Source organism: Macaca nemestrina, chromosome 17 (assembly GCF_043159975.1).
Source record: "Macaca nemestrina isolate mMacNem1 chromosome 17, mMacNem.hap1, whole genome shotgun sequence".
Classification (NCBI taxonomy): Eukaryota; Metazoa; Chordata; class Mammalia; order Primates; family Cercopithecidae; genus Macaca; species Macaca nemestrina.
The window spans coordinates 20,816,705-20,876,777 of record NC_092141.1 but is presented as its reverse complement, the minus strand read 5'-3'; the positions used below and the strand labels follow the sequence as shown (position 1 = coordinate 20,876,777).

The following is a 60,073-nucleotide window of genomic DNA, read 5'->3' as shown; positions in this document are numbered from 1 at the left end:
GTCCTAGAGTGAAAAAAGTGTTGTGTAGGATGGTAGCAGGCCCATGATGGACATGTAACATGAGCAAGAAACAAACTGTTGTCACTGTAAGCCACTGAGATGGGGGGTGGGGGGGCAGTCATTTTTCACACAGCATAACCTAACCTATACTGGCTGATACAAGGTCAAGGACAGATCCTTGGTGGTTACTTGGGGCAAAGAAAAAGGAAAAGAAGATGTAGAAGATGACCCTCAGAGGAGAGGATGAGAACAGGAATGCAAGTGACAGAAATACTAAAGCGTTTTCTTCATTTAATCCAGCATTAATTGATGATCGGTGTCATTGTTCTAAATACAGTCCCTAAGTGGGGCCATTGAGGAACATCTTTCAATATTTCAAATGTCATGTATCCCCCCCATCTGAGCACTTCCATGATTCTATAGATATATTTACGTATGTGCTGTTAATGGTTAATATTGTCAACTTGATTGGATTGAAGGATGCCAAGTATTGTTGCTGGGTGTGTCCGTCAGGGTATTGTCAAAGGAGATTAACATTTGAGTCAGTGGAGTAGGAGAGGCTGATCCACACTCAATCTGGGTGAGCACCATCTAATTAGCTGCCAGCACAGCTAGGATAAAAGCAGGCAGAGGAACATGGAAGGACTAGACTGGCTGAGTCTTCCATCCTTCATCTTTCTCCTGTGCTGGATGTTTCCTGCCCTCGAACATCAGACTCCAAGTTCTTCAGCTTTTGGACTCTTGGACCTACACCAGTGGTTTGCCAGGGGCTTTTGGGCCTTTGGCCACAGACTGAAGGTTGTACTGTCTGCTTCCCTATTTTTGACGTTTTGGGACTCAGACTGGCTTCCTTGCTCCTCAGCTTGCAGATGGCCTATTGTGGGACTTCACCTTGTGATCATGTGAGTCAATACTCCTTAATAAACTCCCTTTCTATTACATCTATCCTATTAGTCCTGTCTCTCTAGAGAACCCTGACGAATACATATGCAAAATGATGTCCGTACAAGACTATGCAATGCATCCTTATTTTTGATAGCAAAAGATTGAACCAACTCAAATATCCATTAATGGAAGCCTGGTTAAATCCATCAGAGTATAGCCACACACTGTAATGCCATGAAACTCAAAGAAGTAACTCTATGCACCAACAGGAGAAGTCACTACATATCTTAGCGACACATATAAAGTTTAAAAAAGCAAAGTGAGACTTGATTTTGCTGCAATCATATTAACAAATACTGCCCCCACTATTGTTAAACTAGTTTGCGACCAACATTTTCTTGCTCAGAGATCTGTAGGTCAGGCGCTTTGGGCTGCTGCTTAGGTTCACATGTGCTCCATATGCCTCTCATTTTGGGACCCAGTCTGAAGGTACAGAGGCTACCCAGGGCAAGTCCTTGTCATGGCAGATGGCAGGAGTGCAAGAGGTCTAGTGGGAACTTGTCAGCCCTCCTAAAGCCTCTGATTGGATATGACACACTTTCACTTGTGTCCAAAGGAAGTGGACAAAGCCCAAAGTCAGCCAAAAAGAGACGTGAACTCTACCACAATGGGGAGAGGTGATGGGAGTGAATATTTGTAGCCCAATCAAAACACAGATCCATAAGGAGCTAGGCTCAGAAACCACACAAAGGATGGGGCATGGAAACTGGGATGGGGGGATAAGGATGAGGGAACAGGTCACTAAACGAATTTTATACTTTTTATTTATTGTTATTTTAACGTAGTAATGCTTTTGAACCATGTGAATAAAATTTAAGTAACTGAAAAAAAATTAACAATGTGCATTATACTTTGTAAACTCCATCAATGTAAAATAATCAAAAGGGTCACAATCTAATTTAAAGAGAGTTAATTCAATCACAAAGTGTGAGGCTAGATGACCAACACGAACTCCAAAGGAATGGGGTCAGCATTTGAAAATAGGGAAGTTTAGCGATTTCATTTGTATAGGCAGAGAGAGAGGAGTTTTGCAAGATTATAACATTATTCATACAAGGATAGCACATGGTTACAGCGAATTAATTATAGGTAGTACTTCTTTTGGGAAGGATACATTAAACTTTTTTTTTTTTTTTTTTGCAGAGGGTATAATAATCATGATGTTTCTGTCATCTAGTCTAAGCACAGCAGGACAAAGAGAAGATTTTCCATTTTTCTTTTTTTTTTTGAGACAGGGTTTTGCTCTGTCACCTAGGCTGGAGTGCAGCGGCACGATCTTGGCTCACTGCAGCCTCTGCCTCTTGTGCTCAAGTGATCCTCCTGTCTTAGCCTTCTGAGTAGCTGGGGCTACAGGCACATGCCACCATGCCCAGCAAATTTTTGTATTTTTTGTAGAGACAGGGTTTCACCATGTTGCCCATGCTGGTCTTGAACACCTGGGCTCAAGTGATCTAACTGCCTCAGCCTCCCCAAGTGCTGGGATTACAGGTGTGAGCCACTGCACCTGGCCAGGAAGTTAATCTTTAACAAGGGTCATTAATTAAGAAGACAGGGCCAGATGCTGTGGCTTATGCCTGTAATCCCAGCACTTTGGGAGGCCAAGGCAGGCAGATCACCTGAGGTCGGGAGTTTGAGACCAGCCTGACCAACATGGAGAAACCCCGTCTCTACTAAAAATACAAAAATCAGCAGGTGTGGTGGCACATGCCTGTAATCCCAGCGATTTGGGAGGCTGAGGCAGGAGAATCGCTTGAACCCAGGAGGCAGAGGTTGCAGTGAGCCAAGATCGCACCATTGCACTCCAGCTGGGCAACAAGAGCAAAACTCTGTCTCAAAAAAAAAAAAAGAAGTGGGCAGGAGGGTTTTGTCCCTAATGTCCTTTAGTTCTCTCTAGTCATTGTACAGGACAAGAAAACCAAGAAAGCGAGTTAATCTATAATCTGAGAACAGACATTGTAACCACATGTGACTCAAATCACGGTCACATCTCTCTCGAGTCTTCACGTGTTTTTTGGGTGTTCCAACAGCTTTTACATTTTCACATTTTCCCCTTTCCATCAAGATTTTTTGAAGAAAGCATTGTAGATGAACTCAATAGTTTTAACTCCTTTTTAATTTTTTAAAAATATTTATTTATTTATTTTAGAGACAGGGTCTTACTCTGTCACCCAGGCTGGAGTGCAGTGGCTCAGTCACAGCTCACTGCAGCCTTAAGCTCCTAGGTTCAAGTGATCCTCCTGCTTCAGCCTCTCAAGTAGCTGGGATTTCAGGCACGCACCACTGTGTCTGGCTCTGACTCTTTTTATGTCCAGGAGTTTAGTCCCACGTCACTAGGAAGACTCATTCCTAAGATATCACGTCTTTTTTTTTTTTTTTTTTTTGTTGTTGTTGTTGTTGTTGTCCCAGATTTATTGAAAATAATATAGCACTGCAGAAAAAATTCAAACAGGTCCCCGAGGCGTTTTGAAATTCATCCCAACTGTAGGCTGAGTGACCTGCAGGTTGGACAGACTGCCGAAGTCCAAAAGCTTCAGCATTTCCTTAGTGTCAGGATCTACTTCAATTATCTCCTGATCCAGGGCTGAGACCTCGGGAACGTAATTGTCTCTCCTTTCTCTCTACTCCTCCTGCAGCTTGATGGAGATACCTCTTACAGGGCCTCTCTGAATCCGCTTCATCAGATGGGTGACATAGCCTGCTATCTTGTTGCGGAGCTTCTTGCTGGGGATAATGGCGATCTCCTCGCACACGCGCTTGTTCGTGTGGAAGTCGTTGCCCAGGCGCGTGTAATACTTCTCTATGATAACCTGGGCCGCCTTCTTCACGGTTTTGGTGCGAACGCGGCCCATGTTGGCGGGTCCTTGGTAAAGAGGCGATATCACGTCTTATGGTGAAAGTGGGATTGGACGAACTATAAGGCTCATGAAGTATAGGCCAAATTTAAAAAACATGAAGGAAGTGACTTTGTGACCTGAGCCAGGTTACTTGGTTACATTTTTAATTAATGTGATTTTTTCAAGTGATCATTATTTTAGTCTTTTGAATCACACTGACTCAATTATTTATTTATCTTTTGTCGAGACAGAGTCTCACTCTGTCACCCAGGCTGGAGTGCGATCTCGGCTCACTGCAACTTCCGCCTCCCAGGTTTGAGTGATTCTCCTGCCTCAGCCTCCTGAGTAGCTAGGATTACAGGCACACGTCACCACGCCCAGCTTATTTTTGTATTTTTAGTAGAGACGGGGTTTCCCTCCGTTGGCCAGGCTGGTCTCAAACTCCTTACCTCAGGTGATCTGCCTGCCTCAGCCTCCCAAAGTGCTGGGATTATAGGTGTGAGCCACCACACCCAGCTGTTTGTTTGTTTTTTTCCTGTTTTTTTTTTTTTTTTTTTTTTTTTTTTTAGACAGAGTCTTGCTCTGTTGCCCAGGCTGGAGTGCAGTGACATGATCTTGGCTCACTGCAACCTGTGCCTCCTGGGTTTAAGTGATTCTCCTGCCTCAGCCTCCCGAGTAGCTGGAATTACAGGTGTGTGCCACGCCAGGCTAATTTTTGTATTTTTAGTAGAGACGGGATTTTGTCATGTTGGCCAGGTTGGTCTTGAACTCCTGTCCTCAAGTGATCCACCCACCTCAGCTTCCCAAAGTGCTGGGATTACAGGTGTGAGCCTCTGTGCCAAGCCACACTGACTCAATTGTAAACAAATGTTATAACGGCAACATAGACTAAAACGAGACAAAACACAACAAATGTTTATAATTTCTAGAATAAGTCATGATTTTTACCAAGTTTCCCAAGAGCCAAACTAGCTATTTAGCCAGTTGCTTAGAGAACGTTTTGGATATGAAAGACTGGTTATTTGGGTTTTCATATTAGCCATTAACTTAGTGATATTATTTGATTTATCTGGGATATAGACACAGCATTTAGTTTCACAATAACACAGCATTAATGGAAAAACAAAACTCTGTAAACAATTTAAAGAGGTTTATTCTGAGCCAATATGAATGACCTTGGCCCAGGGAAGAGTCTCAAGGGGTCTTGAGAAAGTATGCCCAAGGTAGTTGAATTACAGTTTGGTTTTATACATTTTAGGGAGACAGGAGTTAAAAGCAAAGACATAAATCAATACATGGAAGGTATACTTTGGGTCAGATCAAAATGGCAGGACTTCTTAAAGGGGCATGGGCTTCCAGGTTGTAAGTAGATTCAAAGATTTTCTGATTGGCAACTGGTTGAAAGAGTTAAGCTTTGTCTAAAGACTTGAAGTCAGTAGAAAGAAATGCTTTAGTCAAGATAAGGGGGATTGTGGAGGCCAAGGTCTTTGTTAGGTAGATGAAGCCTCACAGGTAGCAGCCTTTAGAGAGAACAGATGATAGCTGGGCACGGTGGCTCACGCCTGTAATCCCAGCACTTTGGGAGGCCGAGATGGGCGGATCATGAGGTCAGGAGATCAAGATCATCCTGGCTAACACGGTGAAACCCCATCTCTACTAAAAATACAAAAAATTAGCCAGGCGTGGTGGTGCATGCCTGAAATCCCAGCTACTCAGGAGGCTGAGGCAGGAGAATGGTGTGAACCCGGGAGGCGGAGCTTGCAGTGAGAGGAGATCGCGCCACTGCACTCCAGCCTGGGCGATAGAGTGAGACTCCGTCTCCAAAAAAAAAAAAAAAAAAAAAAAGAGAGAATAGATGATAAATGTCTCTTTTCAGGTCTTAAAAGATGACAGACACTTAGTGAATTTCTCCTATGTCTGGGAAATGCCTGGAAAGGGAAGCCCTGGCTGCATTAATGGAGATTCTCTACAGACAGAAATTTCTCCCACAAAAGATGGCTTTGCAGGGCCATTTTTTTTTTTTTTTTTGAGACGGAGTCTCGCTCTGTCACCCAGGCTGGAGTGCAGTGGCCAGATCTCAGCTCACTGCAAGCTCCGCCTCCCGGGTTCACGCCATTCTCCTGCCTCAGCCTCCCGAGTAGCTGGGACTACAGGCGCCCGCCACCTCGCCGGGCTAGTTTTTTGTATTTTTTAGTAGAGACGGGGTTTCACCGTGTTAGCCAGGATAGTCTCGATCTCCTGACCTCGTGATCCACCCGTCTCGGCCTCCCAAAGTGCTGGGATTACAGGCTTGAGCCACTGCGCCCGGCCTGCAGGGCCATTTTAAAACATGTTAAAGAAACATATTTTGCGGTAAAATATTTTGATTTCCTTAAGGGTCTGCTATCTGTCATGTGATGCTGCATCAGAATAAGGTTGGAATTTGGTGTCCTTTTGCCACAGTCTGTTTTGTCAGACTTATGATCTCTATTTTAATGTTTTTGGTTTTTTTTTTTTTTTTGAGATGGAGTCTCACTCTGCTGCCAGGGCTGGAGTGCAGTGGCCGGATCTCAGCTCACTGCAAGCTCCGCCTCCCGGGTTTACCCCATTCTCCTGCCTCAGCCTCCTGAGTAGCTGGGACTACAGGCGCCCGCCACGTCGCCCGGGTAGTTTTTTAAATTTTTTTTTAGTAGAGACGGTGTTTCATCATGTTAGCCAGGATGGTCTCGATCTGCTGACCTCATGATCCGCCTGTCTTGGCCTCCCAAAGTGCTGGGATTACAGGTTTGAGCCACCGCGCCCGGCCTATTTTAATGTTAATGTTGGTCAGTGGTGCCTAAACTCCAAAAAGGGAGGAGGTATAATGAGGCCTGTCTGACCTCCCTTCCCATCATGGGCAGGAATTCAGTTTTTCAGGTTTCTCTAGGGTTCCCTTGGCCATTCATTCAGTTAGGGGTGCTTAGGAGTTTGTTTCTGGTTTGCAACCATTTCTTCTTGGACCGTGGTGAGTATGGCTAAAGCCTTATGGTTTTGCAATACAGCTTTTCTCATGAGAGTAACTTTATTACTCAATAATGAGATAACCATGAAGATATTATTTAGGACTTTCTGTGTATAATTGCTTAGGGCTTCTACATGTCAAATAACATCATTAGTACCCAGTTGCGGTACAAAGATAGAAGCTAAAAGATCATATGGTCAACAAAAAGAGTCAAGCTCTGTAAAAATATTTGAAGATATTTATTCTGAGCCAAATATGAGTGACCATGGCCTGTAACTCAGGAGGTCCTGAGACCATGTGCCCAAGGTGGTCAGGGTGCAGCTTGGTTTTATACATTTTAGGGAGACATGAGACATCAATCAAATACATTTAAGAAATACATTGGTTTGGCCCAGAAAGGTAGGACAATTCAAAGCTAGAGTTTCCAGGCTATAGGTAAATTTAAACATTTTTCTGGTTGACAATTGGTTGAGTTTGTCTGAAGACCTGGGATCATAAAGGAAATGTTCAGGTTAAGATAAAAGATTGTGGAGACCAAGGTTCTTTTAAAGTCTTATAGTGGCTGCCCTGAGAGACAACAGATGACAAATGTTTCCTATTCAGATCTTTAAAAGGTGCTAGACTCTTAATCTCTTTAGGATTGGGAGGGCCTGGAAGAAAAAGATCTAGCTATGTTAATAGATTCTTTACAAATGCAAATTTTCGCAAAGGACAGCTTTGCAGGGCCATTTCAAGACATGGCAAAGAAACATGTTTTGGGGTAAAATATTTTGATTTTCTTTCTTGTCTCATAATGTCATGGCAGAGTCAGGTTGGAAAGTAAGTCACAATATACAGGGTTAAAAAAAACCCATCTGATGAGAATTTATGGTTTGTAGGGCATGACTCCCCAGACCCCTTAAGATAGGAATTTGGGCAAGATAAGAAAAAATCAGAGCTTAGTTCTCAGTGCCAATGGAATAAGAAGGAATCCAACCAGATTGTAAATGAGGGAGATCTGTGGGTTTTTTAAACCAAAAATAAAATTCTAAGCCCCTCAACAATCTGAATGGACCCCTCCTCTTGGCCAAAGGCGTTCTAAGATTAACCTGAAAAACTAGTTCAGGCCATGACAGGAAAGGAGGGTCAGACATGCCTCATTATACCTTCCTCCCTTTTGGAATTCAGGCCCGCTGACCAGCATTAACATTAAAACAGATCTTAAGGCTGGCAAAGCGGACTCTTTCTAGCGATCAGATGCCAAATTCCAGCCTGACTCTAGTATGGCATCACATGACAGATAGCAGGCCCTGAAAGAAATCAATGTATTTTGCCGGGCATACTGGCTCACATGGGTAATCCCAGCACTTTGGGAGGCTGTGGCGGACAGATCACGTGAGGTCAGGAGTTCAACATGGTGAAACCCTGTTCCCTACTAAAAATACAAAAATTAGCTGGGTGCGGTGGCATGCCCCTATAATCCCAGTTACTGAGGAAGCTGAGGCAGGAGAATCACTTGAACCCAGGAGGGGGATGTTGCAGTGAGCCGAGATTGCACCACTGCACTCCAGCCTGGGTGACAGAGCCAAGACTCTGTCTCAAAAACAAACAAACAAAAAAAGTGTTTTACCCCAAATTATGCTTCTTTGCCATATCTTGAAATACTCCTGGCCGGGCGCGGTGGCGCAAGCCTGTAATCCCAGCACTTTGGGAGGCCGAGACGGGCAGATCACGAGGTCAGGAGATCGAGACCATCCTGGTTAACACGGTGAAACCCCGTCTCTACTAAAAATACAAAAAACTAGCCGGGCGAGGTGGCGGGCGCCTGTAGTCCCAGCTACTCGGGAGGCTGAGGCAGGAGAATGGCGGGAACCCGGGAGGCGGAGCTTGCAGTGAGCTGAGATTCGGCCACTGCACTCCAGCCTGGGCGACAGAGCGAGACTCCGTCTCAAAAAAAAAAAAAAAAAAAAAAAAGAAATACTCCTGCAAAGCTGCCTCTTGTGGTAAAATCTACATTCTGAAAAGAATTCCTTTCCTTTTCTAGGCATTCTTCCTGATCCAAGAAAGAATTAACTTTGATAAGAAACGTTTATCATCTATTCTCTCTGAAGCCTGCTACCTGGAGATTTCCTCTACATAATGGGATTCTCGGCCTCCACAACTGCTTATCTTAAACGCAGACATTTCCTATTGAGCCTAGGTCTTCAGATAATAACTTAACTCTCTCAACCAATTGCCAATCCAGAAATCTTTGAATCTGCCTGTGACCTGGAAGCATCCCAGCCCCACCTCCGCTTCAGGTTGTCCTGACTTCGAACCAATGTACATCTTACATATATTGACCAGTGTTCTTCTGTCTCCCTAAAATGTGTAAAACCTGATCACCTTGGGCATATGTTCTCAGGATCTCCTGGGGCTCTGTCATGGAACATTGGTCCCTCATATATGGCTTAGAATAAATCTCTTAAAATATTTTACAGAGTTTGACTCTTTTTGTTGACAGTTTGAAAGGGTATGAACTATTTGACCTTGTGCCCAGGTATAACCCAAAGAACCATCCTAGGGGTATCACCTGGTGAAACACTCTGCATTTAGTTCACTCAGTCTTCTGAGACATGAATCCAAGGGTCTCTGTCTTCTAATTTTGTGGTATAAAGTATGAAAGGAAAATAAGTCTTGGGACACCAAAATCACTAAGCTAAAGGGAAAAGTCAAGCTGGCAACTGCTTAGGGCAAACCTGCCTCCCATTCTACTCAAAGCCATCCCTCTGAGGCTCACCTGAGACAAATGCATATCTGATTGCTTCCTCTGCCCCACTGCTTATGTGAAAATGTGTATTCACTGAGCCATTCTAAATTGTGTATTCAGTGGAAGGCTGATCAAGGACTCAAATGAATGCAATCTTTTGTCTCTTAGCTACTTCTATCCTGGAAGCCCCCACTTCGAGTTGTCCTCCCCTACTGGATGGAATCCGTGTACATCTTACATGTTATTGATGTCCCCTGTCTCCCTATAATGTGTAAAAGCAAACTATACCCCTGACCATCTTGGGCACATGTCTCAGGACTTTCTGAGGCTGTGTCACAGGCTCATCCTTAACCTTGGCAAAATAAACTTTCTAAATTGACTGAGAACTGTCTCAGATATTTTGCGTTCACAAATGACGCAGGATTTTTCTCAGTCACTTTGCCAACTGGAGACCTCCATGGGCAGCAACACCCCCCAGCCTGGGCCTCACTTGGCCCTGGGCCAGCCACTGGAGGTGCCCCATCCACTCGGCCTGCCTGTGCTATAGCTTGTACCCATGTTTGGCAGTTCCCAAGCTCTTGTCCTGCACCCAAGAAGAATGAGGATATGCTGACAATTGAAGGGTGAGAATGGGTAGAGAATTTTATTGAGTGATGGAACAGCTGTCAGCGAAGAGGAGATGCAGGGGGTGGTTCCCCTCTCAGACTGGCTGAGTCTAGGGCTTTTATGGGTTCAGAATAGGGGAGTACTGATTGGTTTGTGAGTATGCAAAGAAAGGCTAAAGCAAAGGCACCACTAAAGGATGAGCATGGCAGTGTAAAAAAATCAATTAAGGGCCGGGTGCAGTGGCTCATGCCTGTAATCCCAGCACTTTGGGAGGCCAAGGCGGGTGGATCACAACGTCAGGAGATTGAGACCATCATGGCTAACATGATGAAACTCTGTCTCTACTAAAAATACAAAAAATTAGCCAGGCGTGGTGGCAGGCACCTGTAGTCCCAGCTACTCAGGAGGCTGAGGCAGGAGAATGGCGTGAACCCGGGAGGTGGAGCTTGCAGTGAGCCGAGATCACGCCACTGCACTCCAGCCTGGGTGACAGAGCAAGACTCCGTCTCAAAAAAAAAAAAAAAAAAAAAATTAGGAAAGGGTAAGTATATGTAAAATAGGTGAAGAGTGGGGATCAGAGGAAAGCACACCAAACAGGAAGACAGGTTCTCAGTCCTATCCAAGGATTTACCCAGCATTGTCTTCAGTTCAAAGGTTGGGTTTCACCAGTGACCCACCCTTATCTGCCTAGGCATTTGACTGCCTCCTGTCACTATCACAAAGGGCTACTAAGGAATACCTGATAAGGTCCATACCATTTTGGTTGAAGAGAGTTTTCTTGTTTGTGTTTGTTTTAAATTTATTTATTTTTAAGACGGAATCCCACTCTGTCACCCAGGCTGGAGTACAGTGGTGCGATCTAGGCTCACTGCAACCTCCATCTCCCGGGTTCAAGCGATTCTCCTGCCTCAGCCTCTTGAATAGCTGGGATTACAGGCATGCGCCACCACGCCCAGCTAATTTTGTATTTTTAGTAGAGACGGGGTTTCACCATGTTGGTCAGGCTGGTCTTGAACTCCTGACCTTGTGATCCGCCCACCTTGGCGTACCAAAGTACTGGGATTACAGGCGTGAGCCACCGCGCCCCACTGAGTTTTGTTTTTAATGTTATTTCCGATAGACGAAACCTGCTGGCTGAAGTTTGTGATCCTTGCAGTTTTAGTTTCCTAGGAGCTCACTGTGAAAAGCTTCTTTCACTAATATGTAATTTATAATTGTTTCATAAGACCATTGTAGTATCTGAATCTATCTCCCTTTACTGTTACAGATGTAGGTTTTTGGAGACAATTTCATAGGTCTGCCATTGTGATTTTGAATGGAGATTCAAAATTCCCAGGTGGTGCTTACCAAAAGGGGTCAACGTCAGATGAAGCAGAACCAGTGGAAGCAACAGCTTTTGGCTAAGGAATTTTAAAAGCCTCAGTTAATTTTCCCAGTTGAGTTTTCGTGTGGGTGTTTTTTGTTTTTTTTTTTTTTTGAGATGGAGTCTCACTCTTTGCCAAAGCTGGAGTGCAGTGGCGCGATCTCGGCTCACTGAAAGCTCCGCCTCCTGGGTTCACACAATTCTGCTGCCTCAGCCTCCCGAGTAGCTGGGACTAAAGGCACCCGCTCTCACACCCAGCTAATTTTTTTTTTGTATTTTTAGTAGAGATGGGGTTTCACCATGTTAGCCAGGATGGTCTCGATCTACTGACTTCGTGATCCGCCCACCTCGGCCTCCCAAAGTGCTGGGATTACAGGCATGAGCCATCCCACCTGGCCATTTTTTTTTTTTTTTTTTTAAAGATACAGGGTCTTACTTTGTTGCCTAGGCTAGAGCGCAGTGGCATGATCATGGCTCACTACAGTGCTGACCTCCTGGGCTCAAGCAATCCTCCCACCTCAGCCTCCCAAGTAGCTGGGACCACAGGTGTATGCCACCTTGCCTGGCTAATTTTTTCTATTATTTGTAGAGATGGGAGTCTCATTACATTGCCTGGTCTGGTCTCACACTCCTGGGCCCAAGTGATATTTTGCCTTGGCCTCCCAAAGTGCTGGGATTACAGGCGTGTGCCTGCCACCTTGCCCATCCTTGAGTTTTGATCATTCCATTTATGCGTTTTTATTTTGTTTTGTTTTGTCTTGAGACAGGGTCTCACTCTGTCGCCCAAACAGGAGCAAAGTGGCATGATCTCAGCTCACTGCAACCTCTGCTTCCTGGGTTCAAGCTATCCTCCCACCTCAGCCTACCAAGTAGTTGGGACTACAGGCATGCACCACCACTCCCAGCTAATTTTTGTATTTTTAGTAGAGATGGGGTTTCACCATGTTGGCCAGGGTGGTCTCAAACTCCTGACCTCAAGTGATCTGCCTGCCTTGGCCTCCCAAAGTGCTGGGATTACAGGTGTGAGCCGCCACAATGGGCTGCATTTATGTGTTTTATTAACCCAGGTAACTATAGATGATGAACACATTGTAAATGTTGGAGAATGGGCCACATTGTAAAATGTGGGTAAGGGATTGGTTAAGGGAATTTTACTTCCTCCTAAGGCTGTTGCTTTTCTGCATGGAAATGCCTTTACCCTGTGAGAAAACATGCAAATCATTACGAGAACATATTTGTATATTTGCAAAGTGTTAAATCAAGTTTAGACTAAAGCTGCCTCCTTACATATTTTAAGTTTGGCCTAAATATTTATCTGTACATTGTGAACTCTAACCTAAATGAAGCTGTAAGCAGACTGTAGACTACTCTTGTGTCAGTCACTGTATTTTGGCCAATGCAAAGGTGGCCTACTGTTCAAACTCTGTTCAAATAAGATAAATGCTGAGCTGTAACCAATCCACTGTTTCTGTACCTCACTTTCCTCTTTCTGTCGGTAAATCTTCTTCCACCACGTGGCTGTACTGGAGTCTCTGAGCCTGCTCTGGCTGAGGAGACCACCTGATCTGCCAGTAGTTCTTGTACAATGAAACTCTGCTAAATTTAATTCAGCTGAGTTTTTCCTTTACGACAAGGGTGGCAACTGGAGTAATCCAATAGCCATACCTCGAAAGGGGCCTCAGGTAAAGAAAAATATCCTTGGGAACTGTATGACAGTTTCCCTAGATTATGTTCTGGACAAATGTGACAATTTTACACCTTATGAGTTATCGTTGGAGAAGTTTTCCAAAAATAGCTTTCCCCAAGCAACCATTTTGTCAAGGCTCTAGTGAGTGGGGTCATATACACAGGTTAAAAATTATAACTGACCCAGCACTTTGGAAGGCCGAGGCAGGTGGATCACAAGGTCAGGAGATAGAGACCATCCTGGTTAACATGGTGAAACCATGTCTCTACTAAAAATACAAAAAATTAGCTGGGCGGTGGCGGGTGCCTGTAGTCCCAGCTACTCAGGAGGCTGAGGCAGAAGAATAGTGTGAACCTGGAAGGCAGAGCTTGCAGTGAGCCGAGATTGTGACACTGCACTCCCGCCTGGGTGACAGAGCAAGACTCCGTCTCAAAAAAATCAATCAATCAATAAATAACTGAGCTGGGCATGGTGGCTCACACCTGTAATCCTAGCACTTTGGGGGCCGAGGCGGGCAGATTGCCTGAGAACAGCCTGGGCAACATGGTGAAACCCGCCTCTACTAAAAAATACAAAAAATTAGCCAGGCGTGGTAGCATGCACCTGTAGTCCCAGCTACTTGGGAGGCTGAGGCAGGAGAACTGCTTGAACCCGGGAGGTGGAGGCTGCAGTGAGCTGAGATCATGCCACTGCACTCCACCTTGGGCAACACAGCGAGACTCTGTCTCAAAAAAAAAAAAAAAAAAAAAAAACCGCTGGGCGCAGTGGCTCACGCCTGTAATCCCAACACTTTGGGAGGCTGAGGCGAGAGGATCACTTGTGGTCGGGAGTTCGAGACCAGCTTGGCCAGCATGGTGAAACTCTGTCTCTACTAAAAATACAAAAATTAGCCGGCCATGGTCGCACATGCCTGTAATCCCAGCTACTCGGGAAGCTGAGGCAGGAGAATCGCTTGAACCTGGGAGGCAGAGGTTGTGGTGAGCGGAGATCACACCATTGCACTCCAGCCTGGGCAACAGAGCGATTCTCCGTCTCAAAAAAACCCAAAAAACAAAAAAACAAGATAACCGTAGGCCAGGCGCGGTGGCTCATACCTGTAATCCCAGTACTCTGGGAGGACGAGGTGGATAGATCACCTGAGGCTGGCAGTTCGAGACCAGCCTAACCAACATGGAGAAACCCCATCTCTACTAAAAATACAAAATTAGCCTGGCGTGGTGGCACAAGCCTGTAATCCCAGCTACTTGGGAGGCTGAGGCAGGAGAATCGCTTGAACCCGGGAGGCACAGGTTGCAGTGAGCCGAGAGCGTGCCGCACAGGTTGCAGTGAGCCGAGATCGTGCCACTGCACTCCAGCCTGGGCAACGAGAGCAAAACATCATCTCAAAAAGAAAAAAAAAAATTGGTAACTGTAATTCAGCAGGAAGTATAGGCACATTGTTTGGCGCACACCGTACCTTATCTTTGGCAGAGTATGTTAGCTCTTTTTCTAGAGGGCAAGAGCTATATCTAGTTTGTTGCCATGGTGCTACATACTTTTCATACAGGCATTTATTGACTTATTGAATGCAATACAGAAATGCTGAGGATGTGACGATGTTGTCACACCACCTCCTGCATGAAGCCTTCCCTAACCCTGCCCCCTTTCCCAGACTGAAAGTAATTTCCACATTCTCAGAATGTGGAATATTCTTATAGTTCCAAACACACGGAGCCTTGAGGCACAATTACTCACATATTTGTCTTAATTTTCTAAACCACCCTGAATCTTGCTACAAAGAACAGAAATTCTATGTATATTCAATGTGACTTTGTGGCATAGATTAAGCATTAATAACCTTTTGCTGAAGAAAGGTTATGGTTACATGGAACTTTAAAGCACATTTTAATCTGTTTATGAAGACTTAATTTCCCCTTGTAATTTAGGTACTGATCTTTGAGGTTATAGGGTTTTTTATCTATAAAGTGACGCTGGGCCTGGCGCAGTGGCTCAGGCTTGTAATCCCAGCACTTCGGGAGGTCAAGGGGGGCGGCTCACCTGAGGAGTTTGAGACCACCCTGGCCAACATGGTGAAACCCTGTCTCTACTGAAAATACAAAAAATTAGACCGGGCGCAGTGGCTTACGCCTGTAATCCTAACACTTTAGGAGGCCGAGGAGGGCGGATCACGAGTTCGAGACCAGCCTGACCAACATGGTGAAACCCCGTCTCTACTAAAAATGCAAAAATTAGCCGGGAGTGGTGGCTTGTGCCTGTGATCCCAGCTACTCGGGAGGCTGAGGCAGGAAAATCGCTTGAACTCAGGAGGTGGAGGTTGCAGTGAGCCGAGATCCCGAGATCACGCCGCTGCACTCCAGCCTGGGCAACACAGCAAGACTCTGCCTCAAAAAAAAAAAAAAGTGACTCTGGAAAACAATAGTCATTTTGAGGTTGGGCAGTGCTCAAAGCTATTATCAATGTCGTTGACATAGGGGTCTCAAAAAACGTCAACCAGTGTGTTACTGAAGACGGACAGGTGGTGGCAGGGCTCTTAGCCGAGGGACAGAAAAATGCTTGCTGCCTAGAATTCACTTACATTGTTTCCTCTCTCCAGGTTTCTGGCTCTGTGTGGAATAGGTACTGTCCTCCTGGTAGTTGTTAGGGAATCAGACATTGCATTTTGATCGTGATAAGTTATTTGCTTTTCTCGTTTAGTTCACCTTAAATTGAAATTGGAGAGGTGCAAATTCTGCCCCATCCTGGGAGGCAGCTCCTCCTTCTTAGCCAGCTCTGCAGCAGGTTCTGGTGTCCGCGACTTTCAACTTGCCTCGGGGGTCTTTCGGGAAGCACGTCTCAGGGGACAAGCGCGTGGTTATGGTTTGGGTACAGGCAGCGTTTTCCCCGAGGACTTGCTGCCGCCCGCTTCGGGACTGCGCATAAGCTCCCGGAGCTGTCTGCCAGTCCTTCGCACGCTCCGGAAATTGAAGGATTGTTAATCAAGAGGTCTCCACCAATGGATGGCCACAGGTCGTGGCTGGGCCAATCAGGCTCTGTCTCTAGGGCTTTGGCGCGAAAAGACACAAGGTCCAAAAAGAAAAAGAGGAAAAAAAAGAAAAAGGAAACGGGAGTGTGAGATTGATAGACTCTAGCAGCCCTCATATGAGCCTGTCTATTAATTTCTCTTCTCTAAATGTCTGCCTTTTTTCTTCGTGTACAATTCCTTTTTGTCATCGTAGCAGGAATAAATATCGATCTCTATCAACGTTGGTGTAAAAGGACCCTGCCTTTTAGCAGATCATTCCGCCCCCAATAAAAGACTACACTTCCCAGCGACCCTTGCAGACCCGAAAACCTGCGGCACTCTAAAGCGGAGCCGCGACAACTTCCGACGCTCTAGGGGGTTGGGCCAGCCGCTTGGTGCCACAGCGTCGGCTGTGCCTGAAGTCTTGTTGAGTTCAGCCTCCTTCAACTCCGCGTTTTATGAAATACTGATACAGAGCGGTCATTGTGGTTAAAAAGTTACCCGCGATCTGGGGGCGTTTGGCCAGGGCTTGGTTGCCGAAGCAGCAGCTAAACTGGATAGTCGCTAAATGAAGGCGTGGCGCATCTGAGACCCAGCGATTCTCCTCCTAGGTGTATTGCGGACGGAATGTGCCAGGACGTGCGTAACACTTGTCAAAACACAGAAATGACCCAAGTCGTTTATCAACAGATGAATTGTGGTATAATTATACAATGGATTGTTAACAAAACAATGAAAAAGATCATTACAACTACATGGAATAGCATGGATGACTATCACAGACATGGTGTTGGGTGAAACAAGCCAGATACAAGGCGTACCCCTTCATGAAGTCCAGAAACAGGTGATGGAGGTGCTAGAGGCCAAAAGAGTGGTTACCTGGGGCTAGGCGTAGTGACAGGGAGAAGGGCATGAGAAGCCTCGGGGTGTGGAAACTGGTCTATGAGTGATGATTATATGGGTGTGCACATGTGTAAAACTCATAAGTTTGTACTCTTAAGATTGATGTTGTGTTGTTTTTTGAGATGGAGTTTCGTTCCGTTGCCCAGGCTGGAGTGCAGTGGTGCGATCTCGGCTCACTGCAACCTCTGCCTCCTGGGTTCAAGCGATTCTCCTGCCTCAGCCTCCTGAGTAGCTGGGACTACAGGCGTGAGCCACCACGCTTGGCCAGTGCACCTTACTTTTGTATATTACAATCATACGTATAGTATATCTTAAAAAAAAAAAAAAAAAAAAAGGATGTAACATTCCATGCTTGAGTTTATATTTCCCAAAGTATCCAAAATCAGGCCAGAAGGTTTTAGTGAAATTCTCTACTTTTGTTTAAATCAAATTTCATATTCTAGGAAATCAGTCAATTTCTCCTTCAGGCTGAAGTGTACACTCCTTTGATTAGTAATACGCAGTTAAGGGAGCAGGTTCTGGGGCCAGACTTTCTGGGCAGAAATCACATTTCTGCCTCTTACTAGCAGTGTGAGCCTGAAGAAACTATTTAACCAGTTTAACTCATTGGTAAAATGAAATAATCGCAGCCTGGCCAACATGGCAAAATCCCATCTCTAGGGAAAAAAACAAAAATTAGCTGGGAGTGGTGGTGCACGCCTGTAATCCCAGCTACTTGGGAGGCTGAGATCAGAGAATCGCTTGAACCCAGGAGAGGATGCAGTGAGCCAAGATCATGCCACTGCACTCCAGTCTGGGCGACAGAGCAAGACTGTCTCAAAAAAAAAAAAAAATCATATTACCTATGTCCCAGGGTTGTTGAGTGGTTAACGTGTGTTTATGAAAAGCGCTTAGAATACTAAGAACAAAAGAATGCATGCTATTGTTATTGGTGCTCAGTATTATGATTGGTCCACAAGGCTCTTCCTGATCTATTTCTTATCAGCCTTTCAGCATCATGTCTCACCATTCTCCCTCTGGTTTCTCCCCATCCGAGTGTACCTAACCATGCTGCTTAACTTATTTTCATGTGCTGCTCCCTCTGCCCAAAACACCCTTCCCCCAGGCCGCAGCATCCACCATATAGTTTGAGCACACACTTAGGGCATCAGCAAAGCAGAGGCAAGCCCCTAAAAAAAAAGAGAGTGAGGAAAAATAATATATCTCTACAGTATTGGATGGTTGACACCCTGTCCCCTCCACCACTAGCAGAAAAAAGCATGGAAGGAGTTATGGGGAAGTTGATACTTTATTGGGCTGCATTGCCCCTATTTTATGGTCTGGAGTTGTTTGTATGTGAAATACATTTGGATGGTGGGAGGAGTGTAATCTCTTCAGTACTTAGGCCCTTATAGGTCTTTGTGGCAGATGGTGTTTTCCAGAATGGCCACAATGATATTTCCCATCCCACATCCTCTTCCTGCAAGGTGACTTTGACACTCCTGGTGAGAGGTAGAACCTCTCCGCTTCAATCTGGGAAGGCTTGTGACTATGGTGAAAGTGAGGCCGTGTCACTTCCAAGTCTGGGTGAGATAGCTTCTTCCTTGTTCCCAGGAAGTGTAGCCCCAGACTTGCTGTTGGAACCCAGCTTCTGTGCTATCAGGAAGTCTGGGCTACATGAAGAGGCAACATGGATTGTTCTGGTCAACAGCCCCAGCTGAGAGCCCAGCCAACAACTAGTGTCAACCGGTAGATACCAGTGAAGCCTTTAAGATGAATCAAGTACCAGCCCCTATCTCCCTGCAACTGTATCAGGGATCCTGAGAGAACCATACCAGCCAATTTCCAAAACCATGAAAAAGTAAAGTAAAATGTCGTTGTGCTAAGCCACTACATTTTGGAGTGATTAACAGTTATAATGGGGTCCTGTCCTTCCCCACCCAACTCATCCTATTTTTTTTTTTTTTGAGATGGAGTCTCGCCCTGTTGCCCAGGCAGGAGTGCAGTGGTGCGATCTGGGCTCACTGCAAACTCTGCCTCCTGGGTTCATGCCATTCTTCTGCCTCAGCCTCCCAGTGGCTGGGATTACAGGCACTCGCCACCATGCCCAGCTAATTTTTTGTATTTTTAGTAGAGACAGGGTTTCACGGTGTTAGCCAGGATGGTCTCGATCTCCTGACCTCGTGATCCGCCCGCCTCGGCCTCCCAAAGTGCTGGGATTACAGGCGTGAGCCACCGCGCCCGGCCATCCTATTTTTCTTTTTTTTCTTTTTCTTTTTTTTGAGACAGATCCTTGCTCTGTCACCCAGGCTGGAGTGCAGTGGTACAGTCATGGTTCACTGCAACCTCTGCCTCCCGGGTTCAAGTGATTCTCACGCTCAGCCTCTGGAGTAGCTGGGACTACAGGCATGCGCCACCACACCCAGCTAATTTTTATATTTTTAGTAGATTCGGGGTTTAACCATGTTGGCCAGGCTGGTCTCAAACTCCTGGCCTCAAGTGATTCTCCTGCCTCAACCTCCCAAAGTGCTGGGATTATAGGCATGAGCCACCACACCCTTCCCTTCCCTTCCCTTCCCTCCCCTTCCCTTCCTTTCGTTTTTTGAGACAGTTGCCCAGGCTAGAATGCAGTGGCACAGTCATGGTTCACTGCAACCACTGCCTCCTGGGCTCAAGTCATCCTCCCGCTTCGGCCTCCCAAATAGCTGGGACCATAGCCACACGCCACCACGCCTGGCCGATTTTTGTATTTTTAATTTTATTTTTGTAGAGATAGAGTTTCGCTGTGTTGCCCACGTTGGTCTTGAACTCCTGAGCTCAAGCAGTCTGCCTGCCTCAGCCTCTGAAAGAGCTGATATTATAGGCATCAGCCACTGTGCCCAGGTCCCTACTTGATTTTCTTTCTTTTTGAGACAGAGTCTCTCTTATCCAGGCTGCCCCACTTGATGTTCAAGACTGCTCCAGTGTCCCACCTGTAGGTGGCCTTCCCTGACCTTTAGGACTGAGTGAGGCGCTTCCTCCAGGCTCTCACAGTCCTTTGCATCCCTCTGTCATGGCTCCAACATGCCATATTATCACTGCCTGTTTGCTTGTCTGATGCCCTCATTTAAAAGTTTAAACTCCCGTGAGCAGTGACTGCACTTTTAAAATAAATCTTCTGTATTCTCAGTAGCTAGGACAGAGCTAGAAAAAAAAAAAGAAAAAAAAAAAGTAAGGGGTCGTAAAGTATACGGAGGGAACAACTTCAGCAAAACGGGTGCTTACAAGTCAAGTACTGGCTGAGCAAGTCAGAGCAGGGCTTAGGGGGACAGGCTGCCTGGTTCCCCATCCCAGTTGCACTCCAGCCTGGGCAACACAGTGAGACTCGAACATTCTCTCTGACCTCTTCTATCCCTATCCTTAGACAAGTTACTGAACTTCTCTGTGTCCCGGTTTCTGAAATAATGGGAATGAGAATGGTACTCCCAAAGAGAAAAGTCTAATGTACAAATTTCATAACAAAGGAGTCTAGCTCTCAGAACAGCCAACTAACAACTGACAGATAAAAAGAGAAGGTGGTGGCCGGGCGCGGTGTCTCGTGCCTGTAATCCCAGCACTTTGGGAGACTGAGGTGGGGCAGATCACAAGGTCGGGAGATCGAGACCATCCTGGCTAACATGGTGCAACCCCGTCTCTACTAAAAATACAAAAACAAAATTAGCTGGGCGTGTTGGTGGGCGCCTGTAGTCCCAGCTACTTGGGAGGCTGAGGCAGGAGAATGGCGGGAATCTGGAAGGCGGAGCTTGCAGTGCACCGAGATCACACCACTGCACTCCAGCCTGGGCAACAGAGCGAGACTCCGTCTCAAATAAATAAATAAATAAATAAATAAATAAATAAATAAGGTGGTGCTTATTGTTCAATTTATTGTATAGATGTCATCAATTCTCATTGGAGGATGCTTGTCTTCTTTTGATAAAAACCAGAAATTTCTGTCTTTGGTTAATTAAAAACAATATATGGTTTATATTTTATTTTATTTTATTTATTTTTTTTTTTTTTGAGGCAGAGTCTCGCTCTGTCACCCAGGCTGGAGTGCAGTGGCGCGATCTCAACTCACTGCAAGCTCCGCCTCCCAGGATTGCGCCATTCTCCTGCCTCAGCCTCCTGAGTAGCTGGGACTACAGGCGCCCGCCACCTCACCCGGCTAATTTTTTGTATTTTTTAGTAGAGACGGGGGGTCTCGTGTTACCGTGTTAGCCAGGATGGTCTCCATCTCCTGACCTTGTGATCCGCCCGTCTCGGCCTCCCAAAGTTCTGGGATTACAGGCTTCAGCCACTGCGCCCGGCCACAATATATGGTTTATATAAGATGCCAAGCTTTTGGTGTATTTCAAGGCTTCCTGGAAGGTTTTATATTCATGGCCTGTCTCAGAATGCAAGGTTTTTAGAAATTGAAAGCTTTTTGTTTTTATTTTATTTCGAGAGACAGGCTTTCACTCTTTCACCCGTGCCAGAGTTCAGTGGTGTGATCATAGCTCACTGTAGCCTCAGACTCCTGAGTTGAAGGGTTCCCCCTGCCACAGCCTCCCGAGTAGCTGGGACTACCGGTGCACACCACCATGCCTGGCTAATTTTTTTTTTTTTTTTTTTTTGGTGGTGACAGGGTCTTGCTATGTTGCCCAGGCTGATGTTGAATTCCAAGCCTCAAGCAATCCTCCCACCTTGGCCTCCCAAAGCCCTGGGATTATAGGTGTAAGCCACCACCGCTAGCCTTCCTTTTTACTTTTTGAAGTGTAAATATGTTCTGGGTTGAAGAGTCTAATGAGTCAACATCAGACGAGCCAGTCTCAACTACTTCATTGGGTTGTTATGAGGTTTAAATTATACATACGACTGACCCTTGAACAATACAGGTTGGAACTGGATGAGTCTATTTATAAATGGATTTTAAAAGATAAAATGTGCCTGCCCCTTCTGTCTCCCCTTCCATCTCCTCCACCACTTCTTTGCCACTCCTAAGACAGCAAGATGAACCCCTCCTCCCCCTCTCCTTCCTCCTCTTTCTCCCCCTCCTCCTCTTCTGCCTTAGCCTACTCAACATGAAGATGATGAGGATGGGCCGGGCGCGGTGGCTCAAGCCTGTAATCCCAGCACTTTGGGAGGCCGAGACGGGCGGATCACGAGGTCAGGAGATCGAGACCATCCTGGCTAACACGGTGAAACCCCGTCTCTACTAAAAAATACAAAAAACTAGCCGGGCGAGGTGGCTGGCGCCTGTAGTCCCAGCTACTCGGGAGGCTGAGGCAGGAGAATAGCGTAAACCCAGGAGGCGGAGCTTGCAGTGAGCTGAGATCCGGCCACTGCACTCCAGTCTGGGCGACAGAGGGAGACTCCGTCTCAAAAAAAAAAAAAAAAAGATGATGAGGATGAAGACTTTTATGATGATCCACTAAATATATTTTCTTCCTTATGATCTTCTCTTTTTTTCTGAGACAGTGTCTTGCTCTGTCACCCATGCTGGAGTGCAGTGGCACAACCTCGGCTCACTGCAGCCTTGACCTCTAGGCTCAAGGGATCCTCCCAACTTGGCTTCCTGAGTATCTGGGACCACAGGTGTGCACCACTACTGTCTAATTTTTGTATTTTTTGTAGAGACAGGAATTCACCATGTTGCCCAGGCTGGTTTCGAACTCGTAGACTCAAGAGATCCTCCTGCCTTGGCCTCCCAAAGTGCTAGGATTACAGGTGTGAGCCACTGCACCCGGCCTGATTTTCTTTCCTTTTCCTTTTTTTTTTTTTTGAGACAGGGTCTCTGTCACCTTGGTTGGAGTGCAGTAACGGGATCTCAGCTCACTGCAACCTCAGCCTCCTAGGCTCAAGTGATCATCCTGCTTCAGCTTCCCAAGTAGCTGGAACTACAGGTTTGTGCCACCATGCCCAGCCTGGTTTTCTAAATAATGGTTTCTTTTCTCTAGCTTACTTTATTGTTAAGAATACAGAGTAGAATATGTATAACTTTTAAAAAATGTGTTGATCAACTTTATGTTATCAGTAAGGCTTCCCATCAACAGTAAGCTGTTGGTAGTTAAGCTTTGGGGAAATCCAATGTTATAGGCAGTTTTTCAACTGTGTCGGGGGTTGGTGTTCCTAACGCTCCCCCCTCCCCATTGTTCAAGGGTCAGCTGTATATGTATGTATGGATGGATGGATCTATGTATCGCGATAGAACAGGTCTTAGTACATAGTAACTACTCAAGTATCAGTCAGCCTTGTTATTGCTGAGGCTTATCAAGGCCTCAGAAAGCCAGCTTCACATCCTCAGCCACCACTAAAGCTGTGTGAGTTTGGGCATCTGAGCCGCAGTCCCTTGTGGGTGAAATGGAGATTGATGCCTGCTTCATGGGGCAGTTGTAAAGACCACACAAACATAGATGAAAAAGGGGTGGCCGGGCGCAGTGGCACAAGCCTGTAATTCCAGCACTTCGGGAGGCCAAGGTGGGCAGATTGCACGAGGTCAGGAGTCTGAAACCAGCCTCGCCAACATGGTGAAACCCTGTCTCTACTAAAAAAAAATACCAAAAAACGGCCAGACGCAGTGACTCAAGCCTGTAATCCCAGCGCTGTAAGAGGCTAAGGTGGGGGGGATCACCTGGGTCAGGAGTTCAAGACCAGCCTGGCCAACATGGTAAAACCCCGTCTCTACTAAAAGTACAAAAATTAGCTGGGCATGGTGGCGGGCACCTGTAATCGCAGCTACTCAGGATGCTGAGGCAGGAGAATAGCTTGAACCTGGGAGGCGGAGGTTGCAGTGAGCCAAGATCATGCCACTGCACTCCAGCCTGGGTGACGAGAGCAAGACTCTGTCTCAAAAAAATAAATTAGCTGGGCGTGGTGACACATGCCTGTAATCGCAGCTACTTGGGAGGCTGAGGCAGGAGAATTACATGAACCTGGGAGGTGGAGGTTGCAGTGAGCCAAGATCGTGCCACTGCACCCCAGCCTGGGTGACAGAGAGAGACTCCGTCCCCCCCCCAAAAAAAAAGCAGCAGCAGCAGGGGGGTGGTTTCAAGAAACATAAGAGAGGCTGGGCGCGGTGGCTCAAGCCTGTAATCCCAGCACTTTGGGAGGCCGAGACGGGCAGATCACGAGGTCAGGAGATCGAGACCATCCTGGCTAACACGGTGAAACCCCGTCTCTACTAAAAAATACAAAAAACTAGCCGGGCGAGGTGGCGGGCGCCTGTAGTCCCAGCTACTCGGGAGGCTGAGGCAGGAGAACGGGCGTGAACCCGGGAGGCGGAGCTTGCAGTGAGCTGAGATCTGGCCACTGCACTCCCGCCTGGGCGACAGAGCGGGACTCCGTCTCAAAAAAAAAAAAAAAAAAAAAGAAACATAAGAGATATTAATATTGAATGTTTTCCCCGAAACCGCTAAATACAGGATAGCCTAATTCGTTTCAGAGAAGAACATTTCCATGTGCACTTCATTTTCATTTCACTTTTATTACGTGAAATCTGTACTCAGCCCCTTCTCCATTTCTGCCAGTGAAACGTCACTTTGAAGGTCTGTCCTTTGTAAGTAATACTAAGTAGTTCACTTCAGGACCAGGCCTCAAAAACTGCAAGTCTTAAAACTTAACAAGGAGGTCTCAGAAAGAACAGGGGAGGTCAGAAAAAAATGTTACTTCTTTATTTTATTTTTGAGACAGTCTCACTCTGTCACCCAGGCTGGAGTGCAGTGGTGTGATATCGTCTCACTGCAACCTCCGCCTCTGGTTTGAGCAATCCTCCCACCTCAGCCTCCCAAGTATCTGGGATCATGGGCACGTGCCACCACACCCAGCGAATTTTTGTATTTTTTGGTGGAGACGGGGTTTCACATGTTGGCCAGGCTGGTCTTGAATTCCTGACCTCAAGTGATCTGCTCCCTCAGCCTCCCAAAGGGCTAGGATTACAGGTGTGAGCCACTACGCCTGGCTTTTTTTTTTTTTTTTTTTTTTTTTGAGAAGGTCTCACTTTGTCAACCAGGCTGGAATGCAGTAGTGCGATCACAGCCCTGCAGCCTCAACCTCCTGGGCTCGAGTGATCCTCCCACCTCAGCCTCCTGAGTAGCTGGGGCTACAGATGCAGGCTACTATATCCAGCTCATTTATGTGTTTTTAATAGAGATGGGGTCTCACTATGTTGTGTAGGCCGGTCTCAAACTCCTGGGCTCAAGCAATCCTCCCGTCTTGGCCTCCCAAAGTGCTGGGATTACAGGCGTGAACCACCACACCTGACCAGAGAGAATGTTCTACATCACAAAGTATTTAAAATAATTGATTCTGGCCGGGCGCGGTGGCTCAAGCCTGTAATCCCAGCACTTTGGGAGGCCGAGGCGGGTGGATCACGAGGTCAGGAGATCAAGACCATCCTGGCTAACATGGTGAAACCCCGTCTCTACTAAAAATACAAAAAACTAGCCGGGCGTGGTGGCGGGCGCCTGTAGTCCCAGCCACTCGGAGGCTGAGGCAGGAGAATGGCGTGAACCTGGGAGGCGGAGCTTGCAGTGAGCCGAGATCGCGCCACTGCACTCCAGCCTGGGTGACACAGCGCGAGACTCCGTCTCAAAAAAAAAAAAAAAAAAAAAAAAAAAATTGATTCTAAATAATCTATTTTAAATAAAATATTTTAGATTATTTATAATCATAATAAACTGTTTTAAGTAAGCTGATTCGTGATGATGGTAACTTGAGAGTGGTCACCACAATCCTGCCCTCTGCTGTGAAATGGAAAGTGCAGGGTCATGTGAGTATCTGTAACAGTTACCCACTTGTGCTGTCATTAAAATAAGCCTTTTCTTGCAAATATCATGTGAACATAGACTTTAGAAACTGTTGCCATGTCTTGCACCAAAAAAGAAAAAAAAAAGAAGAAAAAAGGAAGAAAAGAAGACCCACAAAAAAGACATTATTTCTACATGGTTACATTAGTTGATAGTTGTTGCTCTGGTGATAGTGTTGTCATGGTCATCTCTGTATTCTTAACAGATACTTTTAAGGGTTACCTGTTAAATCTGAAGAGTATCATTGGTCTTCTCTCTTCCCACATGCGTGATGGAAAATGTCCAACTCCTCTGGGCTTATTTAACAATGAGTTTGAGGGTTTGAATTAGGAAGTTGGACTCTGCTTATTAGGAAATTGTGATAATTCAACCTGCTTGGGACAGAAATTGGCTCTTGTTTCCATGTAGGAAAATGGTTTTTAATGACATCACATTTTTTAGTGATTGAATCTGGTGGGCATTACTAATTTCAAACTAATATATTACATTTGTGATTACTTTGTTAACACTAAATTCCGGTTGGAAAGTCATAACATGAGGCTGGGTTTGGTGGCTCATGCCTGTAATCCCAGCACTTTGGGAGGCCGAGGCGGGTACATCACTTGAGCCCAAGAGTTTGAGACCAGCCTGGGCAACATGACAAGACCCTGTCTCTACAAAAAGTACAAAAATTAGCCAGGTGTGTTGGCATGTGCCTGTAGTCCAAGCTACTTGGGGGGCTGAGGTGAGAGGATCACTTGAGCCTCGGAGGTCAAGGTTTCAGTAAACTGAGGTCATCCCACTGCACTCCAGCCTGCATGCAGTGCCAGACCTTTTGTCAAAAAATAAAAATAAAAACAAAATCTATAACACTAATTGGCAAAATTTTAGTATTTCAGGATTTTCATAAATTCAAAAAGGGCTCTTCTGTAATTTGAACAGGGTCAATGGCTTCTGCTGTAGACTCTTTCTGAAAAGGGCGGGAGAGAGGAAAATAAAATAGAGGAAAGAATAACATGAGCACTGAGGTCTTCAAGAAAATTGCTGAGCGGTTTTTAGTGGGCACTCCAATTAACTTTTCAAATAACAGCATCATGCTTTTGCCTAATATACAGTACATGACTCTCCCTCATACATGTTCTCATCTTCTTTCCTAAAACGGGAGACACAAACTCCCCTCAGTCACCGTGTTCAGTTCTGAATGATGTTAATTCCTCTTCTATTTCAGTCACAGTCCTGGATAGTTTGTCCCTGGAGACTCTGAGGTTAATCACCACCCACTTTCCTTTTTTTTTTTTTTTTTTTTTGAGACAGAGTCTCGCTCTGTCGCCCAGGCTGGAGTGCAGTGGCGCGATCTCGGCTCACTGCAAGCTCCGCCTCCCGGGTTCACGCCATTCTCCTGCCTCAGCCTCCCGAGTAGCTAGGACTACAGGCGCCCACAACCGCGCCCGGCTAATTTTTTGTATTTTTAGTAGAGACGGGGTTTCACCGTGGTCTCGATCTCCTGACCTTGTGATCCGCCCGCCTCGGCCTCCCAAAGTGCTGGGATTACAGGCGTGAGCCACCGCGCCCGGCATACCACCCACTTTCCTTATGTAAAATAGCTGGAGAAAAGAGAAATAAAACTGAAATTGATTCACATATACAAATACAAGCAGAGACTAAAGTATGCATATTTACTACAGTCTACTATAACTAGTCAGAGACCATCATTAATATTTATAACTTCCTTCTTTCGCTACCTGTTTCATTGCTACCTTTGCCCTCAGCCACCCTCTCAGCTGATCAGGGTTCTGTATCTGGCGGAATGACCTAAAGTTTTATTCCTGAAGGATCTGAGGCCTTAGTGATCTCCTTTTTATAGGGTTGCTATGATCTTCCATTAACTTTTACTGTTGGACATAGAAATACCAAGAGACCCACCCCACCCTGAGAATGCCCTAAGGTCCAGGTCTAATCTTCTTTGCCCACATTTTGCATCAGCAACACTATTTCTCCTTGGTAATCAGGGCCAATCACTCAAGCCAGTATGTAACTCCCATAATTGCCTATTGGTTCAATGGAAGACCTCAAAATAGCTAGGAGGCCATCTCAACTATCAGTTAAATGGAATAATTGGTGTGTTTCCTGATAGAAGGATTCCTCCATTAGAAATGAAGACTTCTAAGTCAGATGATCTGTAGGAATGAGAAGCAAACTTTTTGTGAATTCTATGTGTAGGAATGAAGGGACAACTTACGCTCTTTGGGATGGCTATTATTTAAACAACAACAACAACAACAAAATGGAAAGTAAGTGTTTGCAAAGCTGTGAAGAAAAACTTCTCGGCCGGGCACAGTGGCTCATGCCTATATTCCAGCACTTTGGGAGGCTGAGGCGGGCGGATCACAAGGTCAGGAGATCGAGACCAGCCTGGCTAACACGGTGAAACCACATCTCTACTAAAAATACAAAAAAAAAAAAAGAGAATTAGCTGGGTGTGGTGGTGGGTGCCTGTAGTCCCAGCTACTTGGCAGGCTGAGGCAGGAGAATGACATGAACCCAGGAGGTGGAGTTTTCAGTGAGCCGAGATGGCGCCACTGCACTCCAGCCTGGGTGACAGTTGAGACTCTGTCTCAAAAAAAGACAAAAAAATGAAAAACTTCTCAAATTTGATGAAAGACATAAATCTATACATCTACACATCCAAGAAGCTCAATGTGCTCTAAAGAGGATAACTCAAAGGGATATACACTGAGAACATTTAAATCAAACTGTCAAGGACAATGACAAAGACAGAATCTTGAAAGCAGCAAGAGAAAAGCAACTTATCCTCTGTCTATCATCTGTCTATCAACAGGTAAATGGATAAACAAGTAAAAGTGATCTTCAGTAAGATTGACAGGTGATTTCTCACCAGTCCCCATGGAGGCCAGAAGGCAGGGGGGATAACGTATTTAAAGTGCTGAAGAACTTTACACCAAGAATTTGATATCTGGCAAAATTATTCTTCAAAAATTCAATAGGGCCAGGTGTGGTGGCTCATACCTATAATCCCAACACTTTGGGAGGCTGAGGTGGGAGGATCACTTGAGCCTAGGATTTTGAGATCAGTCTGGGTAATATAAGGAGACCCTGTCTCTATAAAAAATTTCTAAAAATTAGCCAAATGCAGTGTCACCCCTGTAATCCCAGCTACTTGGGAGGCTGAGGTGGGAAGATTGCTTGAGCCTAGGAGTTCAAGGTTGCAGTGAGCCATGCCACTGTATTCAGTCTGGGAGACACAGTGAAACACTGTCTCAAACAAAAAGGCACTTGACCTTCACATGCCCGCTTGGGTCTCTTCCAGCATACTTTCCTTTCTTTACTGTTTTTTTTTTTTTTTTTTCTTTGAGACTGAGTCTGGCTCTGTCGCCCAGGCTGGAGTGCAGTGGCCAGATCTCAGCTCACTGCAAGCTCCGCCTCCTGGGTTCCCGCCATTCTCCTGCCTCAGCCTCCCGAGTAGCTGGGACCACAGACGCCCACCACCTCGCCCGGCTAGTATTTTGTATCTTTTAGTAGAGACGGGGTTTCACCGTGTTAGCCAGGATGGTCTCGATCTCCTGACCTCGTGATCCGCCCATCTCGGCCTCCCAAAGTGCTGGGATTACAGGCTTGAGCCACCGCGCCCGGCCTCTTTACTGTTTTAAAGCCTTTTTAAATAAACTTCCACTCCTGCTCTGAAAAAAAAAAAGAAAGAAAGAAAAAGAAAGAAGGAAAAAAAAAAAAGAAATTCAGACATTCCCAGATATACAAAAGTTAAGGTAGCCGGGCACGGTGGCTCAAGCCTGTAATCCTAGCACTTTGGGAGGCTGAGACGGGCGGATCACAAGATCAGGAGATCGAGACCATCCTGGCTAACACGGTGAAACCCCGTCTCTACTAAAAAATACAAAAAACTAGCCGGGCGAGGTGGCGGGCGCCTGTGGTCCCAGCTACTCCGGAGGCTGAGGCAGGAGAATGGGGTAAACCCGGGAGGCGGAGCTTGCAGTGAGCTGAGATCCGGCCACTGCACTCCAGCCTGGGCGACAGAGCCAGACTCAGTCTCAAAAAAAAAAAAAAAAAAAAAAAAAAAGTTAAGGGAATTTTTCATTTATAGACCTTCCCTACAAGAAATGCTAAACCCCTTCAGGCTGAAATGAAAGGACACCAGATAGTAACTCAAAGCTATATGAAGAAAGAAACTGGTAAAGGTAACTACTTAGGGAAATATAAAAGCCAGTATTATTGTACTTTTCTTTTTTTCCTATATAATTAAAAAAATAGAAAAAATAATAATTGTAAATCTATGTTAATAGGCTCACAATATATAAAGATGTAATGTGTGACAATAACAATATAAAGGAGAAGGGTTGGAAATGTATAGGATGAAAGTATTTATGTACTATTTAAACTAAGGTGGTATTTTTCAAACCAGGTTGTTATAAATTTAAGATGTAATATGCAATTCACAAGGCAACCACTTAGACAATTACCAAAAACAGACAGAAAAGGAAGGAAGAGAGAAATCAAAATGAAACATTACAAAAGATCAACTAAATACAAAAAAGGCAGTAATGGAGGAATTGAGGAACCAAAAAACCGTATAAGACATACAGAAAACAGATAAATGGCAAGAACTCTATAAAATTTGTAGATTTGTATCCTAATCTGATTTTCTGTCTCTGTGAATTTGACAGAATGCAGATTAGAGTCTACCAGAGACTGGCTCATGGGGCAGAAGGGAGTTCTTGCAGAACATTACCATGACCCCGGAAAGTGTCCTCATGCTCCTTCTGGTCAGTTTCCATTGACAATCTCCCAAATCAATTCACTGACCTGATTTTTTTCCAATATAGACTTATTTAGCCTCTTCTAGAACTTTGTATTAATGGAACCATAGAGCATGGTTCCTTTAAGGCTTCTGTCACTCAGCAAAATGCTTTCAAGATTCATCTATGTTGTGGGTAGCAGCAACTCATTCCATTTTATTACTGAGTAGTGTTCCAATGAATGAATTCACTACAGTTGAACATTTTCCTATGGATGGCTGCTAGGGCTGCTTCCTGTTTGGGACTACTGTGAGTAAACCAGAAACCTACCTTATAGTACAAGTCTTTTGGTGAAAATACATTTCATTCCTCTTGGTGCACACCAAAGAGTGGGACACTGGGTCAGAGAGTAGGTGCATGTTTAGTTTTACAAGCAACTCCCAGGCCTAGGTTGCAGTGAGCTGAGATCACACCACTCCACTCCAGCCTGGGTGACAGAGTGAGACTCCATCTCGAAACACCACCACCACCACCTCCTCCTCCTCCCAGGCCTTTTCCCAAAGTGGTTAGACCAGTAGTGTGAGAGTTCTGGTTGTTCCACATCCTCACAAATATTCGACCTTGTGCGTTATTTTAATTTTAGCAATTTTGAAGGTATGAAATGGTGTGTGATGGATATGAAATGTAGTTTTAATTTACATTTCCCTGATGACTAACAGTGTTGAACATTTTCATGGGTTAATTGGTTAGTCATATGTGTCTTCTTCAGCAAAGCATCTGTTCTAATCTTTTACTTATTTTTTTATTAAGAATACAATACATTGTTATTAACTGTAGTCACCATGTTTTACAATAGGCCTCTTGAAGTTATTCCTGCTGTCTAAATGAAATTTGGTATCCTTTGATTAACATCACCCCATCGCTCCAGCCCCTGGTAACCATATCTGACTCTGCTTCTATGAATTCCACCTTTTTTTTTTTTTTTTTTTTTGAGACAGGGTCTTACCTTATCACCCAGTCAGGAGTGTAGTGGCATAATGTCTGTTCACTGCAGCCTCAACCTCCCAGGCTCAAGCAATCTTCCCACTTCAGCCTCCCAAGCAACTAAGCAACTGGGAGCACAGGCACGTGCCACCACACCTGGCTATTTTTTGCATTTTTAGTAGAGATGGGGGTTTCACCATATTGGCCAGGCTGGTTTTGAACTCCTGACCTCAAGTGATCCCCTTGCCTCAGCCTCCCAAAGTGCTAGTGTGTCCAGAATTGGTGGGTTCTTGGTCTCATTGACTTCAAGAATGAAGCCATGGACCCTCGCGGTGAGTGTTACAGTTCATAAAGGTGGCACATCCAGAGTTGTTGATTCCTCCAGTCCGGAGTTGTTCGTCCCTCCCAGTGGGTTTGTGGTCTCACTGGCTTCAGGAGTGAAGCTGCAGACCTTTGCAGTGAGTGTTACAGCTCATGAAGGTGGCATGGACCCAAAGAGTGAGAAGTAGCAAGATTTATCGGGAAGAGTAAAAGAATTAATTAAGCTTCCACAGCACAGAACACTACCCCACGGATTGCCGCTGCTGGTGCTGGTGGCCTGCTTTTATTCCCTTATTTGGTCCCCACCCACATCCTGCTGATTGGTCCATTTTACAGAGAGCTGATTGGTCCGTTTTGACAGAGTGCTGATTGGTGCATTTACAAACCTTTAGCTAGACACAGAGAGCTGATTGAGCTGATTGGTGCGTTTACAATCCTTCAGCTAGACACAAAAGTTCTCCAAACCCCCACCCTATTAGCTAGACACAGAGTGCTGATTGGTGCGTTTACAATCCTTTAGCTAGACGGAAAAGTGCTCCAAGTCCCCACCCCTCCAAGAAGCCCAGCCAGCTTCCCCTCTCACTGGCACTGGCCGCGTTAGTTTGCAGCACCTAGCCCGGGCACTCCCACAGCCCAGAGGGAGCTCATCCCCCTATCAAGCCCAGCAGGCCCTGGCCGACCACGCCCAGTGCGGGGTTTGCGAGTCCGCACTCACCTGGATCCCGCGCCTTCCCGCGAGCGCGCGCGCAGCGGCGGCTCCCGCCGGCGCCTCTCCCTCCCCACTCTCAGCAAGCAGAGGCAGCCGGCTCCGGCCTCGGCCAGCCCCAGAGAGGGACCCTCATAGCGCAGCGGTGGACTGAAGGGCTCCTCGAGTGTGGCCAGAGCGGACGCCGAGGCCTAGGAGGAGCCGAGAGCCAGCGAGGGCTGCTAGCACGTTGTCACCTCTCACTAGGATTACAGGCATGAGCCACTGCACTTGGCCAAGCTCGACCTTTTTTAGATTCCACACATAAGTGAGCATATGCCGTATTTATCTTTCAGCACCTCATGTTTTTCATATAACGTATCCTCCAAGTTCATCCACGGGAAACTTTTACCCATTTTTGAATTTAGTTATTAGGGTTTTATTGTTGAGTTGTAGAACTTTTAACATTACATGATGGGTACTAGTGAGGCAGGAGAATAGGGTCTGGAGGCAGGGAACCTGAAGGCAATTAGCACTGACTTCCTAGAACTGAACCAAAAGGAAAACCTCTCCACACCAAAGTAGCAAAAGGATCAGAGGCTACTCCCTTTATACTGCCTTGCAGATGAAAAATGGAAAGTACTTCTGATTGATTCCCTCCCACAAATAAATAAGAAATATTTATTTTTTGAGGCAGGATCTCACTCTGTCACCCAGGCTCCACGGAGTGCAGTGGCGCAATCCTGACTCACTGCCGCTTCCACCCTCCAGGCTCAAGAGATCCTCCCACCTCAGCCTCCCAAGTAGGTGGGACTACAGGTATGCACCACCATATTCTGGCTAGTTTTTTTGTTTTTTATAGAGACAGGGTTTCGTCAGGTTGCCCAGGCTGGTCTTGAACTCCTGGCCTCAAGCAATCTGCCTGCCTCGGCCTCCCAAAGTGCTGGGATTACAGTCATGAGCCACTGCACCCAGTCAAAATATGAATAATAAAACACCAAAGATGTGGTGGCCAAACCCTTGTTGTAGAGATGAGACCTGCGACACTGGGATCCAACCAACCATCTCAGCAGAAACAGTCAGCTTGGATGGAATAAGAAAACAGCCTTTGCTGGAGGAGAAAACAGCCCTAGAGACACAGAGACAGACAAAGGAGAATGCCATACGAAGATGGAGGGAGGCAGGGTGAGAGCTACCTACAAGCCAGGGACACCAAGGGGCATGGCAGCCTCAAGAACTGGGGAGAGAAAGCAACCCTGGGACACCTCGATTTCAGGCTTCCAGTTTTCAGAACTGAGATTTATATCCTTCCTGCCTGCCTTCCTGCCTTCCTGCCTTCCTGCCTTCCTCCTTTTTCCTTTCTTCCTTTCTATCTTTTTCTCTCTGTCTCTTTCTGTTTTTTTTTTTGTTTGTTTGTTTCACTCTGTCACCCAGGTTGGAGTGCAGTGGTGCCATCTCAGCTCACTGCAACCTCCACCTCCCAGGTTCACGATTCTCATGCCTCAGCCTCCCGAATAGCTGGGATTACAGGTGCACAACACCACGCCTGGCCAGATTTATATTGTTTCAAGATACTCCATTTGTGGTAATTTGTCATGGCAGTCCTTAGAAATGAATACACACACTTTAAAAAATAACTATATAGCAAAAATCTTTGGGGAGGAAGGACCCTGCCAGGGTAAATTAGAATACATTCTTGGAGGGCAATTTGTATTTGGTTACAGTTTGCACAAAGGAAGCGATCGGGTCAATTTCACCTGCTATTGTTTACAAGAACAAATAATAGAAACAATTAGTAGCAGGCTGATATATACATTATAGAACATCCACTCACTGTAAATACACAAAAGGAACGAACACGGGACTGTTGGTAAGATTTTATTTCTTTAGGCCTGGCGTGGTGGCTCACGCCTGTAATCCCAGCACTTTGGGAGGCCGAGACGGGAGGATCACGAGGTCAGGAGATCGAGACCATCCTGGCTAACACGGTGAAACCTCGTCTCTACTAAAAATACAAAAAATTAGGCAGGCGTGGTGGCGGGCACCTGTAGTCCCAGCTACTCGGGAGGCTGAGGCAGGAGAATGGTGTGAACCCGGGAGGCGGAGCTTGCAGTGAGCCGAGCCGAGATGGCGCCACTGCACTCCAGTCTGGGAGACACTGCGAGACTCCGTCTCATAAAATAAAAAAAATAAAAAAGATTTTATTTCTTTAAAAAGAGAGACCTGAAGCAAATATGGTGAAATATTTTTAAGATAAAATGACACAATGGGGATGCAACAGCAAAATACACAAAGGGGGAAAGCCTATAGGACTAAGGCACCCAGTTTTTTGTTTTTTGTTTTTTTTTTGAGACGGAGTCTCGCTGTGTCGCCCAGGCTGGAGTGCAGTGGCCGGATCTCAGCTCACTGCAAGCTCTGCCTCCCGGGTTTTTACGCCATTCTCCTGCCTCAGCCTCCCGAGTAGCCGGGACTACAGGCGCCCGCCACCTCGCCTCGAGCCAGGATGGTCTCGAACTCCTGACCTCGTGATCCGCCCGTCTCGGCCTCCCAAAGTGCTGGGATTACAGGCTTGAGCCACCGCGCCCGGCCGGCACCCAGTTTTTAAAAAATAAATTACAAAGAAGGAAAAAAACAGAGTGAACGCCACTAGCGGAGACTCATGGAGGTTCTGGTTCTGTTGTGGCAGAGTAAGTTCCTACCTGAATGGACCTTTCTGCAGCGAATGAGTGGAAACTCTGGCCAGGCATGGTGGCTCACGCCTGTAATCCCAACACTTTGGGAGGCTGAGGCAGGAGAATCACCTGAGGTTGGGAGTTTGAGACCAGCCGGACCAATATAGTGAAAATCCATCTCTACTAAAAATACAAAAATTAGCCAGGCTATGGTGGCGTGTACCTGTAATATCAGCTACTCAGGAGGCTGAGGCGGGAGAATCGCATGAATCCAGGAGGCAGAGGTTGCAGTGAGCCGAGATCTTGCCACTGCACTCTAGCCTGGGCGACAGAGGGAGAACTTATCTCAAAAAAAAAAAAAAAAAAAAAAAAAGATTCTTTTATTTTTACTATCCTGGAATGTAATACATTTGAGGAAATTTGCTGTTAACGCCTAGACGTGAGGAAACGGAGAATCGTGGAAAATTGTCTCCCGGCAGCAGCAAGAGGAAAGCAGTTTATCACACATGGAAGGAAAAGCCTGGAATGGCTGCTAATTTCTCATCAGAAATGAGGGGCCTGGAAGACACTGAAACATCTTTGAAGTGCCAAAAGAAAAAAATTGTAACTCAGATTCTATTTCCAACAAAAAAAGAATTTTTTTTTTTTTTTTTTTTTTTTTTTTGAGAGGGAGTCTCGCTCTGTCTCTCAGGCTGGAGTGCAGTGGAGCGACCTTGGCTCACTGCAACCTCCACCTCCCTAGTTCAAATAATTCCCCTGCCTCAGCCTCCTGAGTAGCTGGGATTACAGGTGAGGCTTTTTTTTGTATTTTTAGTAGAAACGGGGTTTCACAATGTTGGCCAGACTGGTCTCGAACTCCTGACCTCAGGCAATCCGCCTGCCTTGGCCTCCCAAAGTGCTAGGATTACAGGTGTGAGACACTGCACCCAGCCAAAAAATTTTTCAAGAATGAACATTTATGGCTCACGCCTGTAATCCCAGCACTTTGGGAGGCCGAGACGGGCGGATCACAAGGTCAGGAGATCGAGACCATCCTGGCTAACACGGTGAAACCCCGTCTCTACTAAAAGTACAAAAAGGCCGGGCGCGGTGGCTCACGCCGGTAATCCCAGCACTTTGGGAGGCCGAGGCGGGCGGATCACAACGTCAGGAGATCGAGACCACGGTGAAACCCCGTCTCTACTAAAAATACAAAAAAAATTAGCCGGGCGCGGTTGTGGGCGCCTGTAGTCCCAGCTACTCGGGAGGCTGAGGCAGGAGAATGGCGTGAACCCGGGAGGCGGAGCTTGCAGTGAGCCGAGATCGCGCCATTACACTCCAGCCTGGGCGACAGAGCGAGACTCCGTCTCAAAAAAAAAAAAAAGTACAAAAAAAACTAGCCGGGCGAGGTGGCGGGCGCCTGTAGTCCCAGCTACTCGGGAGGCTGAGGTTGGAGAATGGCGTAAACCCAGGAGGCGGAGCTTGTAGTGAGCCGAGTTCGCGCCACTGCACCCCAGCCTGGGTGACAGAGCAAAGACTCCGTCTCAAAAAAAAAAAAGAATGAACATTTAATAAATGTACAGGCTGGGTGTGGTGGTTCACGCCTGTAATCCCAGGACTTTGGGAGGCTGAGGCAGGCTGAACACCTGAGGTCACGAGTTCAATCAGCCTGGTCAACATGGTGAAACTCCATCTCTACTAAAAATACAAAAATTAGCCAGGTGTGGTGGTGCATACCTGTAGTCCCAGCTATTCAGGAGGCTGAGGCAGGATAATCACTTGAATCCAGGAGGAAGAGGTTGCAGTGAGCTGAGATCACCCCACTGCACTCCAGCCTGGGCGACAGAGTGAGACTCCATCTCAAAAATAGAAAAATAGATTTACAGATTAGAAAAATTGAAAATTATACTATAAAAAATTAAAATTATACTTTTAAAAATTAAAACAATTCATCAGTAGTATACCTGCACTGTAAAAGGCCTAAAAGAAATTCTTCAGCCAAGGGGAAAGAATACTAGATGAAAACCAGAACTTTAGGAAAAAATAGAGTATCAAGGCCAGGCATGGAGGCTCATGCCTGTAATTCTAGCACTTTGGGAGACTGAGGTGGGAGGATGGCTTGAGTCCAGGAGTTTGAGACCAGCCTGGGGAACATAGGGAGGCCCTATCTCTACAACAACCAAAAAAAAAAAAAGAAAAAAGAAAAAAAAAAAAAAAAGCTGGGTGTGATGGTGCATGACTGTAGTCCCAGCTACCCAGGAAGCTGAGACAGGAGAATTGCTTGAACCGGGGAGGGGGTGTCAAGCCTGCAGTGAGCTATGACTACACCACTGCACTCAAGCCTGGATGACAGAGTGAAACCCTGTCTCTAAAAAAACAAAAAAGTGCTTACTGTAAAACTACAGTAATCAAGCCAGTATGGTACTGGTAAAAAGATAAACAGATCAATGGAACAGAATAGAAAGCCAATACATAAATCCATATTTATATTATTTAATTTTTGACAAAGGCCCAAAGCAATCCAATGAAGAAAGTAAAGTCAGCCAGGCGTGGTAGCTCATGCCTCTAACCCCAGTACTTTTGGAGGCTGAGGTGAGAGGATCACTTGAGCCTAGGAGCTTGATTCCAGCCTGGGCAACATAGTGAGACCCTGTCTCTACCAAAAAATATGTACAAAAATTAGCTGGGCATGGTGGCATGCACTGGTAGTCCCTGCTGTGGCTGGAGGATAGCTTGAGCCTGGGAGATTGAGGCTGCAGTAAGCTGTGATCGAGCCACTGCACTCCAGCCTGGGCAACCCCGTCTCAATTTTAAAAAGAAAAAAAAAATGCTGGGTGCGGTGGCTCACTCCTGTAATCCCAGCACTTTGGGAGGCCAAGGCGGGTGGATCACAAGGTCAGGAGTTTGAGACAAGCCTGGCCAACGTGGTGAAGCCCTGTCACTACCAAAAATACAAAAATTAGCCAGGTGTGGTGGCAGGCACCTGTAATCCCAGCTACTCAGGAGACTGAAGCAGGAAAATCACTTGAAACTGGAAGGTAGAGGTTGCAGTGAGCCAAGATCGCGGCATTGCACTCCAGCCTGGGCAACAAGAGTGAAACTCTGTCTCAAAAAAAAGAAGGTCTTTTCAATACATGGCTCTGCAATTACTATATGTCATTATGGGGTAATAAATGAATGTTAGTCTCTAAGTCATATCATACAAAATTCAAAATTCAGTCAAGATGAACCATAGACCTAAACATAAAAGGGTGAAAACAGGATTATGCCTTCAGGAATTGGTGGGAGCGGGGTGTGGGGGTGGTAGACAAAAGTTTCTTAGGTCAGAAAATAATAATAAAGTTAGTTCTGGTAAACTTTACTACATTAAAACTGCACATCAAAAGCTCTATTAAGAAAATAATTTGGCAAGCCACGCAGGGATCGGGGGAGTATGCAAAAACGTGTGTAAAAGGACTAATGTTACCAGTCAAGGGTCTTGACTACAAGTCATCTAGGTTCTTGACCTTTTGAATAACACTGGGTCAAAACGCACAAATAAAGCAATGAAAGAATGAAGCAACGAAGGCACAGATTTATTGAAAGTACACTCCACAGAGTTGAGAGCAGGCTTGAGCAAGCGGCTCAAGAGCACTGGTTACATAATTTTCTGGGGTTTAAATACCTTCTAGAGGTTTCCCATTGGTTACCTAGTTACACCCTCTGTAAATGAAGGAATGGCCCACGGACCAGTCTGATTGTCTGGAGAAGGCGACCAATCAGAGGCTGAGGTGAAGTCACAAAGTTACACCCCTGTGCATATGAAGACTAGGCCCATGACCAGTCTGATTGGTTGTGGGAGGCGACCAATCAGAGGTACTTTCCATTTTTCATCCACAAGGTAATGCAAACGGAGTAGCCTCGGATTCTTCTGTTACTTTGGTATGGAGAGGTAGGATTTTCCTTTTGATTCAGCTGTAGGATGTCTGTGCTTATCCACCTTAGGTTCCCTGTCTCCAGACCCCATTCCCCTGCCTCATACCCAGTAGTGGAATTGCTGGGTCATACGTTGATTTTTAGTTTTTTGAGGAACCTCCATACTGTTTTCCATAACCCTGTACTAATTTACATTCCCACCAACAAAAGGGAAAATGATTCTCTTTTCTCCACATCCTTGTCAACACCTGTTACCCCTTGTCTTTCTGATAATAGCCATTCTAACAAATGTGAGGTGATAGCTCATTGTTATTTTAATATGTATTTTCCCATGATTAATGATGAGAATTTTTTTTTTCATTTACCCATTGGCCATTTGTATGTCTTCTTTGAGAAGTGTCTATTCATATCCTTCCCCTATTTTTTAATTGAGTTGTTTTCTTGCTATCAAGTTGGGTTCTTTACATATTTGGGATATTCACCCATTATCAGATGTACAGTTTGAAAATATTTTCTCTACTCTACAGGTTGTCACTTCACTCTGTTGATTGTTTCCTTTGCTGTGCGGAAGTGTTTCAGTTTCATGTAATCTCATCTACATCTTTTGCTTTAGTTGCCTATGCTTTTGGGGTCATAACCAAAAAGTTATTGCCTAGACCAGCGGAGTTCATGGAGCTTTCCCCCTCTGTTTTCTTCTAGGAGTTATACAGTTTCAGATATATTTAAGTCTTTAATCCATTTTGATTTTTGTATATGGAGTGAAATAAAGGTCTAATTTTATTCTTTTGTGTGTGGACATCCAGTTTTCCCCACACCATTTGTTGAAGAGATGTCCTTTCTCCACTGTGTGTTCTTGGTACCTTCACCAAAAATCAGCTGGTTATAACTGCATTAATTTATTTCTAGGCTTTCTAATCCTTTCCATTGGTCTATCTGTCTGTTTTTATGCCAGTACCATGCTATTTAGATTACTAAGCTTTGTAGTATATTTTGAAGCCAAGTAGTGTGATGCCTCCAGCTTTGTTTTTGTTGCTCAAGATTGTTTTGAACATGCAGCATTATTTTGTGTTTCCATATGAATTTTTCTTTTCAAGATGGAGTTTCGCTCTTGTTGCCCAGACTGGAGTGCAATGGCACAATCTTGGCTCACTGCAATAGTTGCACTCTGCCTCTTGGGTTCAAGAGATTCGCCTGCCTCAACCTCCCAAGTAGCTGGGACTATAGGCACCCACCACCATGCCTAATTTTTTGTATTTTTATAGAGATGGGGTTTCACCATGTTGGCCTGGCTGGTCTGAAATTCCTGACCTCAGGTGATCCATCCGCCTCGGCCTCCCAAAGTGCTGGGATTACAGGCATGAGCCACTGTGCCTGGCCTAGTTCCATATGAATTTTACCATCATTTTTTATATTTCTGTGAAAAAAGTTGCTGGGAACAGGCCCCCCAAATCTGACCATAAATAGACCATAAGAAACTGCCCCTAAACAAAATCTCTGAAGCACTGTGACATGCTTGTGATGGCTATGACACCCATGCTGGAAGTTGTTGGTTTCCTGGAATGAGGGCAAGGAACACCTGGCCCACCCAGGGCAGAAAACCACTCAAGGCGTTCCTAAACCACAAACAATAGCATGAGCGATCTGTGCCTTAAGGACATGTTCCTGCTGCAGATAACAAGCCAGAGCCTGTCCCTTTGTTTCCTGTAAGGAATGCTTTTAGCTAATCTATAACCTATAGAAACAATGATTGTCACTGGCTTGCTGTCAACAAATATGTGGGTCAAACTCTGTTCGTGGCTCTCAGCTCTGAAGGCCATCAGCCCCCGATCCCACTCTGCACTCTATTTCTGTGTCTTTGTCTTCATTCCTCTAGTGCCACTGGGTTAAGGTCTCCACGACTGAGCTGGTCTTGGCAAGTGGCGCCCATACGTGGGGCTCAAACCTGGGTTGAAGGGTCGCCGGAGCGACAGTTGGAGAACGTGGAACTACACTGGAGAGCACCCGAGGACTCTTAAGCAATCCCCGTGGTGAGTAAGAAGGCGAGCTCGGAAGCATCAGGGTAACAATGGGACAAGGGTCGAGCAGGCACGAGGCTTATGTGAGTCTGCTTCAGCAGCTCCTCAGAAAAGGAGGAGTGAAGGTTAGCACTAGCCGACTTATGCAGGTTTTTAGTGTGGTAGAGAAATATTGCCCCTGGTTTCCGGACCAAGGAACTATGAATGTAGAGGTCTAGGAAAAGGTAGGCAGCGCACTGAAAAAGGCATATAAGGATGGTGCTGAGGATATTCCTATAACTACCTGGTCAGTGTTCTGGTTTGTTCCACCTTAGAGCCTTTCCACACAGATGACGAGGAGGAGGAATCAGAGGAAGGAGAGTATAACGAAGTAACAGAAGAGGTGACACAGCAGGTTTGTTTGCCAGCTAAAGCAGCAAAGGAGGGAGAGGCTTGTCACTACCCCTCTGCACTCCCTCGTTATTTTGAAGAAAAAGAGTGGCCTGACCCTCTGGATCTTTCTTTTCCAGAGGACACTGGACAAAAAGTAGTTGCCCCAGTGACTGTTGAAGCAGCGCATCAAGCGACCGCTGTCAGTTCTATTCAAGCAGGAATCCAGCAAGCTAGACGAGAGGGTGATATGAATGCATGGCAGTTTCCTGTTAGAATACACCCACCTGATCAACAGGGGAATATTATAGCTACATTTGAGCCTTTTCCTTTTGAAATACTTAAATAATTTAAACAAGCTATTAATCAACATGGACCAGGTTCTCCTTTTGTAACGCAGTTAACTGCTTTTGTAAAGCAGTGAAAGAATGTTGCTTTCTCCAGTCAGATGATTCCTACTGACTAGGATGCTTTTACTCGAGCTTGCCTGACTCCTGCTCAGTTCTTACCATTTAAAACTTGGTGGGCAGATGAAGCTTCCATTCCGGCTGCTCGCAACACCCAGGCCCAACCTCAAATTACTATAACTGCAGACCAACTTTTGGGGGTCAGTGGCTGGGCTGGTTTCGATGCACAAGTGGTCATGCAGGATGATACCATAGAGCAGCTTAGAGGAGTGTGCATTAGAGCTTGGGAAAAAATCACTTCAGGAGGAGAACAATGCCCTTCCTTTAGTGCTATAAAACAGGGACCAAAAGAACCATATGCAGATTTTATAGTTCGGTTAAAGGAGTCTCTTAGAAAGGTGATTGCAGATTCTGCTGCTCAGGATACACTGTTGTGGTTACTAGCTTTCGACAATGACAATCCTGAGTGCCAAGTCGCTCTGAGACCTATTAGAGGGAAAGCACATTTAGTTGATTATATTAAGGCCTGTGACAGTATCGGAGGTAATCTGCATAAAGCTACTTGGTTGGTGCAAGCCATGGCAGGACTGAAAGTGGGTAAAGGAAATACTCCAATTCCTGGAGCTTGTTTTAACTGTGGGAAGCATGGTCATATTAAAAAAGAATGTAGGAAGAATCAGCGAGTCAGGCTGCCACATGGGGGGAGAAAAGAAACCTGCTGAGCCTGAAATATGTCCAAAATGTAAAAAAGGAAAAAAATTGGGCTAATCAATGTCACTCTAAGTTTGATAAAGATGGGAACCCGATTTTGGGAAATGCCATGAGGGGCCCGTCCTGGGCCCTGTTCTAAACTGGGGCATTTCTGGCTCAGGCCATTCCCTTACCCCTGTACAATGCCTGTCCCCCGCCACAGCCAGTAGTGCTGCAGTAGATTTACGATGCACAAAAGCTGTGAGCCTTCTGCCTGGAGAACCCTGCAAAAAGCGCCAACAGGAGTCTGTGCACCCTTGCCAACAGGGACGGTAAGATTACTTCTAGGTAGGTCTAGTTTAAATGAAGTGCAAATACATACAGGAGTCACTGATTCAGATTACAATGGGAAAATTCAAATTGTTGTGTCTACTTCCGTTCCCTGGAAAGCAGAGCCAGGAGAGCGCATAGCACAGCTCCTGATTGTGCCATATGTGGGAATGGGGAAAAGTGAAATTAAAGGAACAGGAGGATTTGGAAGCACAGATAAACAAGACAGAGCAGCTGACTGGGTAAATCAAATTACCGATAAACGTCCTACCTGCGAAATAACTATTCAGGGAAAGAAATTTAAAGGATTGGTAGATACAGGAGTGGACATTTCAATCATTTCTCTACAGCACTGGCCATCCACGTGGCCAATTCAACCCATATTTTTAGAAGCAGCATTCCCTTTCCAGTGGCAAAATCTGTAACCGTTCCTAGGGCTTCCATAATAAATTGCCACAAACTTGGTGGCTTAAAACAACAGAAATTGATTCTCTCATGATCCTTGAGGCCAGACGTTTGAAATCAAGATTTTGGCAGGGTTATGCTTTTGACAGCTCCGTGAAGAATCTGCTGTTGCCCCTTCCTGATTCCGCTGGCTGCCAGCAATCCTTGGCATTCCTTGGGTTGACTCACCCCAACCTCTGCCTCCGTCTTTACATGGCCTTCTTTCTGTGCACCTGTTCGTCATCAAATCTCTCCCTTTTTGAGGAATCAGCCAACGGATTTAGGGCCCATCCTAATCCCGTATGACCTCATCTTAACCTGTTTACATCTGCAAAGACCCTATTTTCAAATAAGTACCAGAAGTTAGGACTTTAACATATTTTGGTGGGGGTGGACACACTTCAACTCACAACAAAAATATCTGGATCTCTGACATTCTGCTGCATCCTGCAGCTGGCACCCTCCATCGTCTGTTGTGATTTCTTGATGCCAACAGTTGGATGGACACAAACCCAGATACCACATGGCTTTTTGGTCACTATCTCCTCAAGACTCCAAATTCTTTCTGCTAGCCTGGACTCCCATTTCCCTGCCTGGTGCGTATATTAGCTATTTGTCCTAACTAGCATCCCAGCTCCCAACTCTCTTGTTTTGTTTTGTTTTGTTTTGTTTTGTTTTGTTTTTTTGAGGCAGGGTCTTGTCACCCAGGCTGGAGATTAGAAGAGTGATCACAGCTCACTGCCACCTCAACCTCCCGGGCTCAAGCAATCCTCTTGCATCTCAAAGCACTGGGATTACAGGTGTAAGTTACCACACTGGCCTCAACTCTCTCTTTCTGATACGAGTAATTCTGGGCATCCTCCTTCCCACTCAGTGCAGCTGTGTGGGGCCTGCTTGTCAAGGTGCCTCCCCTCCCCTGGCCAAGATGGGCTGGGTGACTCAAGTTAGCCAATCAGACTCTTCCTGCTAGGGCTTTGGCACCTAGGTAGAGTAGCAAGATGATGGAAAAATAGATGGGATGAATTCAACTTTGCCGTGGGGCCCCCAGGCCACTCTCAGGTTTCATGATTCGCTAGAAGGGCTCACAGAACTTGGAAAAACTGTTATGTTCACAGTTACAGTTTATTACGGGAAAAGAATACATCAAAGACTTGCCAGAACTTGGGGATAAAAAGAATATAGATTAAAATCAGCGTAGAAAAAAAGGACAATAGGGCAGAGTTCAGGAGAAACCGGGAGTGAACTTCCAGGCGTTCTCTGCAGAGTCACAGGGACAACACTTAATCCTCCCAGCAACAACGTGTGACAGTGCACACCAATTACTGTCAACCAGGAAAGCTTACCCAAGTCTTGGTGCCGTGATTTTTTTTTTTTTTTTTTTTTTTGAGACAGAGTCTCGCTCTGTTGCCCAGGCTGGACTGCAGTGGCCGGATCTCAGCTCACTGCAAGCCCCGCCTCCCGGGTTCACGCCATTCTCCTGCCTCAGCCTCCCGAGTAGCTGGGAGTACAGGCGCCCGCCACCTCGCCCGGCTAATTTTTTTTTGTATTTTAGTAGAGACGGGGTTTCACCGTGTTAGCCAGGATGGTCTCGATCTCCTGACCTCGTGATCCGCCCGTCTCGGCCTCCCAAAGTGCTGGGATTACAGGCTTGAGCCACCGCGCCTGGCCTGTGCCGTGATTTTTTTTTTTTTTTTTTTTTTTTTTTTTGAGACGGAGTCTCGCTCTGTCGCCCAGGCTGGAGTGCAGTGGCGCGATATCGGCTCACTGCAAGCTCCACCTCCCGGGTTCACGCCATTCTCCCGCCTCAGCCTCCGAGTAGCTGGGACTACAGGCGCCCGCCACCACGCCCGGCTAGTTTTTTGTATTTTTAGTAGAGACGGGGTTTCATGATGTTAGCCAGGATGGTCTGGATCTCCTGACCTCGTGATCCACCCGCCTCGGCCTCCCAAAGTGCTGGGATTACAGGCTTGAGCCACCGCGCCCAGCCTGTGCCGTGATTTTTAATGGATGTCAGTCATATAGGCATGGAGCTCCTGTCATATAGACATGACCGTCCTTAGCCATTTATTCCCCAGTTCCCCACCCATCCAGAAGTCAAACAGATACAGCATGGCCCAGGGCTCCCAGCAAATAAAAACAGGTCTTCCCCATAAACCACACCGTTAGCATAAGGGGTAGGCAGGGCTGAAGTCTCAGGTCACAAAGGTGTTCTCCTCAGGCATATTCCAAAGGCCCAGAAGTTATCTCCCCAGAGCTGGTCAGGGGCCAGTCCTTCCTTTGAAATGCTCAGGATTTGAGCAACCCAGTTCCACTGAGGTAACCCTTTTTAGCACACACTTATTCCCTGATACTCAACATTTCATGAGAGGATAGGGAGTTTCTACTCCAGTCCTCAGAATGGAGATTGGTGGGGAAAACATACATCTTACGCGAGGCCGATGACTTACCTGATTGCAGGAGTTTGAGAGACAAAACTGAGTTTGTCCTGTTCAGCGCCCCTTAGGATCCCCGCGCAGCACTTCCGGCTTGCTCTCTGCCATGTTGGATCTCAGGCTTGCCCACCCATTCTTGCCTAGGGACTTTTGTCCTTGCTGCTCCTTCTGCCTGGAATGTTCTTCCTCGCGCATCTCCGTGGCCTCCTGCACTTCTTTCAGGCTTCACTAAACTTTACAGGAGCCAGTGTACATTTTCCTCATTATCGCATTTGCTGGTTGTTCCTAATAGAAAAACAGGTCAGCAGCCTCGCTGGAGGGAACTCGGCAGCCTTGAGTCAGGGAACAGCATGTGTCCGTCACAGCTTGGCTCTCACTGCTGCTGTAGAGCCACTGCCTCCAGGCCCAGCTGCAGCTCCTTCTGTTAATTAATCTTCTTTCATTTGTTGGAGCTGAACAAGGCCCACCCACAGACCATATGGGCCTGAGGATGAAATGTTGTGTGATGCAGAAAGATTTCAAATGGGAACTAACATGTCCTTGACAAGTGGAATAGTGGCAGAAAAGGCTGGTCGTAGGCCATATCCATTCTCCCCTTTAACTCTTAATGTTGTAATAAAAGAATCCTTGAGTTTTAACAAGGTTGGCAGAGGCTCAAGGTTGTGGGGAAAAAAAAGGCTACAGACTCATAATTCAAAAGCAAGACTTTGCTGTTTATAAGAACTGCATCATAGTGAGGAGAGGGGTGTTCACCATGCAAGAGTGGGGACCCCAGGTCTCAGTTCCTTACACACCAAAACAACAGGCTTTCTTCTACCCCCGAATATACCCAGGATCCCCCTATGGTCAGTAGGGGAGGAGGCAGGACAGATGAGACAGCAGGAGAGAGAAGGGCATACAGAATTATTTTTGCATTGTCAATTTCCTTCTTTTTTTTTTTTTTCTTAACCACCTGAAGCCATCAGTTAGATTTCAGTAAGCCTTGTTTATTAAGAATAAACAATCAAACATAAAAAATCAAAATGTCGCCAGCTGAGACTGGGCGTGGTGACTCACGCCTATAATCCCAGCACTTTGAGAGGACGAGGCAGACGGATCACCTGAGGTCATCAGTTTGAGACCAGCCTGGCCAACATGGTGAAAACTCATCTCTACTAAAAATATAAAAATTAGCCGGGCGTGGTGGCGCATACCTGTAATCCCAGACAATCGCTTGAACCCAGGAGGCAGAGGTTGCAGTGAACCAAGATTACCCCCACTGCACTCCAGCTTGGGTGACAAAGTGAGACTCTGCCTCAAAAAAAAAAAAAAAAAAAAAGTTGCCAGCTGATGTCTCGGAATCAGCTGACAACATTTCAGAAGACAAGTGGAAAAAAGAAAGAAAGCAAGCCCTCATCTCTAGGATTGAAACCAGCTCGGGGCAATCTGTTTATACCAAGTGCTCATACTCAGAAATCAAAGCCAACTGGCATTTCAACCACCTCCAGTATTTTTCTTTAATTTACAAAGGGCTACGCTGTCTTCCTTGTGCTGTCTCCCGTGTGGATGCGCTTTGCAAAGGTTCTGGATGGAAGCAGATACCGTCTGTGTGAGGCATTCCCGGGCTCCCTGAGACAGCATGGGGCATTCCCTCCCTTCTGCACCCATCTCCCACTTTTTTTTTTTTTAGATGGTGTCTCGCTCTGTTGCCCAGGCTGGGGTGCAGTGGCATGATCTCAGCTGACTGCAACCTCTACTTCCTGGGTTCAAGTGATTCTCATGCTTCAGCCTCCCAAGTAGCTGGGATTACAGGGTTACGCCCCCAGGCCTGGCTAGTTTTTGTAATTTTAGTAGAGATGCAGTTTCACCATGTTGGCCAGGCTGGTCTTGAACTCCTGACCTCAAGTGATCACCCGCCTCAGCCTCCCAAAGTGCTGGAATTACAAGTGGGAGCCACCACACCTGGCCCCATCTCCTGCTTTCTATACTCACTTCTGCATGGCACACGTCAGGTTCTAGCTCATGTAAGAGTTACTGGCATGTATGGTTCTTTCTTCATGGACTGTGAATGCCTGAGAGCCAGGAATGTCTTATCCACCCAGTATCTCCTAATACCTAGTCTAGTTCTAAATAATAACAATGACTCCTATTTGTCATACCTTGCTATGTACCGTGTACCATGCTAAATGTGCTTTCAGTATATCATCCAGTCATCATATCCTTCTGTCACAGATAGCATAAGGGACTTCTTTTCCTTTTTTGGCTGGCCAATATCCAAACATTCTTCTTATTTGGGGGAATCTTCTGCTGTATGGGGATTGATGGGAGGCAAGGTCTCCTACTCACCAGGGTGGTGAAGGGGACCCTGGTGTTCTAGGATGCAGCATGTGATCGGGGCTCAGCCACCAGAGACCCCACCACCACCACCACCAGCTGAGACGTGGATTCTGAAGGATGCTTTAAAGGTGCAAAGGTTGGGAGAGATTGTTCCAGGCAGTAATGCAGACCTGGGAGTCTATTGGTGTCTGCAGAGGGGCTCCAGGGACTGTGGCATCAGCACCAACATTCTCACCAGTAGTGGGACCAAGGCTGACAGCCTGGCATGGAACCTGGCACTCCAGCCTGACTGTCCATACTGCGCACTCTCCCATGGCCTCCCAATAAGGTCTCAGCCTACGTGAGCCTTCGTCAGTCCCAGAAACTGCCTCATGTAGGTACATACCATCATAATCCCCAATAGACACTTAGGAAAGTGGGAAAAGCAGCACAGCTAAGTGACTTGAATGTGGTCATAGTGGATCTTGGATTTAAACTCACGCCATCTGATGCCAGAACTTGAGCTCCAGACTCTGAAATATTGCTCAATATGTGCTTCGATCAAATCGAGTCACTGGACATTGTTGGCCTGCTTGGCCAGGCAAAAAATTTATAAGAATTTGTTGAAACTCCCTGCTCCATAGGTTCTCAACATGAAGTCCTCCTTCGTGACTCTTGGTGACAAAATGCATTTGAGGGCTATGCTATTTTCAGTGCAACCGATCTTCTGACACTGATGCCTCTGAATATATACCACTTCAGTAAAACAAGCAGTGAGATAAAAATGAACATTTCGCTTATAGGGATTTTATACACTGCAGTGAGTAGAACTGTGTCTCCCAAAAAGATACACAATGTGACTTTATTTAGAAATAGGGTCACTGCAGATGTAATCAAGTTAAGGTCATACTAGATTAGACTGGGCCTAATGTCATCATAAGAAAAGAAAACAAAGCTGGGTGCAGTGGCTCATGCCTGTAGTCCTGGTTACTTGGGTGACTGAGGCAGGAGAATTGCTTGAGGCCAGGAGTTGAAGGCTAGTCTGGGCAACATAGCAAGATTCCATCTCAAAACAACAATAAAAACAATGAAAAGAAAACAGAGACATAAAAGCTCATGGACTGACACAGCACGGAAGGCCATGTGAAGATGGAGGCAGAGGTTGGGGTGATGCAGCTGCAAGCTGAGGGGACCAAGGAGCATGGCAGCCTTCAGAAGCCAGAAGAGAAGCATGGAACAGTTTCCCTCAGAGCTTCCAGTAGGAACTAACCCTGCTAACACCTTGGTTTCACACTTTTAGCTCCATAACTATGGCGGAATATGTTTCTACTGCTTAATTTTGAGGTGCATGATAAAAAAAAGTCTAGATTGTCTTGAAGAGATTGTTGCTAGAAACATAGAAATTAAAGGTGATTCTGGTGAGAGAGCTCTGGAATAAGTGAGGAGAGCTGTAGAGAAAGTTTCCATCATTCTAGAGAATACATATATTGTCATGAACAGAGTGTTGCTACTGCAGCCTGGGATATGAATGTTAAAGGTGATTCTGGTGAGGCCCTAGGATAAAATGATGGACATGTTATTGGATGCTGGCAGAAAAGCAACCTTTGTTATAAAGTGGTAGAAACTTGTCTGAGTTGTGTTGTGCTGTTGGGTGGAAAGCAAAACTTGTAAGAAATGAACTTGGGTATTTAGCTGTGTATATTTCCAAGCAAAGTGTGGAAGGTGCATCCCGGTTTCTTCTTGATGCTTGTGGCAAAAGACAATAGGAGAGAGAGAAATTGAGGCATGAGCTGTTAAGCAAATAGAATCCAGAGCTTGAAGATCTGGAAAATTCTCAGTCTATCCACATTACAAAAGATGCTAAGGCAGGCACTGGCAAGAAAGTGTGACTGGATGATCTTCCGCTGGTGAGATTAAGCAGATGCAGATTAAAATCAGCATGTGTGACTCATGGATCCAGTCAGCCATCTTAGCAGAAGTCAGGAATTGGAGTAGGTTTATCCAAGAAGGACCTGTGGAGGACCCTTTTATTTAATGGAATGGATCCCTCTTGACATGCACAGGAGACCACAATGATTTGGAGAATGTTACCTCACCAAAAATACTGCCAGCTTGGATTGAAGGGGACAGAGACAGGGTGAAACCAAGGAAGGCTGTCAGACTTCTCAGATTCTATGAGTAGGAAATGGGCTGATGGAGCTACTCAGCTGCAAACATGCGTTATCCTTCAAGAAAAGGGAAGAATGGCTTCTCCATGGCAGCTCAGAGGTTGGTGGGGACAGCCAGGTTTCTGCCTCTGCAAGCAGCCCGGAAGCCAGGGCCAATGTAACCTCCATGGCTGGCCCAGAGAGCAAAGCATCAAGCCGCAAGAGATTATTGTCAGGACTTGAATCCGAATTAAATTTGCCCTGCTGGGTTTTGGACTTTCTTAGAACACATGGCTCCTTTATCCTTTCCAATTGATCCCTTTAGAAATGAGAATGTTGGCCGGGCACGGTGGCTCAAGCCTGTAATCCCAGCACTTTGGGAGGCCGAGACGGGTGGATCACGAGGTCAGGAGTTCGAGACCATCCTGGCTAACACGGTGAAACCCCGTCTCTACTAAAAAATACAAAAAACTAGCCGGGCGAGGTGGTGGGCGCCTGTAGTCCCGGCTACTCGGGAGGCTGAGGCAGGAGAATGGCGTAAAAACCCGGGAGGCGGAGCTTGCAGTGAGCTGAGATCCGGCCACTGCACTCCACCCTGGGCAACATAGCGAGACTCCGTCTCAAAAAAAAAAAAAAAAAAAAAAGAAATGAGAATGTTGATTCTATATCTGTCCCACCATTATATTTCAGAAGCAGGCAACTTATTTTCTAGTTTTCTAGGTGAACAGATGGGGAAGAATTTTGAACCTGGGATGGCCCATACCCAGAGCCTCACCTGGGCCTGATTTAGAAGATGAGATTTGGGACCTTAGCCAGGTGCAGAGGCTCACACCTATAATCCCAGCAGTTTGGGAGGCTGAGGCGGGTGGATCACCTGAGGTCAGGAGTTTGAGACCAGCCTGACCAATGTGGAGAAAATGGTGAAACCTCGTCCCTCCTAAAAGTACAAAATTAGTTGGGCGTGGTGTTGCGTGCATGCAATCCCAGCTATTTAGGAGGCTGAGGCAGGAGAATTGCTTGAATCTGGGAGGCAGAGGTTGCTGTGAGCCAAGATTGCACCTTTGCACTCCAGCCTGGGCAACAAGAGCGAAACTTCATCTCAAAAAAAGAAAAAAGAAAGAAAGAAAGAAATTTGGGACTTTTGGAGTTGACAGTATTTAGATGAGATTTTGTAATTGGAGCTGATAATGGAATGGGTTCAGACTTTTAGGGGTGTTGGAATAGGGTGACTATACATTGCAAATGGGAAGAACGTGAATTTATGGGAGCCAGAGGGTAGACTATTTTGGGTAGATTCATATCCCTCAAAAAGACCTGTTGAAGTCCTGTCGTTTTAAGCCACCCACTTTGTGTTGATTTGCTTTGGCAGCCACAGGAAACTACTCCTGTGTGTGAAAGCGGTCAGTGTGAAAGGGTTGTCAGCGGGAGGCCAGGCTCCAGCAGGGGCCAGCATGCAGGAGGCTGTTCCCCAAAAGGGCTGTATGTGCAAAGTGGCCCCCAAATGCCAAAGGAGCCAAGAAACCAAAGAATGGGGCAGACAAATTCAGTTGTCGGTATAGGCTGATTTATTAGCGGCATTTACAGACAGAAGCGTGGTCTTGGGTGGCCACAAGACAGGTTGATCCTCACGTTGCAATCCCCCAGATCCAGGACTTACATCTTGGGTAAGAAGCATAATGCTGGCCGGGCGCGGTGGCTCAAGCCTGTAATCCCAGCACTTTGGGAGGCCGAGGCGGGTGGATCACGAGGTCAAGAGATCGAGACTATCCTGGCTAACATGGTGAAACCCCGTCTCTACTAAAAATACAAAAAACTAGCCGGGCGTGGTGGCGGGCGCCTGTAGTCTCAGCTACTTGGGAGGCTGAGGCGGGAGAATGGCGTGAACCCGGGAGGCGGAGCTTGCAGTGAGCCGAGATCACGCCACTGCACTCCAGCCTGGGAGACACAGCGAGACTCCGTCTCAAAAAAAAAAAAAAAAAGAAGCATAATGCTCTGGAAGGAGTGTGTAGGTGGCTGTGGGCATCACAGCCTATGATGTATGCAGCAACATTCAGGGTTGTTTTGGAAGAAAGGTAAATCTTACAGTGACTAGGTGTGTCTACATAAAGAGCAATATGTCAACCAGACATTTTGGAGGCATTCCTGGACTCAGAGTTAGTCAGAAGTTGTGTGGTGGATTAGTATTTAAAATAGAGTCACGCTTGTCCCCACAGATGAAATGCAGGTCCCTTAGGTAAGAACTTATAAGAGCAAGGCAGGCTGGGCATGGTGGCTCACACCTAGTAATCCCAGCACTTTGGGAGGCCGAGGCAGGCAGATCACAAGGTCAGGAGTTCGAGACCAGCCTGGCCAATATGGTGAAACCCTGTCTCTACTAAAAATACAAAAAAACTTAGCCAGGCATGGTGGTGCATGCCTGTAATCCCAGCTACTCAGAAGGCTGAGGCAGGAGAATTGCTTGAACCCGGGAGGCAGAGGTTGCAGTGAGCCGAGATTGTGCCACTGCACTCCAGCCTGGGTGACAGAGGGAGACTCCGTCTCCAAAAAAAAAAAAAAAAAAAAAAAAGTAAGGCAAAAGTCTCAGTCCCAAAGAGCCTTGGTCCTAGGGTGCCACAAACTACTGTGGCTCACAGATGAAAATAAGGCCGGGCATGGTGGCTCATACCTGTAATCCCAGCACTTTGACAGGCCAAGGTGGGAGGATTGCTTGAGCCCAGAGGTTTGACACCAGCCTGGGCAAAATAGCAAGATCCCATCTCTACAAAGAATTTGAAAAATTAGCCAGGCATGGTGGTGCACACTTACAGTCCCAGCTACTTGGGAGGCTGAGGTAGAAGGATGACTTGAGCCCTGGAGATTGAGGCTGCAGTGAGCTGTGATTGTACCACTGCACTCTAGCCTGGGTGACAGAGCAAGACCTCATCTAAAAAAAAAAAAAATCCAGGTAACTTTCAGTATCTCTTATGGCTGGATGTTGCCATGTGACTAAGTTCTGACCAGTGAAGATTTGAGCACAAGTATCCTGTGTTCCTTTTAAGTGCGTACCCTTTAAGGGGCAGGATGGTACCTTCCCTGCCCTTTCCCCTTCTCTCTTCCTGGTGGCTGTGGCTGGAGGTGGCAGTGTGCAGGGACACCGTGCAGACCCGGCCATGCTGCAGGGATGATGGAGGCAGCCTGAGTTCTGGGCACTGACGCTGCCTCTCTGGCTCAGACTTCTTACACCCAAGGCGGCTCTGAAATAAACAACTGCCTTGTTCAAGCTCTCTTGTCTTGTGTTGCTATTACACATGGCCAAAGCTATATTCTAATACATAGAGACCTGGAATTGGGGTGTGAAATCCAGGCCAGATGGCCTAGGGAGTAGGGGATGTGGTGGGCTGGGTGGCTCAGCTGAGGTGGCCAGGGGGTGGCAGGCAGGGTGGGCTTGGAGCCCAGGCATCGGTCATGTGGAAGGGATGGCTGCAGGAGCTGCCGGAGCGGCCTTAGCTGTGGGCCTAGACACAGTTCTTAGGCTGAGTGGGACAGGAGCCGGGAGCAGGGGTGCCTCTCTCGGGCCTGGATCTCAGTTCGCCCTCCGCCCTGCATCAGTCCTAGGGCCTCACACGTCCTGAGGTCCTGTGTTTTCAAACTACAAGCCAGGACTCAGTAATGAGTCAGGAAATGAATTTAGAGACAAATTCTAATGAAATAGAGGAGAAGATACCAGAGAGTATTATACCTAGTAGGCATAAGCGCTGCTTTGTGACATCATTATTTCAGTTATCGAAGTCGGCCCTCTTTATCCACAAGTTCCACATTCTCTGATTCAACCAAGGGCAGATGGAAAACCTTTGAAAACAATAACAATAAAAAATAACATTTCAGGCTGGGCGCAGTGGCTCACACCTGTAATCCCAGCACTGTGGAAGGCCGTGGCGGGTGGATCACGAGGTCAGGAGATCGAGACCATCCTGGCTAACATGGTGAAAGCCCGTCTCTACTAAAAATACAAAAAAACTAGCTGGGCATGGTGGCGGGCGCCTGTAATCCCAGCTACTCGGGAGGCTGAGGCAGGAGAATGGCGTGAACCCGGGAGGCAGAGCTTGCAGTGAGCCGAGATCACACCACTGCACTCCAGCCTGGGCGACAGAGCAAGACTCCATCTCAAAAATAATAATAATAATAAAATAAATAAATAAGTAAATAACATTTCTACAATAAAAAATAATATAAATAAAAATACAGTATAACAACTATTTCCACATCATTTACATTGTATGAGGTACTATAGGTAACCTAGAGATGATTTAAAGGACACGAGAGAGCCAGGCATGGTGGCTCACACTTGTAATCCCAATACTTTGGGAAGTCGAAGCGGGCAAATCACCTTAGGTCAGGAGTTCGAGACCAGCCTGGCCAACATCGTGAAACCCTGTCTCCACTAAAAATACAAAAATTAGCCAGGCTTCGTAGAGTGGCCTGTACTCCCAGCTACTTGGGAGGCTGAGGCAGGAGAATCGCTTGAACCCGGGAGGCAGAGGTTACAGTGAGCCGAGATTGTGCCACTGCACTGCAGCTTGGGGGACAGAGTGAGACTCCATATCAAACAAACAAAAAACTACACAGGAGGATGTGCGTGGGTTATATGCAAATACTATGCCATTTTATATCAGGAGGCAGAGGTTGCAGTGAGCTGAGGTTGTGCCACTGCACTCCAGCCTGATAATAGAGGGAGACTCCATCTCAAAACAAAACAAAACAAAACAAACAAACAAAAATGGCCGGGCGCGGTGGCTCATGCCTGTAATACCAGCACTTTGGGAGGCTGAGGCGGGCAGATCACGAGGTCAGGAGATCGAGACCATCCTGGCTAGCACGGTGAAACCCCGTCTCTACTAAAAATTAGCCGGGCATAGTGGCAGACGCCTGTACTTGGGAGGCTGAGGCAGGAGAATGGCGTGAACCCAGGAGGCAGAGGTTGCAGTGAGCCAAGATCACACCACTGCACTCCATCCAGCCTGCGCAACAGAGCGAGACTCCGTCTCAAAAAAAAAAAAAATCTGCAAAGTGCTTAGTATGGGATGTCGCACATAGTTAGCCTGTCTTCTGCTTCCTTCTCGTTATCATTACCAATCACAGTAATAGTAATTAGTGTTACATTTGTTGGACTTAAAACTTGTGGGGAAGAAGTATTATTATTATCCTTGTCAGTTACACCTGAAGCAGATAGGGAACATTTCCCCTCTGGAGACTAAGAATGCAAAATACATTTATCTAAAACTACAAGTCTAGGTTTGGGATCGGAGGCTTGTATTGATGTTAACCCAATTGACCTAATGCCCTCTACTGCAACCTTTTGAATTCGTGTTTGACCTGGAGGCTTAGAGAGCTCACTGGTCAACCCCCTTATTTTATAGGGGGCCCAGACAAGGGAAGAGATTTTCCCAGCCCAGGAGTTGAGGGCCCAGCACAGCCAAGAACAGATCTGTGTCGTGAGGCCCTCCTCGAAGCCCTCTCTGGAGGCTTCTCCCACCCCAGCCCTGCAGTGGCTGCTGTCCATGTTCTTGGTCCAGACCCGTGGCATTAACAACACAGCCCGTTTGCCGTCCTCATGCACACTGCCACTCCTTCCTCCCCTCCTGAGGCCCCAGGACCAGGCCATGGGTGGTCTGTGCCCTTGGGGCTTATTCCAGGACCTTGCCCAAAAGCATCGGAGGCCACTTGTAGCCTCCCAAATTCATTCATTCTGTTTGCTTCTCTTGGTCACTTACAGTCAGTCACTCTCGAGGGAACAGAATGACAAAGAGTTGGTGAACAACCGTCGGGGGCCTTTGCTCCCTTGCATTTGGTGGCGAGTCCCTCTGGCTAGTGTCTCTGCGGGGTCCTACCTGGCCTCCTGCTGACTGGCTGGTCTGGAAGGAACATGCGATCCTTTCCTATGGCTGCCGTAACAAGCTACCACAAGCTTAGTGGCTTAACACATTTAATCTCAGGAGAATGTTTCTGGAAGTCAGAAGTCTGAAATCAGCTTCACAGGGCAAAAGTCAGGGTGTAGGCAGAGCTGGTTCCTTCTAGAGGCTTGAGGGGAGAACGAGTGTCCTTGTGTCTTTCAGCTTCCAGTGGCCGCCTGTGTTCCTAACTGAGCCCAGTTCTCATTTCACTGCATCCCCTCTGTTGTCACGTCTCCTGCTGCTGCTCATTCTGCCCCACTTTGATGAGGCCCTGTGATTACACTGAACCCACCTGGTTGGTCCAGGGTCATCTCCCATCTCAAGTCCTGGGGATTAGGATGTGGTCCTTCTGTAACCGTCATTCAGCCTGCCACTTTGGAGGGCTTTGGAATTCGAGGAACTGGGGGAGAACTTTTGCTCTGCCCCTTACCACTCCTGCTGTCTGAACTCCTTCCTCAAAAAGGAAGCAGAAATATTAACATCTATCATTTAACTAAGTGAAATGAAATGATGCTGGGGGCAGTGGCTCACACCTGTTATCCCAGCAGCTTGGGAGGCCGAGGCGGGAGGATCGTTTGAGGCCAGGAGTTTGAGATCAGCCTGGGCAACATAACAAGACCATATCTCTAGAACTCTACCAAAAAAAAAAAAAAAAAATTAGCTGGGCATGGTGGCACACGTTGTGTAGTCCCAGATTCTTAGGAGGCTGAGGTGGAAGGACCTCTGGAATCTAGGAGTTTGAGACTGCAGTGAGCCATGATCAGGCCACTGATTCCAGCCTGGGCAACAGAGCAAGACCCTAACTCAAACAAACAAACAAACAACGGCCGGGCGCGGTGGCTCACGCCTGTAATCCCAGCACTTTGGGAGGCCGAGGCGGGCGGATCACAAGGTCAGGAGATCGAGACCACGGTGAAACCCCGTCTCTACTAAAAATACAAAAAATTAGCCGGGCGCGGTTGTGGGCGCCTGTAGTCCCAGCTACTCGGGAGGCTGAGGCAGGAGAATGGCGTGAACCCGGGAGGCGGAGCTTGCAGTGAGCCGAGATTGCGCCACTGCACTCCAGCCTGGGCTGGGCGACAGAGCGAGACTCCGTCTCAAAAAAAAAAAATAAAAAAAATAAAAAAAAATAAAAAAAAAATAAAAAAAATAAAAAAAAACAAACAAACAACAACAACAAAAAGAAAAAGAGAAAAGATGACTCTGGATTCAGGAGACCTGGGGAGGAGGCAGGGTCACTGTCTGTGGACCTGGCAATGGAGGTGGAGAGGAAAGGAAGTAGATATTCTCCTGGGGAGGAATGAGCAGGACTTGGTAATGGATAAGAAGAAATAAATGTGTGAAAGCCGGCGGAGCTCCTGGGGCAGACAGAATCATGTGAGGGGGTAAACGGGAAGCATTTACGAGTATTTACTGAGGGGCAGGCACCTGCCTATAAAGGGAGAGAGAGAACAAACATGATAAAAGTAATTTGATGTGGACACATAGAAAGCAGGTTAAAGGGAATCTGAGATGCTGAATGAGGAGGTGGTGCAAGTTTAATAGAATGGTCAGGAGGAGCTCATCGAGAAAGGGACGTTTGAGCAACTTGGCAAGGGAGCATGCTGTATCCAGGGAAGAGCCTTCCAGACCACAGGCAGTAGGTGCAAAAGTCCTGGGGCAGGAATGTTCCTGGTGTTTTGGAGGAGCTGGAAGGAGTGGGAATGTGGCTGGAGTGGACAGAAAGGGGACAGTGGAGGAGATGGCCATGGAGGAATGGCTGGTTGTAAAGGCCTGGGTTTTTGTGTGTTTGTGTGTGTGTGTGTGTGTGTGTATGGTAAAATATGCAAAACGTAATATATTTATAATTTTAACCACTTTATGTATATATATATATATTTGTTGTTATTGTTGTTGTTGTTGTTGTTGAGACAGAGTCTCACCCTGTCACCCAGGCTGGAGTGCAATGGTGTGATCTCGGCTCACTGCAACCTCCGCCTCCCATGTTCAAGTGATTCTCCTGCCTCAGCCTCCCGAGTAGCTGGGATGACAGGCGCGTGCCACCACGCCTGGCTAATTTTTTGTATCTTTAGTAGAGACAGGGTTTCACCATGTTGGCCAGGCTGGTCTTGAACTCCTGACCTCGTGATCTGCCTGCCTCAGCCTTCCAAAGTGCTGGGATTACAGGCATGAGCCACTGTGCCCGGCCCCACTTTTTATAATTTTAATGCAATACTTTAAAACTTTTTTTATTGAGGTGAAATTCACAGAATATAAAACTAACCATTTTATTTTTTTTTATTTTTATTTTTTTTTTTTTTGAGACGGAGTCTCACTCTGTCCCCCTTGCTGGAGTGCAGTGGCCGGATCTCAGCTCACTGAAAGCTCCGCCTCCCGGGTTCAGGCCATTCTCCTGCCTCAGCCTCCCGAGTAGCTGGGACTACAGGCGCCCGCCACCTCGCCCGGCTAGTTTTTTTGTATTTTTTAGTAGAGACGGGGTTTCACTGTGTTAGCCAGGATGGTCTCGATCTCCTGACCTCGTGATCCACCCGTCTCGGCCTCCCAAAGTGCTGGGATTACAGGCTTGAGCCACCGCGCCTGGCCAAAACTAACCATTTTAAAGTGTACAATTCAGCGACATTAAGTGCATCCTTAATGTTATGCATCCAGACACTTTCATCACCCCAAAAGGAAATCTCGTTCCCGTTAAGACTGCCCCTTTGCTGCTCCCCCTGGTCCCTGACAACTACTAATCTACCTCCTATTCTGGACATGTTATATACGTGGAATTGTACAACGTGTGGCCTTCTGTCTTGCTTCTTTCACTCGGCATCACGTTTTCGAGGTTCATCCATGTCGTAGCAGGCATCAGTACTTCATTCCTTTTTATGGTAGAATGATATTCTGTTTTATGGATATACCACATTTTGCTGATCCATTCATCTGCTGATGGACGCTTGGGTTGTTTTAAGGACTTTGCTTTGATGCTGAGTGAGGTAGGTGACATTGCAGGGTTCTGAGCAGGGAGGGGACAGGACCCGGCTAAAGTGAAGAAGAGACAGGGAAGGAAATCTGTTAGGGTTTAGAGCAGTCATCTAGGTAACAGATAAAGGTGGCTTGGCCCAGCACGGCAGCAACGAGGGTGCTGGATGTATTTCAAGGTACAGTGGGATTCGCTGCTGGCAACCCAGACGCCTGCAGGGAGAGCCTCCCGCATGCACTGCGAGCCCCTCCACCCTGTGCCCGGCTCTGCTCACTGTCCTGCCAGCTCCTTAATCTGCTGGGGTGCCATCTAGGTGCAGAGGTGAGTGCAAACAAGGGAGAATGGAAAACAGAGCCCTTTATCATGTGAACAGGAATAATATGTGACCTGCAAGGCACATCTGGAGGATAGAAATGAAAGCCAAGTGCTCCATCTCCGTTCTGGAGATCAGCTGAGTCATCTGGCCTAAGACTGGTGGCCAGACCTCTCCCGCCTCTCTCTCCTGCACCGCAAAGCTGGCCCCTGAGCTGGGTAGACCCTGGAAATTCGTGACATGGTGTGCGTCTGTTCAGCTGCCATCACCCTTGGGCCTCAGGCATCCTGATGCCAGAGAGCAAGGCACCCAATGTAGGGCTTTACCTTTGTGGTTCCCTAGCAGAAGAGAGTAAGAGCTGCCTCCTCACCCTGGTGGCACATCTGAGGTCACTGGTGCCTTGGAAACACCAAGGAGTGGCGTGCTGTCTGGTTCCCGCTCCTCACTGAGCAAGACTTTCAGTGTCTGAATAGCCAAGTGTCAAGAACACACTGAGAATGCCCGGCAGGAGGGGGCTGGAAATTTCTGGGGATCTGACTTCTTGACCCCTCCAAAGCTCCCAGTACGGACAACTCTGGTGCTACAGCCCCGGGAAGTGTGAAGTT

General features: G+C 46.6%; 1 protein-coding gene, 1 long non-coding RNA gene and 1 other non-coding gene across 3 annotated transcripts; 1 reads left to right on the top strand and 2 right to left on the bottom strand.

Annotated features, from left to right (window-relative positions):
* Positions 1 to 3,322: 3,322 nt before the first annotated feature.
* LOC139359322 (small ribosomal subunit protein eS17-like) lies at positions 3,323 to 3,837 on the bottom strand. The gene has a single exon (XM_071081942.1). It carries the CDS (start codon positions 3,792 to 3,794, stop codon positions 3,564 to 3,566), a length of 231 nt encoding a protein of 76 aa, XP_070938043.1. The 5' UTR covers positions 3,795 to 3,837; the 3' UTR covers positions 3,323 to 3,563.
* A 12,696-nt stretch (positions 3,838 to 16,533) lies between these two features.
* On the top strand, positions 16,534 to 41,087 carry LOC105493316 (uncharacterized). Its single transcript, XR_011615503.1, has 3 exons — positions 16,534 to 16,988; positions 22,816 to 22,929; positions 41,008 to 41,087. It is a non-coding gene; the product is annotated as an uncharacterized protein (transcript).
* Positions 39,654 to 46,222, bottom strand: LOC139359473 (uncharacterized). The gene is made up of 2 exons (XR_011615504.1): positions 45,837 to 46,222; positions 39,654 to 42,411 (listed from the first exon to the last, which is right to left on the bottom strand). It is a non-coding gene; the product is annotated as an uncharacterized lncRNA (long non-coding RNA).
* Positions 46,223 to 60,073: the final 13,851 nt, after the last annotated feature.

What these genes read in the sequence shown, in the direction of transcription:
- LOC139359322 (XM_071081942.1), bottom strand. Translation starts at nt 3,794, where the DNA reads ATGGGCCGCGTTCGCACCAAAACCGTGAAGAAGGCGGCCCAGGTTATC.